This window comes from Dasypus novemcinctus, chromosome 6, assembly GCF_030445035.2.
Source record: "Dasypus novemcinctus isolate mDasNov1 chromosome 6, mDasNov1.1.hap2, whole genome shotgun sequence".
Classification (NCBI taxonomy): Eukaryota; Metazoa; Chordata; class Mammalia; order Cingulata; family Dasypodidae; genus Dasypus; species Dasypus novemcinctus.
Genome location: NC_080678.1, coordinates 52,051,538 through 52,123,626, shown reverse-complemented (window position 1 = coordinate 52,123,626; position 72,089 = coordinate 52,051,538). Strand labels below are relative to the sequence as shown.

At 41.2% G+C, this 72,089-nt stretch overlaps 1 protein-coding gene and 1 pseudogene across 4 annotated transcripts; one reads left to right on the top strand and one right to left on the bottom strand.

Annotated features, from left to right (window-relative positions):
• Nucleotides 1–29,032: 29,032 nt before the first annotated feature.
• Nucleotides 29,033–65,747, bottom strand: LOC101414075 (lysosomal acid lipase/cholesteryl ester hydrolase-like). Of its 4 annotated transcripts, XR_011649024.1 has the most exons (8): nt 65,543–65,747; nt 63,670–63,781; nt 62,393–62,510; nt 44,564–44,762; nt 36,330–36,401; nt 31,158–31,229; nt 30,799–30,895; nt 29,033–30,310 (listed from the first exon to the last, which is right to left on the bottom strand). XR_011649024.1 is itself a non-coding variant. In XM_071215784.1 (7 exons), exons 2-7 carry the CDS (start codon nt 63,778–63,780, stop codon nt 30,286–30,288), a joined length of 597 nt encoding a protein of 198 aa, XP_071071885.1. In that variant the 5' UTR covers nt 63,781; nt 65,543–65,747; the 3' UTR covers nt 29,033–30,285. The 4 variants fall into 4 exon arrangements, 1 of the variants encoding a protein (XP_071071885.1); XR_011649025.1 differs by lacking the exon at nt 36,330–36,401; XR_011649026.1 differs by lacking the exon at nt 63,670–63,781.
• On the top strand, nt 50,584–60,466 carry LOC139439162 (RNA polymerase II elongation factor ELL2 pseudogene; annotated as a pseudogene).
• Nucleotides 65,748–72,089: the final 6,342 nt, after the last annotated feature.

The following is a 72,089-nucleotide window of genomic DNA, read 5'->3' as shown; positions in this document are numbered from 1 at the left end:
CAGCCCCTAAAGTGTTATGTAGTAGTGAGAATTTGAACAAAATATTCTGGAAAGAATGACATAACACAACAGAAATCACTGTGATCACATTCTTACAGAAAATGCCTATTTATTAGGGGAGTCTGTTCCAATCTATCACCAGGACAGATTGGAAAAACCAAATTCTTTGTAACTGTGTTATTATTATAGTTACCAAATATTATTATGACTGTAAGGGAATGGTCCTTTTTATGGTAATGACAGGTCTCATTTGTATACAATAAATGTTTGTAAAGGGCTTTCCGATCCAATTAATCCACAATGCAGCCTTGAGATGTAGGTAAAGCAGGCTTGACTTTAGCATATTAAGTAATTTTTAAAGAAAGAAACCTCATCTCCAGTAAGGTTGGTTCTGTAATAGTTTAAATATAAAAATATATATATATATATTAATACCTTGGAGGATGGTTGAAATAATATATAGCAGACAATGGCTCTGAAGGCAGTTTAGAAGGGGAGACCCCACCCCAATGTTCTATGCAATGATGGCATCATTACAAGAGGTGTAAGTTAGTCCCATCTGGTCTCATTGGAATGAGTCATTCAGGGCATTCTTATTTCAACACAATATTTATTTCACCAAAATACTTAGTAAGTAGTTGTTTATGCTCAAAATGTTTTCAGATTATTACTGATGTCTGTCATTTTAGCTGCTCCTCAGCTCTGTAACCTCCACCTCAATGAGTGGGAAACTCCACAAGGAAACTCATAAAATCTATAAACACAGAATTTACACAATTCTAGGGGAATATGTTTGACCTGAGAGTACCTGCCACTAAACATTTTGATACTTAATTTGTGCTCTGTTAATAGGAAAATGGTTTTCAAACTTTTGGGAACCTATGCCCCCTTTTAAATTAACATTAAGAATCTCAAATTCCACCTTTCCTCCAGTTCCAGTTGAATTAATAATTCCTTTGGGAACAATTTTCTACATAGAGGGAATCTTCTATTAACAGGAAACCTTAAAAATACTCATATGCAAGTAGGGAATATTATAAAGTTGTGTGATAAAAACTCTGGAGTAGAATTTTTTAAAAAAGACGAGGTGGATTTCAATCACCCTCAGGTTCACACCCCCACCATATATGGCATTGTACCAAAAAAGGGTCTTTCTCTTTTTTTTCAGTTGTGAAATGAAGGGGTCAAACTCAATTTCTAATTTCCCTTCACATTCTGATATGCTATGATGTACATCAGAAATAGAACAAAGTCTTAAATTGTGATGAGGATTGATGGGAAATGTAAAATAGCTGGCTTGCTTCCTAGCCAGGTAATTTTTTCAGATGGGACTTCAGGGAGCAAGAACACCACATGGGAAGGAGGGGAGGAAAGTATCAATAGTCAACCTCAGTCCTTACATATTATCTAAATAGGATCTGGGACAGGAAAAAATGGATGCAGTCAGTCATACTTGGATGAGTCAAAGGTCAAATAGTCTAAGAGGAAGAAGACTATTCTCCTGCCAAAATGGTTTTTAGCTCTGTTTATATAAATGGCTTGTAAATCCACCCATGAGAAGGACTTGAAAGTGTCTTCTCCCCTTGGCACATAGGTTGTGGCAATTTGTAGCAGTACTCTTGGCAGGAAGTATGCATGTGTGTGTTCTGACCCAGACTGGTTCTTGGCCTTTTGAGAATGCCAGGTAAAATGTCATCCTGCAGCACTTGAATACGTGTTGCCTGATATGACAAAAATTGAATTAAGCATTTAGACAGTAAACTGATGCTGTTGTAGAATTCAGGAGAGGTTCAATTATTTGCATATAGAAAGGTGAGGACTCAGGAATAATTTTGGGAAGGAAAAAGGACTTATTTTGACCTGCTGGGCTCAGAGCTTCCATTAAAAACTTGAGCCGCGAACAAGCTTTCTGGGTTCTTTTTATACAGAGGAAGGGCCAAATGGTTCTTTGATTCAGTGGTTAAAAAGCTTGAATTAACATATATTTTTCACATCCTAGGTAAGCTTTTAGCATGGATTTCATACATTTTGGATAAGCTTTTAGCACATTTGGTTTGCATTTTCCCAGAATATTTAAAGTTTATAGATTTTGCATTGCTAAACTGTTTCTCTGGGACTGGAGTTGTTGGCATGGCTACCAAGGGCAGGGCTGCAGTTCTCACTGTCCCAAACACACAGCTCAGTCAGGTTATCTATGAAGAGATGAACAGCACCTGCCCACCAACAGCCTACACCAATGCTACTGTGAGGACATGGAAATCTCAGGGAAGAGTATAGCGAAAGTTCTCTTTAGATAATTATTGTCATGGCATGATATTTATCCTAAACTGACTTCTACCATCCAATTATTATAAAAAATACTCCATAGATTAAAAAAAAAACTATGTGAAAATCTTTATATTAGTCAGTCACTAGGAAACCAACTGTTTTCCTTGTCCAAGAATTGGCCATATAGACTTTTTGCTATTAAAATGACATAAAAACATCTAAAATATTTATAGATACTTAAAAAAGCATATGGTTTTTGATGTATTTTCTAACAAATACTGAATTTTTAAAAGAAATAATATGAGTAGTAAGATTATATTTGTTTTTGTACTATTCTTGTATTTTCAATTTTCAAAATATAAACATATGCTATTGAGATAATAAGAGAAATAATGTCATATTTTAAAACAATGTAATGACAGTCACTGCTAGCAATTATGGAGAGCTTACTCTGTACCAGGCCTGTACTCTGCATCCCACCTGCATGCACTATACATTTTAATCCTCTGAAGTACCATATTTAGACAATTAAGGAGCAGGCTTATCAAGGTTCAGTTGACTATCCAAGGTCATATACTGAAAAGGTGGGAATGAACCTAGGTCTCTTGTGAGTCTGGGTCTTTGGCATGGACTCCACAAAGAGAAATAGTGCACTTCTTCAACTCCCCATTGTGGTCAAATGCTAATACTGTCATTAAGATCACACCACTAAAACAATCCCTCTAATATGGCAAATCCTCGGTTCTTATTCCAATACCAGATTTTTTTTTTTTATCATCTCCTGCCCTGCTTCTCATCCCCTTTATTAACCTGAAAGTCTAGGAAATTATTTTTTTTAAACAAACCACAAGAAACATGATTCTGAAATGTTGTTCCAAGGTACCTTTTTAAGGTACCTTAGAATTTTTATTGCCCATTGTCTGCCCCATATCCTAACATTCATCACATACTGTCTTGTATTGTGATTTGTGTATATTTAACATCTCTTCAGCCTATTAGCACTTCAAACACAGAATTTGTGCTTCATTGGCCTTCTTTTTCCAACTCTACCTCCCAATGCCTAGCATGAAAGTAGGTATGTTTTGTGTCTGACTGTATGTGCATATATGCACTCACCAAATAAACATTTATCATGTGCCAGAAGGTGTTTTAAGCACAGGTGATACAGCTGTGAATAAGCAGACTGACATCCTTGCCCTCATAGTCTCTGCATGATAATAGAGGAGACAAACAATAACCAAGACAAGATACACTGTATGTCAGAGACTGTCAAGTGTTAGGGAGAGTAATAAAGCAAGGAAGGAGTAGAAGACATGTTGGGTGGGGTGGCAGTGGGAGAAGTGATATGAGTTTATATCTGGTAGCCAGGGACAGCTCACTAAGAAAGTGACATTTGAATAGAGACCTAAAGGAGTGAGGGGGCCATGCTGTTCACTGTAGGGAATCCCAGGTGGAGGGAATCCCAAGCGTAATGGCTTCTGTGGCAGACACATGTCTAGTGCTTGTGGGGAACAGAGAGGGGGTACTGTGGCTGGAGTGGAGTTAATGGCCAGGGATATTTAGGAGAACAGGCCAGAAAGACCAGATTGTGTAGCTCCTTGAAGGCACTATGAGGACTCTGAGCTTTATCTTTTACAGGAAGTCACATGAAAGTTCTGGCAGAGAACTGACATATTCTGGCTCTTTAACATGTTTACTCTGGCTGCCATGTCAGAAATAGACTATGGAAGGATGATTGGAACTGTTGGAGAATTGGGAGGCATTGTAATAAATTATTGAATGATGGCATGGCATGGACCAGAGTGTAGCAGTGAAGACTGAGAGAAGTAGCTGGATTCTGAAGAAATTTTGAAGATAGAACAGATAAGACATACTGAAAGATTGAATGTAAGATGGGAGACATAGAGAAATAACTTAATTCTAAGGTGTTTGTCTTGAGAAATTGGAAGAATGGAGTTTTCGTAGACTAAGATGGGAATGTCTATGGAAGAAGCAGGATTTAGAGGGGAGGGCAGGAGAGACAAAGGTCAGCTTTTGATAAATTAAGATGTTTATGGAAAACCATATGGATATGTCATATAGGCAAAAGGATATATAAATCTAGGTTTCAAAGGAGAGGGTAGGGACAGAAATGTAAATTTGAGAGTGATCAGCACAAAGAAAGTATTTAAAGCTGTGAGACACAATGAGATTCACAAAGGAAAGAGCATGGATAGAAAAGATAATTCCTTCCAATATTTAGAGACCAAAAGGAGTGGATATAGAGGTAGGAAGAAATCTACACATGTGTGATCTCCTATGAGTAAAGTGTATCAGTCTGCCAAAGGGCTTCCAATATAAAGTACCAGAAATCTGTTGACTTTTATATGGGGTATTTATATGAGGGTAAAACTTACAGTCCCAAAGCCATGGAAAGTCCAACTCAAGGTATCATAATAAGTACTTTCTCACCAAAGTCAGCTACCACGTGTTGAAGCAAGATGGCGGGTGATCTCTGCTGGGATTCTGGTTTTGCCTCTGGGCTTCTTCCTCTGAGACTCCAGGGGCCCAGCTTCTTTCCCATCTCAGCTGTAAGCTGGCAAAGAGCTTGTCTTTCAGGGCTTCCTCTCACTCCTGGCATCAGGCTCATTTCTCCCTGGGCCTTCTATATCCATCTCAGCTCTTCTGTTCTTTTCCCAAGGTCAGCTGCAAACTCTCAGGTGAATGGCTCATCACTTCCCGGGGGCCCCAGGGTAAAAAATGACAGAGTTCTATCATTCCTTTGTATTTTCTTGAGTGAGTGTCCATTTTATATCAGACCCACGAAGGGGTCAGATACTCAATCTGAGTCATGCCCTCTAGGGTAGTCAAATCTAAAAGCCTAATCTTAACAGGTAATCTCATCAAAAACATCCCAGCTGAATTAAAATGCAATGAAAAGGTATCATACCAGAGGAATAGAGTATTTTACAAACATAGTTTTTCTCTTTTTGGGATTCATAAAATAATCTAAAACTGCCACATCAAGTGAAGAGAGTTTTGCAAGAAGGAGGAAGGGAACTACTGTGTCAAGTGCTGTTGATGGTTCAAGTCAGAAGACATTAAGCATTGACCTTATATTTAGTAACATGGAGACATTTGTTGTGGGGAGCCCTGCAAAGCAGCCTCCAAGTTCACAATGAGACTGTAGATAAAGTGCACCTGGAGAGTCTGGAGATAAAATAGGAAGTGCCCACTGGGCAAGGTCATGTGCTGAACCAAATAATGCTGAGTGTGGGTAAGAAGTAGAAAGAAACCATGTTATCTGTAGGCTTATGAATAGAAGAATAACTTTTGTGTTTTTAGTGAGCTAGGAAAGCAAACCTTCTGAATGTGCTATTTCCCCTTATGGTATAACATAAGGTGTGTGTTCAAGCCAAGTGCCTGAGGAAGTTGCGAGCTCCTCACAGTCTACCTGGCCCCCGGTATTTTGTGTCTTTCATTTCTCAGCCTCACACTCCTCCCACCTATGGAACCTGTTCAGCTGCATGGGTCACAGCAGTTGGTGACCTCCACAAGAGCAGTTTGCGTGAGTGATCTGAATGACAGTCTGATTCAAGTGGGTCCAAGAGATAATGGAAAGGCAGAAATTTGAGAGTATGAGTATTGACAATTCTTTCCTGTACTTTTCTATAAAAGAAAGGAAAGAAATGATGAAAGTGGTTTCAAGAAAATTCTTTAATTTTTAAGTTAAATGAAATGCATATGTTATGATTATGGGAATTTTTGCTGCATGAGGGAAAATGGAGAATCATTGAGTTAGTGAGTGGAGCTGAGATCCAGTACAGTTGTGGAGGGGCATGAAGAAACACAGGGAGTTCATTCCACAGTAACAGGAGAGAAGGCAGCTATGTGGGTGTGGATACAGATTGGTGAGTGGACGTGGTGGTAGAAGCTCATGGAAGCTCCTTTGTGATTGCTTCTTATATTTTCAGTGACATAGAGATCAAAATCATTAAATGAGAGAGAGAAAATCTAGACATTTGAGGAAGAAGAGAGGAATAAAATAGCCATCTAGGAATGTGAAATAGTAATTGGAACTGGGGGTAAATAGTGCGATTGCCAAGCAACATTAATGGTCCTACTTAAAGTTAGAGGTTCTGAATTTAAGGCATAGCCAGGGAAAATCATTGGCCATGGTGTTTAATCTGAGAAAGGAGAAAAGTGAGAATACAATGTGGGGAGCCTACTGAAAACTGGGAAGAATCTCTGTATTGTAGATCCTGATGAGGTCAAAGATTGCTGAAACTGAAGTAATAGGGAAATGGAGGTGTAAAGATAGACAGTGGGGAGGGTGAAAAAAATGGAATGGTTGAAATTAGTTTCTGGTGGGAATGCAGTTTCTGGTAATGACAATATTTAATGAAAGTGAGTAGCAGAGGTAGAGCTGTGGACAAGATCATTGGACTGCAGGAGGTCAAGAAATTCAGAGATCTAGGACTTGGAAAAATCCTTTCCTGTGAGTATTAAAATCACCATGAATTTTGGAGAAATGACAGTCAGCCATGAACTAAATTCTTCATGCAGTGAGGAGGATTGTCCCCAGGGTCTTTAGATAACAGTAACAAGGACAGATAGAAACTGGCATAATCAGATGATCTGAGAATGAAAGCTGGATGATTTTAGGGAGCTACAAGGAAAAAAAATGGTTAGAAGTTGCAATGAAGTGCAAGAAAGGCATGTAACTACCTTTCTTCAGACCCAGTGTGCATGTGTTGGGAGAGGGTAATATTTAAGAGGGCTGTGGGTGAAGCAGTATCCTCAGGGGAAAGCCAGGTTTCAGTTAGGGCATGAAGATGAATGGAATGCTCATAATCCAAGTTGCAAATGAGGGAGATTTTGCTGAGGATATATGATTGAGTCTGAGGGTTTATTTTCATTTGGGTTTACAGGAGGTGAGGAGGAGCAGGAGATGAGGTCAGAATAGGTAGTAGGGATTAGAGCAGAGGATCATGAAGACTGAGCAATTGCCTCTTTTCAGATTATTCCTGAAGTTCTCCATCTTGCAACAAACCATTTGTCTTTTGTTCAAAGGCTCCTGCACCATATTCAGTTCACAAAATTAGACCCTCATTCTCTACATGAATAATGTATCAATTGAAAAGAGCTTGAGGAATTAAAGATCCAGGTGCTCTACAGTGAGCGAGGGAAGGAAGGAATTTATAGGGGTTGCATACATGTGCCAAATGCAAATTTCATTTATCACAATTTTCCCTGGAAAAATTTGCTTAAAAGAATGCCAAGAATTGAAATTTTTTGAGGTTGTTGGGCCAAAAATATTTCATGTATTGCAAACCAAGGTAAAGCAAAATAGACTTCCAATAAAATCTGTGTTAGAGCTATGTAAAAGCCAGATAAGTCTGGTCTATTTCCAAATCTACTGCTGTTGTTGTGAAAAGTGACAAATGCTTTCAAAACATTTTCTGTTCTTAAGCTATAGTCCAGATTTGAAAATGGATTGCAGATAGCACCCAAGGGCTAGTGAACATCACAATCTGGAATGAGTAAGTCAGTTTGCCAGTGGCCATCACTGGTTCCCAGCCCCTTGCCTGTCCCTGCTTTGTCCTTGATTGCTCCGGGTCACAGACCAGATGTGGTTGGTGTTTGGATCTCTGTTCCTCCCTGTGTGTGTCCTTTCTTTCATCTTCCCACATAAGTCCACTCTGTGTGGGTGTCTCCTTAATGCCCTTAGGTGGGCACTTGGTTTCCAGAACAACTTAGTTGGACTGAGGTTGAGCCAGGTTCTGCTTGTTTCATCAGGAGCGCCCTCTAGTGTGCAATTTAGATATGTCCTCAGTAGGAGCAAGCTGGGGAAGGTGTTAATATCATGTAGCCCTGCTTGGGATCACAATTCTGACTGCCCTCAGCAATGTTTTCTTTGCTCTGATCTGAGGTTCGCCCTTTGTGATCAGAGGTTCCCTCTTCTGATACTTTGTTCAGCGTGACTCCACTGGGCCACCTTCTCCTCAACTGATCTTGGACTACGTGTGTGTGCTCCAACTGATGCAAATGTTGGGAATAAAGTGTTGTAGCCTTCCCCCTCATGGCCCCTTTATGGTCCTCCTTTCTGGGAAAATGAATGGGAAAATATGTAAATGATGTCCACAGCAGGATGCTGTATCTCAGTTTGAAAGGCAGCATTTAATCTGAGGTTTGCTGGCAGCATTTTCTATTTGACATTGGAATAGAAAAGGTTAGGGCTGGAGACTAGATTTCCAAACTTCCTCCAAGAGTGTGTGAGAGAAAGACAGTAAAGTGTAAAATACTTTCTTGTGTATGTGGGTGTGGGTGTGGAGTGTGTGTGGTATGCTTGTGTGTGATGTGGTGTGATGTGTATGAATGAATAGTGTATGTCGTATACAGTTTGCATGTGGTTTTGTGTCATGGTGAGTCGTGTACTTGTATAGATGTGTATGTGATGTGATGTGTGTGTGGTGTAATGTCCTTGTTTGTCTGTGTGAGTTTTAGTGATGTGACTGCATGTGTGGTATCTGTGTATACATGTGTGAGCAGTTCGTGTACATGTTGGATACATGTGAATGGTATGTGCATGTATGTTTGTGCCTTAGTGCTTGTGTTTGTGTTTCTGAGTTGTGTATGGAAGTGCATGTTTGTGCTCTTGGGAGTGGGGGTGCATGAGTGTTATGCCCTTTGGAGGGTAGTGCGTAAGTTGGAGTGCAATTATCCCACCAAAAGATCTTGGACACCAGTCTTCAGACTGGGCTTAAATTTTTAATATGATGTGCACCCTCAGTTACATAGAAATCAGGAGATACCTTCAAGGAAATGATCAGTTTATAAAAGAACTTAAGGCAACACAAGTTCCTAAAACTCACCACATTTTCAGAGAAAGCAATGGTATAGCCACACTTTACAATGACAGCTTAGTAATCATGGAAAGTTCTGAGGCCAAAAGTGTCTTTGGCCTGTATGTATTGAGTAAGGAATCTGCATCATTTTACTTCAAATGAAGTACAAATGAAGTGACCTGTGTTGTTCCACTCAATTCATTTGGCAGTAAACTAGATTGTGCCTAGGGTGAGAATACTACTACATAGGAAATGGGCTCCCTCACCCTCCTGTCAAATCTAACACAGAAATCATTAATTCATCACAAAAACCCATGCCTACTTTGGCTAGAATCCATCAATCCCTGAATGGATGGCTCTGTGGCCTTAGCTTGAGTTTCAACCTCCCACTGAGTCTTATTTGTGGATACCCCCTATTTCCCCTGGTGGATGGTGGACATTCATAGCAGACTGTGTCTTTTTTTTTTTTTTAATTTTGTCTTTGTTTTTTCAATGTTACATTAAAAAATATGAAGTTCCAATATACCCCCTACCCCCCTCACCCCACTCCTCCCTCCATAACAACAACCTCCTCAATCATCATGAGACATTCATTGCATTTGGTGAATACATCTCTGAGCACTGATGCACCTCATGGTCAATGACAGCACCATAGCCCACACTCTTCCACAGTCCACCCAGTGGGCCATGGGGGGACATACAATGTCCAGTAAGTGTCCCTGCAGTACCACCCAGGACAACTCCAAGTCCCAAAAACACCCCCACGTCACATCTCTTCCTCCCACTCCCTACCCCCAGCAGGCACCATGGCCAATTTCCCAACACCAATGCCACATTTTCTTCTATTACTAATCACAATAGTTCATGAATAGAATATCAGTAATTCCACTCTAATTCTTACTCTTCTCCTCCATCCTGTGGACCTTGGAATGGTTGTGTCCACTCCACATCTATATAAAGAGGGGGCTTAGATTCCACATGGATACTAGGTGCATTCTCCTGCTTTCAGTTGTAGACACTCTTGACTCCCCGGTGTGGTGGTTGACCTTCTTCAACTCCATGTTAGCTGAATGGGGTAAGTCCAATAAAACAGACTCTGTCTTGATCTACCCATTTGCCTAGCATCTCCTAATTTTCTCATCTGAGAAGTTTCTGTTAAGTTCTTAGATTCTAGTCCAAGAACATTTCAGAACATTGCAAATGATCTGGTTGTTATTAGAGGACTTGGAGAACTGGCTATGTTATGTCTTAAGTGCCCTTTGGTATTGATATGTCTTTACAGGCAGGGGCAAAACTTTGTATTGCTTTGTTTTCCCAAATGTTTCATCAACCTGGATTCTGTCTTACCTGAATCTGTGCTCCTCAAAGTGATTCCAGGGGTTTGGCCCATCTACTGTTCTGCAAATACCAGTGTGCAGATAACTCAGGAGCTGCTCCAAAAAGGTTATTTGCTTTCTAGGTCCCTAGGTTTTACCTCCACTAACTGGACTGGCTTTCCTTGTTCTGGAGCTCAGGGATTGGTGTTTCTTGGGATGCTCAGGATTTACTGCTGCAATCCTCTCCCTCTACCCTGAATCTAATTGCTGTGTATTTCCCGTCTGTAGCAGCTGACTCTCTGTACTTTCTGAGGGTCTGAGACACTCATTCAGCTCAAGAAGGCATTGAGTCATAGGTACTAAGTTAAGCAGCATGAGGGACACAGACATGCCAAAGACACTGTGTTGACCACACAGAACCTTACAATCTAGTGGGTAGCTCAAATCTCTATGGTGGACTTAACAGGACACTGGGAGCTAAGACAACTTTCTGCAAAAGTCAATAGCACTGCTGTTGAGAATCCCTTTGTTAGTCTGTGTCAGCGCTGGTGAGTTCAAGGAGCCAGAACTTCATAAAATCCCATTTAATCAGTCTCCTTAGGAATCACTCACCTAGTAACCCTGCAGCAACTGTTCCTTCATCAACAGGGCTTCATTCTCAAACCCAAAAGAGAACAGGCCTGGAGAGAGGATGTCACCATGGACTGAAAACATGAGCACAGGGGCTTGCAGGAGCTTATGGTGGGAAAGAGGTTTCTGGAAGCTCTTCAGTCTCATCTGCTTTCTTTACTTCCTCTCCCCAGCTGGGCTTCTGCCCAGTTTTGATCTGCCTGCCCCTGTGTTCTGGCCCCCACTGTGGCTTTCTGAAGATTTCTGCAGAGAAAGGAAGCAGGCAGTCATTACCACATGATAATGGAGCTGGAGAAGCAACAAGAAAAACAAAGAACTCACTCTACTTTTCTACAACTTATACTGTTATAGTATCAGTCACCCTCCATTCCAGGCTGCAGTCACAAGCCACAGCACCTGCCAATGGACACACACATCCCAGTTCAAAAGAGCCATCCATGAACTTAGTATTTCCTTCCCTTCCTTTATCCTTCCCCCCCTTTCTCTTCCTTCTCCTCTTCCCTCATTTCTACTCCTGCAGCTCCTTCTCCAACCTCTACCTCTTTCTTCCCCCTCCCCTTCCCCTCCTTCTTTTCCTTCACCTTCTCTTTCTTCATTTTTATCATCTCCTCTTTCTCCTCCTCCTTCTTTTCTCCTTAATTCCTAAAGTTCATTATTGCTTTGTAGCTTCTTTGGGTCTTATTTTGCTGGAGGGAGCCAGCTTCCTATGATAATTCCCATCTTTGCAGGCATCCTGGCCATTATGGTGTCAGCAATAATTAGGTTGGCTATTTGCAGTGTTGTTGATTAGGAAATGTTGCCCAATCAATCCTTTGATGATCAGTGGCCTTCTTTTTGGCAGTGTATCTGCAAATTGTATAAAATAATTTTTTTCTGTTTTCCTGGCTAACATCTTTCATTTTTCTGAATAAGTACCTGGAGTATAATTGGCTCTGTTTGGAACCATCACTGAGAAATATAAAAGAGTAACTTAATCAGATGCTGACATGAAGTCATTCAAAAAGATTTGACTAATTGAGAGGTCATATCACATTTTAATAAATGTAAAAAGGGCTTTAACCAATTTTTTCAGAGAAGATTCTCAGATATCAATTTACAGGGGATGAGAAGAAGGAGGTGCTAGCCGATGCTTGATTAAACAGCTAGATGCACAAAATACAATAACTTCCATTGGAGATGAACTCAAAACCAAATGCAAAAGGGAGAAATGCAACATAAGTTGACACTTGGAGAAGAGTGAGGTAACCAAGTGCTTTTCCCCAGGAATATGTGTCTGTGTGTGTGTGTGTGTGTGTGTGTGTGTATATATATATATTTTTTTTTTCCTGCCAAAGCTTAATGTATACCTCAGTAGTCCTTGAAGCTCTGTGCATCTTTGGCTTCATTGATTTATTCCTACATTTATTTGTTCATTCATTAAACATTCATTGAGTAGGGCAGGTATTCTCTTTGTCCTGTTGGCCACTGTATCACTTGTATATAATACAATGCTTGGAACATAGTAAACGCACAAGGAGCATTTGCTGAATAAATTGCATATCGTGTGTCAATTGCTTAAAGAAGTAAAGCAGAATACCTGCAGAGGGTCTTCAGTTTCCTAGAGTTCCCCACGTCAAATCCCGGCCTAGGTATTTACCATCACTGGCTTTATTTCTTACTCCCACAGGGTTCTAAACTTGTCAAGGGGAAGGTCCTTAGTGCATATTTGCCTGGTAATCCTGATTGTCGGTCAGTGAGCAGCACCCACATGGACACTTGGCTCACTGCATGCATACTGACCTTGCTACGCGGGCACTGGTTTGCATTGCAGGCACACGTTTTCTCTTTTTCATCAGGAAGCCCTAGGGTTCGAACCCAGGTCCTCCCATATGGTAGGTGGGGGCTTTATCACTTCAGCCACATCTGCTTCCCTGCTTTCTCTTTTAAATGCTCACTCAACATCACCACCACCTAGTCTTATGATTGTCTCAATTTCAAACTCTATTGTGTTCAGAATTTATCTTGTACATTTGCCAGTCCCTTAACACTCATCCTGTTCTGTGTAATTTCTCTATAATTTACAGACATTAATTCAATGATTACACGTGCACACTCTCTTAGCATCTTAGGATCTATTCATCTCTACTAGAAGACCTGACAGGTGCTTTCTGATAGCCTTTCCCTTCTCTTTAGTCATATTTTTTCTATTTGTCTTGACTAAAAAACCTTTCTACTTGAGAGAGAGAAGCAAAATCAATGTTAACAATTTCCCTATCCCTTTATAATCCTTTCCCATTATGCCAAGTATATCCACCAGAGACAGTATCCCTTCCCCAGGTATCTTCTTGTTCTAAATACAATGTAAAAGAATCCTTTGATGATACAGAACTTCTGGAATGTATTTTGGCATTTCATGAATTTGGCATTTCATACTCTTTGACCAAGTATGTCCCTTGAAAAATTTATTCTAATGAGATAATCACAGCTGTACAAACTTTCATTTCAATAATGGCCTTTCCAGCATTAGTCATAATTTCAAAAACTTAACTCAAATGTTCAACAGTAGGAATCTGTTAAAATATGGGAAAGCCACAATACATAATAATAATCAGAAATTAAAATCCATATTGATATTTGATGGCATAATGATATACATTATGTTGCTGGGTGAAAACACACTTGCAAAGCTATTTAGAGTATGATGACATTATTTGTACAACCTGCATATGAAGAAGACTAATAGGAACCATATCAAAATCTTCACAGGCATTGTTGCTGGGTGTGTGTGGAGGTTATGGGTAGTTTTGTTTTCTATTTTACGTCTATACATATTCAAAGTAAATCTATACTAACTTACAATTAATAAAATTACCTCCAAGTCCTTTTTCTGTCCTTAGATTTTGCCTGAGCTTTAGCTTTCTTGAGACTCTTAACAGTCATATTAAATAACTTTGCCATGCTTCCTCCTTTCCTATTTCTATCTGCCCTTTCTCAATAAGAGTGTTGTAAAGAGCTACCTGTCCAGCCCCAGGGGTTTCTTTGGTGGCTTCTCCTTGCACAATGTTACCTGAGGTCCTTTAGGAATATTCCATCCTGTTTGACTATTTTCCACTTCATATTCTTAGGTTATAGGAATTTCTGATGTTGCCTCAACACTTTTTGACATTTGTTTTCCTAAAGTGTAGGGCGTGTGTGATGACTAAGCCCAAAATCCTTGCCTTTCTTCCTCACTGACTACGTGATGTTGCATTTGCTTACTTCCTGATATTTTCATTTGGTCTCCACACACTTTGTGGACTAGAATTGAAGCTGAGAATAATTTTCATTTTCTCTACTTTTACTTTTCTTGAAACTAAATTCTCCACACTAAAACCACCCAGTTATCCAATCCTTTCATTTAATATAAGCAGATGTCCATACGTCTTCTTTTGCTATATTGTCACTCTGTGCTGGTGTGGTGATCTTTGCAGAAACATGTTTTTTCTTCCCTTCCATTTGGTGGGACATTCTCTAAGATTTATTTGCTTATCATTAATTTTGTACTTTTCTCATTTTTTTTCTAATCCCCCTCTTTAGATATATGTATTTCCTCTATGTACACAAACATTTCTCTTACATTGTCTTGTCGAATCAACTGCCTTTCAGAGTCTGAGGTCCAATCCATTACACTTTTTTGAGGTTGGTGGATAATTTAACCTGACAATGACCCCCACCCGCACCCCCGTTCTGTTTTTGCAGCAATTGCTCATACATTTCTCCTTTTTCCACAGGTTCAACTCTATTAGTGTCCACACTCTATCCTCTGCCTCCTCTTTCTGAAATGCCTCCATGAGGCATACTTCATTCCCAGCATGTATTTCTCTCTCATGTAGGCAAAATTAACTTTCTCCTTAACTCTCTATAAATGCTGCTGCTTTAAGGTACCTCAACCCTCGAGATGGGAGGCCCATCACTTCCCAGTCCTTGGAGACAAGAGGACTCAGGTGGCCCCTGAACTGGAAGAGTAGATGTCCACCCCTGAGGGTTGAGAATTCCACCAGGCAGCAATCTAGTTCACACCTGGGTAACCAGGAGGGAAATGAGGGTTTTTCACACTGTTGGAAATATAGGAGACAGGGGTCTCTCAAATTTGCCTTCCTCTGAGCCAAAGATGGTTAAAGTTCATTACTATAGCAAGCATAAGCCAGGGTGTGGCTAGACCTGAATTAAGCATAAAGGGAAATTTAGTTTATAGTTACCATTACAGTAATAGGTCTAAACTAAATCCACCACTTACAGCAATTTCAGATATTATCCTGCTTTTTTATAATATAAAGATATATATAATATGATCTTAGCTCTTAGTTACAGTTTCTAGTAAGTTTTCACTTTAGATTTCCTTTGTGTACCAAATTCAATTGTGACTTGGTATTGAAATGTAAAGACTCATTTTTATGTCAACTTTTACCATTACCTATTTTGTAACAGGCTGCTATGTTAAGTCAGCAGTTGGTTGCCTTGAAGGGAAGGTGACTTTATGACATAAAGGACAGAGAGAGAGAGAAGAGAGGAGATAAAGATGGGACTAGGGAACTCATAGCTTCTGGAACTGAGAGCCTCAATCATAGTTTCCACATTGTATTTACTTAGAACCTAACTAGCAGCTCTTTGCTATCAGAACAGCAACATCATCTACAATAATAGAAAACAAGTGCAATATCTACAATAAGGCAACATGTACAATGGAACAGGTGCAACATTTTTCTATAATCAGGTATAGGTTATATAAATTTCAAAGGCTTCCTCACATAAACATATTTTTTTGCTGACCAGATGGTGTTCTATCTACTCAAGGACCAGTGTTCCTAGACGTGCATTTCTCTCTGTGTTATAGAAAGGTTTTAACTTAAAACCATGTTCCTACAAGAAGCCCCCTTTTTGTATTTACAAAACAATGATGATAGATTTGGTGATTTCTTCCTGCTTAAAGGGTGATGAAAGATTCTGAGTATTTGAACATTATAAATTTCATTAACATAAGAAAGCATTGTACTTTATCAATTACAGTAGATAATATAGTTTTGTTTTTCCCAACTGAACATCATTTAAGAATTTGAAAGAGGAGCAGGAACCTTACATCTTGTTCCAATTGTTTGCCTATTCCAGGCCCTTCAGATACCATTGTCTCTGATGTTTCTTTTAATTTTGAAATAATAAATTTACTCACTGATATACTGTCATCAGTAGGGTCACTGTCACAGGTTTCTTCTATGCAGCCATATTCATTGCCACCAGGCCAGGGCAGAAAGACTTTAAGAAATGCAAAAATCCATTGTTGACCTTTTCACATGGTTTTTGCACTTTTTGTGTTCATTCAGTCTTCTTTTCCTTTTAAAAAACACATCTCACTGAATGCTACCACAACACTTTTTACAACGTGCTATATGGATACTAGTTCTGTCCTGCATATCTCCATTTTTTGATTTTATAAAACTAACCATTTTATTTTAAGACAAAATACACCTTAAATTTCAGTTACCATTCCCACAAACCTTTTACCTATTACAATATTCGTTTAACTTTTAAGTCTCCCATTTTATCCTATTAAGAAAATAAATTATTCTCTTCAAATGAAGTAAGAACTATTCTTTATAAAGAGACTTAAGGTAATTTTATTAATCAAGACTTACAATTAGAGAGATCTCATTAAACTTTTGAATTTGGGTAATAGTTTAATCGCTTATTTTTCATTTATTTTTTGCCATTTGAATAGAGCTCTTTCAGAACCTTTTATCTATCTTTTATCACCATCTGGAGGTATCAAATATACACTGACAATGAACAATCACAAAAACCATTACAACACTCTTTGAAACAATACCAACACACATGCTGACATTGAACAGACAAACACAGAAGCAGTTCCAAATCTACTGTCCTAGAATTAATTTCTTCAGTGGATTTAATTTTACTTTCCCAAGCCATATTTGTTTCATGATTCCGTGCTTGAACAAATTCTGTAGTGTAGATACTTTAATGTAAAGCCACTCTAGAAACCGTAGATACTGTAATAAGGGCAATAATGCCTATAATAGCTGCTATTAATACTCCTAGCAACCTTTTTGCACACTTAAACACCTTTTGTAAGAATAACAGTAAGGCATGCATATCAGGTGAAAACTCCATCCTGATATAAGATGTGAAGCAGTAACTGGCAATTCCTCCTTTGCCAGCTGTTGTTCAGCTTCTTGAGTCAGATGTTTAATTCACCCCCAGGTGGGAGGTGAAGCTGCTCTCGTCTTCGGAGTGGGACCCAGCCATGTCGTTTCCTGCATCAATTTCTCCATCTGCGTGACCGGAGGTTCTGGGTTCCACAGGAACTTTTGTTGTCTTTTGGCATTCATGTTATGGTTTTATTCGATGAGCTGGCATCCACAGAGGACTTTCTCCATCTTCTGGGAAAATACAAGCAAACCCTCTTCCCCAAGTTAACAGCTTCCCTGTTGACCATTCATTGGTCAGTGAATTATTCTACCAAATCAAAATTTTTTTCAGACAGAGTTTGGGTTTGAGTTTCAGAATTAGTTTGGAAATGCTTTTCAGCTTCTGTCCCTTCCAGGGTTGTTCCAAGTTAAGAAAATTAAGAGTGAATAATGCTTTGTGTAGCTGCACCTTTTTGTGTAGTATCCCTTTTTGTTTTTGTAGCATGAGTTGTTTTTTTTTTTTTTTTTTACTTTTTAAAAGATTTTTCTCTCCCCTTCCCCCTCCCAGTTGTCTGTTCTCTGTGTCCATTTGCTGCATAAGTTTAATGGTTTGATTTGCTCCATTGACAACAGCTTCTCCTTGGGGGTTATAAGGAAGTCTGTAGTGTGTGAAATACTCCAAGTATCTAGAAACCTTTTAAGGGAGACACTAGTATAAGCAGGAGCATTGTCTGTTTTCAGCCCCTGGAAGCAAGATAACAGGTTTAGTCTTAGGGATATCTACATCTGCACTTCCTGCTGTGGTGGAGGATAAATCCAGGACACTGCTGAGTGTTGGGGAGTACCAGGGTTGCTCCACTGAACTGGGAAAACCCCCTTTTGGAGCAGAGCTGGGAGCAGGCCCTGTTGGAAGTTTCCCACCAAGGGAGTGGCATTCTTATGGTATTAAGACCAACATAGGTTAGACCAATGATACCCTTTACCACAGTGGGGACACAGCTCAGGTCATTTCAGAGCTAAAATATTCTGTCTTAATGGCATTGTTTTTCCCTCAGAACTTTTCCAACACTCTTTTTTCATATGACCAGTTTTTCCACAATTAAAACATTTTCTGTTGTACATATTGAGAGGTTCAGTTATTTGCATTTAGAAAGGCCAGGACTCAGGAATAATTTTGGGAAGGAGAAAGGATTTATTTATGACCAGCTGGGCTCAGAGTTTCTCATTCAAAATCCAAGCCCTGAGTAGAGTTTTGGGTCCTTTTTATACAGATAATATAAGGGTGAGGAGTCAAATGGTGATTTTATTAAAGAAAATGACTTTTCTTTGTTAGTTGTTTGTCTGAGTACCAGATAGGTTTTGAATTAACATATCCCCCACATTCCAGGTAAGTTTGAGTTAACATCTCGCCCATATTCCATCTGGATGCAACTTTGAGCACACAATTTAGTCTACATCCTTTGTGAATATTCAAAGCCTATAGGGCCTATATTACTTAATTGGATTTGTAGGCACACTTGGATACAGAATTAGATAAATTTGAATCTATGCACAGACTATATTATATCCCCCCCATTTGAGGCCAAGCTTCAGTTTATTTAAATTTCAGCATCACTATTGTCAGTCTGTCTGGACTGACTGGTATGTATATAGTTTGCATTGCTAAATTGTTTTCCCCGGACTAGAGTGGTTGCCACAGTTACCAAGAGCAGGGCTGCAGCTTCTCACTGTCCCATATGCACAGCTCAGGACACATACAACTGAGGTTATCTATGAAGAGATGAACAGCCTCCCACCCATAGGCCACATCATTTCCAGAACCCCTCTTATTGATCTTCAGCCCTGCCATAGCCTGAGCCATCATTGTAGCACCTTGACTCTTTATCCCTACATCCTGGCACAATTTAATATATCCAGTCAAATCCACTTCACCCATCATAATCCCTATAGCTTTCTGATGATCCTGATTAGCATTTTCATAAGCCATTAGCTACAGAATAGTATCTGCAGCTTCTAAGTTATTGACCTGTCTTTTGATAGCCTCTTATAACTGAGCAATAGTTAGGGTAGGGTTCATTAGATCCTGGTAATATTTTTTTGGAATGACACCAGAGGCTGGCCTTTAATCTCAATCTTTTCCCAGGCTCTTAAGCAACAGCACTGTACCTGTGCGATGGCTTGATCATTCATCGCTAATTGCTGATCTACTCCCACCCAGTTCCCCACTCCCACTAACTGATCCAACAAAATTGGGATATTATGGGCTCTATTATGAGCAGCCCAAGTCTCCACATGATCTGCCCACCAGGTTTTGAATTGCAAAAATTCTCCAGGCCATAAGGTGCTACGTGCTATTGCATACCAGTCAGCTGGAATCAGCCTAGAGCCTTCAGAAAGCCCCTGCACTGCACCATAGGTAAAAGGAGAATTTGGACCATACTGTTGCACTGATGCTTTTAACTCTTTCAATATTTTAAATGGGAAAGATTCATGGGTGAACTCATAAACTCCATTTGGGTTTTTAGGATCTACTCTGGGAGTTATTCTTGTATGTTAACTGGAAAGGCCATTTGAAATGCCTCCAAATCACCCTCCCTTCTAGCCTGTAAGATGCCCTGCTGTAAAGTGGACAACTTTGACTGAGTGTCTCCAGATATGGGAGGGGCAGAGGGAGTCGTTGGAGGGGAAACTGATTTTCTAAAGTCAGTTAATAAAGGGGCTGAAGGCAAGACAAGGGAGGAATTTCCTCACATTCTCTATCTTCATCCTCTTCTGTTGACAAGGGTTCTAAAACAGATTTAATTATAATCAAATTGGGCCAAATAGTAATAGGGAGTGGAACACCTTGTACAAGTAATTTTTCTAACTCTTTTCCCACTTTTCCCAGTCTCCTAATTCAAACTTCCTATTGCTAGGAACCATGAGCAATAATTTCCTATAACCTGTAAGAGTTCCAAAAAGAAGGCTCAGAGACCTTAGCTCCTTTAGCTTTGAGAAGTTGTTTCAAGAGATATACATACAAGTAATATTTTGTTGAACTGTCTCTGTTTCCCACCATAACTCTGCTAGAATACCCAAGAGTGTCCTTATTCACCGAGGACTTGAAAGGCCTTCTAAACCACTTGGGGCTCTATGCCATGACAACACCTTTAATTTCACCTGAAGCGATTCTTCTTCCCTTCTGTCCCCACCTTGGGCACCAGTTGCTGTGCTAAGTCAGCAATCAGTTGCCTTGAAGGGAAGGTGGGGCAGAACTTTATGAAATAAAAGACAGAGAGAGACAAGAGAGGAGATAATGATGGTACCAGGCGAATCATAGCTTCTGGAACTGAGAGCCTGAACCCTAGTTTCCACATCGTATTTATGTAGAACCAAACAAGCAGCTGTTTGCTATCAGAACTGCAACATCTTCTACAATAGCAGGAAACAAGTGCAACATCTACAATAAGGCAATATGTACAATGGAACAGGTGCAACATTTTACTATAATAAGGTACAGGTTATACAAAGTTCAAACTCTTCCTCACACAAGTACTTTTTTATGCTGACCAGATGGTGTTCCATCTACTCAAAGCCTGGTGTTCCTAAGCCTGCATTTTTGTCTGCATTATAGCAATGTTTTAACTTAAAACCATGTTCCTACAACAACAGGTAAACCACAAATCTGTATTGTGAGTTCCTAGGCAGAAGAAGACTGGCAAAGTTAAGCAAACACAGATTAGAATAGAAGAGAGAATTTTACACACATAGCATAGGGAAACAGTTCACTTTAGAATCACCTAGAATCACTGGAAAATTCCCAGTGTCTACCCATGCCAGAAAACTCATGTAGCAATCTCCAGCTTTGTTCCTATAGGAAAATCCCTGGGCTGATGCTAGGTATGGAGCTAAGGGGTCCAGAGAAGCCCTTCCCCTGACAAGACACAAACTGGGCCTGCTCTGTGGGCTGCATCCCTTTAGTTACCTTGCAGCAAGGGCTAAAGCCCTGTGGGCCTTTGTTTTCACTGGAAGTACTGGAGTGTTGGCAGGCAGCTAGGAATAGTAGGGGATTTTTAATCTTAACTGATGGCATATGAAGAGGTTCTTTATTCTATAGGGCAGAGGCTTAGTAAATGTCATAGGACCTTGATTCCCTATTCACTGCCCTTATTGGGCACAACTGAGGTTAGGAGAGGTCTGGAATGCAGGCTAGGACCAAGAATTGGTTAATTATGAAATTAACAATATTACCTGCCAAGTCAAGGGTCAGCGGAGGCCTTCTGGTTCATTGTTCCTGAGTGGCTTCAGGTGCCTTCTGTCCTTACCTGGGGCAAGGCCCCTAATGGTCTGTGCTAACACAGCTTGGGGCCAGGTTCCTGCAGACATGGAGGCTGGATTAGGGTATCCCTGACATGACAATGCCTTTAACAGTGACAGTTAAAGGGTGAACCTGCTTCTGGGCCCCATGCCTGCCCCTCCTCACCTGCTTCTCCTCGGCAACTCAGTCTTGATTATTAAAAACTGCAAATGCTGTTTTAAAAGGGAGTTAATGGAAATTTGGGGGCCCAGGGAATTTTCTGCAGGTTTCTATGGGTATCCAAGGCAGACTGATGTTCCTAGGAGGATCTGTCCTTCTCTAGAGTTAGGATTTATTGCCTCTGACAGCTTGCCTTGAAATAAGGCTGGGTTTTCATCCTGCCTTGGTGTAACTTCCCTGAACTTATAATTGACTTCCTTATCCTTTAAGGAGACATGGCCACACGATCTCTGGCCCTCAGATCTGTCTGTCCTCTCCTATCTTACTCAGGTTTAACTGGAAGTCAGGGTCTCATACAGAGACCACTCTCAGCCACACTGCAGCCATGGGGTGTGGCAGGAAAGATTAGCCTCTTCCCTTTTAGATCATCAGTAGCAGGTTGTCCCAATTAGAACCCACCCATTATCCTAGGGGAGGACAAATGCATTAATCAGTCCTGGTAGCATCCCACTGCTAGACCTGGTTGCATGGATTGCTCACTGAGCCAGCATCCTGGAGGTCAGGAGACCTGCTTACTGACCCTACACTGCAGGGATCAGGAGCCTTATGACTCTGGGCATCCCCAGAGCCTTAGAGGTCTTATGGAAGTCTGGCTCTGGTTCCCAGACTGAAGGAACTGGCCAGACCCTAAGAAAATGACTGGCTAGGGACCTTTCTTTAGCCTACTTTGCACAGGTCTTAGGAGATAGCCATGATGAGCAAGCTCATCTCATGGCCACTTCCAAGGACTGAGTTCTGCAGTGAAGCTTTTTTTTTTTTTTACAAGATTTATTTTTTATTTATTTCTCTCCCCTTCCCTGCATACTCCTCTACCAGGGTGTCTGCTCTCTGTGTCCATTCACTGTGTGTTCTTCTGTGACTGCTTCTATCCTTATCAGTGGCACCAGGAATCTGTGTTTCTTTTTGTTGCATCATCTTGCTGCATCAGCTCTTGTATATTCTCTGTAGCATCCCTAAGAGATGGTAAGTCTTTTTTTTTTAAGTTTTATTTATTTCTCTCCCCCCCTCCCCACCCTGGTTGTCTGTTCTCTGTGTCTATTTTGCTGAGTCTTCTTTGTCCACTTCTGTTGTTATCAGTGGCATGGGAATCTGTGTTTCTTTTTGTTGCATCATCTTGTTGTGTCAGCTCTCTATGTGCATGGTGCCATTCCTGGGCAGCTCTCCTTACGGGGTGCACTCCTTGTGTGTGGGGCTCCCCTATGTAGGGACACCCCTGCATGGCACGACACTCCTTGTGTGCATCAGCACTGCACATGGGCCAGCTCCACACGGGTCAAGGAGGCCTAGGGTTTGAACCATGGACCTCCCATATGGTAGGTGGATGCCCTATCCATTGGGCCAAGTCCGCTTCCCTGCAGGTAAACTTGATATTAAAAGGCAAGCAGTAGGGTGCCCATCCACCACATGGGAGATCTCAGGTTCCCTTCCCCCAGTCTCCTAAAGAAGACAAGCAAGACAGCAAGCTGTGACAGGCTGTTGTGGTGAACTGATGCAAAAGGATGACAAGGAACTGATACAGAGAACAAAAAGTGAGTGCAAAACAGTGTGGGGGGAGAAATTAATAAAATAAATCTTTTTAAAAAAAAGTCAAGCAGAGAGTGATCTGTGGCTTAGAAGCAAACAGCCTCAGAGGACCTGGGGGTAATGGATTAGAAGGAACTTCAGGGCCTCACCAATAAAACAAAAGAGGCCACAGGCGGGCCTTAATAAATAGTTTAGATTCACCCATCCTAGTCCAGTGTCAGGGAGCATTTCTTGCCTATGTCTCCTGGCTTGGCTCACTGACGACTCCCTTTCCAATAATGAAGAGGCCTTTAATAGTCCATGGTGCCTGCTGGCAATTGAGATACCCAAAATAGCATCGCTGAATTCCCTTATTTCCATGCTTATAAGAAGCAAGGATTTGGGTGAGAGTGTTTTCACCACCTTAACAGAGTTTTGTGGAGTCAAACAGTGTAATGATGTTGGCTGGCTCCTTCTAGATACTCTGGATACTGTTACAAAAGAAAGAGATGAGTTAAAGTCTTTAAATTTGAAACTTAAACACAGAATGGATGATGTGAAAGTTTCTATGTGTGCTCTGAAAGAAAATCTTGTCTCCTATAGCCACAGGCTCAAAATATCTGAGAACCAAACAGCAGCTTCTCATATTACAAGTAGCAGAGTTACATAGGAAACTAAAATCTCAGCCCTGCAGGGTTTCTGTAGTTAAAGTGAAGGCATTGATTGGAAAAGAGTGGAATCCAGAGAATTGGGATGGAGATTTATGGGATGATGATAATATTGGTGGTGACATTGGAACCCTGAATTCTGCTGAGACTTCACCAGATAAGCCTGCCATGGCCTGCCCTGTCTAGACCATACCTTGTCAACCTTGCATAATCCAGCCTCCAGCCTGCCCCAGGGAGTCTGAAACAACTTCCAGCCCTGAGGTGGGTACCAACCAAACTGAAGCCTGCCCTGCCCAGCTGCTGGGCTGCCCCAGGAAGGCTGGACCTCCTCCCAGCCCTGAGGCATGTACCAGCCAAATTCCAGCATGCACTGCCCAACGTCCAGTCTGCCCTGAGGAAACTGCCTTCCACCCCCTGCCTGAAGAGACTAATCCATTCCACAGAAGAAAATGTAAGGGAATGCCCTGAGTTGAGTAGTTGTAAGGCATTTCTAATCCTTCTCCTTACCCACCCCCACCACCTCTTGTCTTTGAGACCTATTACTAAACTAAAATCACAATAAGCCCTCAAAGGTGAAATACAAAGTGTGACCCATGAGGAAGTAAGGTATACTCAGAAAGAACTGCATGAGTTTTCCAATTTACACAGAGAGAAATCAGGGGAATATGTGTGGGAATGGATACTAGGGATATGGGATAACGGTGGAAGGAATGTAAAGTTGGATCAGGCTGAATTTATTGATATGGGCACACTAAGCAGAAGTTCTGGATTCATTGCTGTAGCTCAAGTGGTTAGAAAGGGCTCTAACAGTTTGTTTGGGTGGCTGATTGAAACATGGGCCAAAAGAATGCCTAGCATGTCTGAGGTTGAGTTGCCTGATTTGCCCTGACACACAGTGGAAGAGGGAATTCAAAGCTTAGGGATAGTAATCGAAGAAAATGTGGCACTGGTGTGGAGAAAGTGAACATGGTGGCTGCTGGGGGTAGGGAGTGGGAGTAAGAGATATGATGTGGTAGTGTTTTAGGGACTTGGAGTTGTCCTGGGTGGAGCTGCAGGGACAATTACCAGACATTGTATGTCCTCCCATGGCCTACTGGGTGGACTGTGGGAGAGTGTGGGCTATGATACGGACCATTGGCCATGAGGTGCAGCGGTGCTCAGAGATGTATTCACCAAATACAATGAATGTCTAATGATGATGGAGGAGGTTGTTGTTATGGGGGGAGGAGTGAGGTGAGGGGTTGGGGGGTATATGGGGACCTCATATTTTTTTAATATAACATTAAAAAAATAAAGACAAAAATAAAAGAAAATAAATAAAAGAAAAAAAAAGAAAAACATAAAAGAAAGGCTTAGGGAGATTGGAATGCTAGAATGGATTTACACTTTGAGAGCTGCCCACCCACCCAGGAATGTCCAGGGATCACACCTTTAACCAGGACTGGAAGGAATAAATTTGTAAGACTAACTCCATCTTCCCTGAAGAGCCCTGTGGTTGTTCTTCTCTGTAGTCCAGATATTACTGTAGGAAGGGCTGTGATGGAATTAGAATCCTTAAACATGATTGGATGTCGGTCTGGTAAAAGTCAAGTATGGGCAGTCAATCGCCAAAATCAAGGTGGGCATGGCTACTGTAATGAAAGGCAGATTCCAAAAGTCACTCAATATAGTCTGAGTCGAGTGGAGTTACAGCGTTGGCTAATACATCATGGGGTACCTAGCAGTGAAATAGATGGGCAGTCTACTGAATTTCTTCTGGATCTGTATAAACAGAAGAGTTCTAGGTCAAGTGAATGAAACCCTAACTCAAATTACAGTTGCAGAGAATCATGGCCCCTTAATCAATTCCCAGACTTGAGCAGTTTACAGACCCAGAGCCCCTTGAATGAAGAGGAGGCCAGGTCTCTTTGGGGAAGGATCCTGTTAAACTGCCCAACATTTATACTGTTAATCATCTCCCACCTTTCCCAAGGAGATCTTTGACCTTTTACCAGAGTAACTGTGCACTGGGGAAAAGGAAATGATCAGCCATTTTGGGGATGATTAGACTCTGGCTCAGAAGTGGCATTTATTCCAGGTGACCCAAAACATCACTGAGGTCCACCAGTCAGAGTAGGGGCTAATGGAGGTCAGGTGATTAATAGAGTTTTAGCTCATGTCCATCTCACAGTCAGACCGGTGCATCCCTGGACCCATTCTGTGGTTATTTCCCCAGTTCTGAAGGCATAATTGGAATAGACATACTCAGTAGCTGGCAGAATCCCGACATTGGATCCCTGACTCATGGAGTGAAGTCTATTATGGTTGGAAAGGCCAAGTGGAAGCCACTAGAACTGCCCCTACCTAGCAAAATAGGAAATGAAAACCAATACTGGATTCTGGGAGGAACTGCAGAAATTAGTGCCACCATCAAGGATTTGAAGGATGCTGGGGTGGTGATTCCCACCACAGCCCCATTAAACTCTATTTGGCCTGTACAGAAAACAGAAAAGGCTTGGAAAACTCTGAAAGCACACTGTAAAAGTACAAAGCATTATTTTATTACTACTAAAACCATCTTGGAGAAAAAGAGTTTTAATTGCTTAATTTGGAATTGGACTTGGAATCTGCTGCTTAACACATTACAATAGATACTCTGAATGAATGCCACTGATAAGGATAGAAGTGGTCACAGAAGAAGACACAACAAATGAACACAGAGAGCAGACAATTGGGGAGTTTGGGAGGAAGGGGAGAGAAATAAATAAATAATAAAAAAAAAACAGTCTAAATTTTAGACCTTTACTTTGAGGTCTGGGTTAATGCCGTCTTCATTCCCCACCCACCTACCCATGCCTGTGGTGCTGACCATTTTTTCACCGTCTAGGCAAAATTTTATTTTCATAAGTCACATTTGGGAGAGAGCTACTCTTTGGGAAATTTTTTCAGATGTTATCCATTAGACAAGAATTAGAACTCTAGATAAACATGACCACAGTCACAGGTGACCATATCAGTCCTCAAACTCGCAACTGGCTCCTAAAGCAGCCAAGTTCCTTCCCTGAGGAAAGCCTCCCTAAAAATGAAGTCACAGGTGCTGGGGAAGGTTTGCAAGTCCAGCCAAGCCTGCCCTCTTGTGGCAACAGGAAAAATGACTTTCTTCCTTCTCAATTGTGACATCTGGTGGCTCTTCTTTTCCCCATGTCTTAGAGAAGAATTCCAAGTTGACAGAATAAGTCCTTTCCTTGCTCTCAGGATCTGAGGGGGAATATTGAGTTTTGTTCCACAGAATACACATCAAAGCCAGAGTCAGAGCCCCTACCAACCTGTCCAAGGACTTCTTTAGGCAAAAGTTCCAACCTTACATCACACTCTCAGTCATTAAGTTAACTAGGTCAATGAAGCCAGGGTCATAAGGATACAAAAAGTGTATGCAACTGTGTCACAGGTAAGCAGCCTCTAGAAAAGGCAAATGTGCAACTATTAAGAACCAACTGCAACATCCCCACCTTTAGACTGGTCCACACACTGAAGGAATCCCCAGAAAAAAATGTGGAAAAGAGGCAAAGAGCAAAACAGGCAAGTGGATGGCAGCCCCTACTCATTCTTCAGCTTATGGTCTGGTGTGTGGGAGCTTTACTGACCACAAAAGATACCCACTCACTGTCTCTTCCTCCCCAGCCCTAAGAAACTGCATATGCCTGGCCAAACCAGTTTGTCTTGGTTCAAGCAAAAAAAAGAGCTCACTGGGGACATATGGCCAGTAGGAGAGGGGGACACCCTCCTGCAGATGCACACCCTTTGCTTCTAGTACATTTTTACTCCTTCCTCTGGGTCTAATAAAAATCACTCTGATACCACTTCACTCCTTACACTTTCCCAGCTGTTACTTGAGCACCTAATGTTCCTTAGCTACATGAAGAAGTCCACTCATTCTTCATACATTTGGTCTATCTATATATACCTAGTGAGACTCACTATATTCCAGGCCCTGGGTTAGATCCTGGGTAGACAGAGATGAGTAAGTTATAGCCCATTCCCTCAAACTCTCACCCTAGTGGTAGAGATCTTACTGGGGCTCCAAGTCTATGTTCCAGGGGCCCTATCAGGAGACCTACCTCTTCTGACCTTGCTTGCTGTGGCAGTTTGGTACTGTTTCTGAATTCCAAAAGTAGATACTGGATTGTGTTTGTAAACTATCTGTTCCTCTGCGAATATTAGATTGTATTACATTCAGAAGTTTCACTTTTCTGTTATTAAATCAAGATTAGGACTTTTATTTGACCACATCATTAGGGCATGTAGGGATGAGTCCCCACCCCCTTGGGGGGGACAGATCAGACTCTCACATGGAAGGAAGTACATGGAGAAGGAGAAGGAGAAAACAGAAGCAGATATGCAGGAAGAGAGAGTGCTCCATAGACTTGGCCCTGGGAAGAGAGATGAGCATGATAGCCTACAGCTGACCTTGTGGAGAGAACAGAGCAGCTGAGCCTGGAAAGAAATGAGTCTCAGGAAGAGTGATGAGCCTTAGGACAGCCTACAGCTGAGATTGGAAGAAGGTGGGACCATGGAGCCTTAAGAGACAAGAAGGCGGCGCAACACTAGCGGACATCATCCACCAAGTTACATTTACAGATGGCAACAGACTTTGGGGGAGAAAGTACCTCTTAATGGCACCTTGAGTTGGACTCTTTAGGGCCTCATAACTCTAAGTGTCTACTCCAAATAAATACCCTTTTTAAAAGCTGACAGATTTCTGGTATTTTGAATCAGTTCCCTTTATCTGACTACTACAGTTGCCCCATCTCTACAACAGAGGAGGAGTTGGAGCAACAGTCCTCAAATCCACGGTCCTGCCTGCAGCCCATGGGCTACCTGCATGGGGTTTGAGGGCTGCCAAGTCTCCACGCACAGCCTCACTAATGTGGTGCCCACAGGATAACTTATGAAGCTAGTGTTTCAAAACATCTCTAACCTTCCTTACTCTTGAGACTGTGGTCTCCTCCCCAAAAGAGAGGAACAGATGTTCATGAGCAGTAGCAGCAAGACTTACAATGAGTAAGGACTGGGAAAAGATGAGAAAGAAAGATTTAAGTCCAGCCAAAAGGAAAAGGGAAGAATAAAAAGGCAATTAAATCATGGACAAACCACATACACACAATTCTTCAGGCCTGAGGCTCACTGAGTTTTATTGAAACCTTTAAATAAGACACTTAAATGTTACAAAGTAGTAGTATTCTGCTTGCATATATTAACCAATACTAAATACTGTTATTAAAGCTAAAGTAACTATATCACAAAAACATCTGTCCACCTGAGAGTACTGTAAGGCAACATTGCACGAAAAGTATGTGAACATGGGCTTCCTGGCATAGGGATGCAAATCAGGACTAGAAATATGAACATACAACTGCAAAAAGAAAACAAGTCCCTGAATCTTGGTGTGAAAACAGTTATGGTCACATTTTTTTGTGTAAAATAAAACTTGGACGCTCTTCTCATGGGCAGCCACAGGGTTTTTCTGCACCATGACATCATTACTGAGATAGAGAAGCTGGTTAAAAGAAAACCAGCTGGTAACCAGTGATAAAGTCTCTCTATGGGATTCAGTGCAATTAGTTTTCAAAGATTTCAGCAGATTATTTTGCTTGGCCTGAGCCATTTAACCATTTAGTAACTCACAGCTATCGCAGGCAAGTTTGATAAATAAAATTCATCATGGGATCTTTGTAACTGGCGCAGCTGGGATTTCACTGCATTTAACTCTGTACCTACTGAATAAGCATGAAAAAAGTATCACTTAGGTGCATAAATACAAATCCTTAGATGGGAAAGCAAGGAGATGAAAGCTAGATACTTTTACACTGAGATTTTCTCAAGTTATTTATTAATGAACATCAGTTTAAAAAGCCAAACACGTGTAATTTGTCTTTGGTGGGAATAAAAAGGTAATACATCGCATTTTAAATGGGAAGGATATGCAAAATGATTATAAGTATCTTTTCACAAAGACTTAAAGAAACAACACTATAGTTGAGACATTAATTCCTTAATCAGCTGGTGATTTTACTTAAACAAAAAACAAAAATAGCTAGTGAGTTTCTAATCCTCAAGGGAGAGAATTTGGAATCTTCAAAGTCTCACAATTTCCTTGGATATAAAAAGAAAAAAGACCTGGGAAAGAACTCTACATCTTTTAAGTCTGGCTTTCATATTTCCTCATTAGATGAATAATTCCATTATACAACCTCCAAGGGGCATCCAAGCCCCAGATAAAGTCGAGATGCTCCCATTCAGGAATAGTCTTGTGGTACACCAAGCGGGTGATCTGGGTCAGTAAGACATTGACATCTTTGATGTCTGCAAGCACGTCATGTCCCCCATTCCAGACTGCAGTCGGCACCAGCATGTCTTTCATGTTGTAAGTGGGAGGGTAACTCTACAATTTAAAAAAGAAACAGGGGGGCTTGTTTTTTTTTTAATTTTCAAAATCACAAAGAATAGTCTTCATTAAACATGTAGTCACTTTGATGTGAGTAGAAGAGATAAACTTTTGAAAATCTCTATCAGGATACCTTTTCAATTACCATTACCAGAACAATCAAAAAACCAAACCCACAGTGAAGGATAAAGACTGCTAGTCATTGAGATGCTACCATATGCCACATGGGGCACCATGATGGGGCCGGGTCCCCTGTGAGAGGCACAGCTCTCCGCACCTACCAGATGGCAAGTAGAGGAACCAAGGGCTTGGGAAGGTGCTTTGGCAATAAAGCCTCCCATGTTCTCCCTTGGGGATGGAAGGCAGGCTGTAAAAATTCTCTAAACATCAGGTTCCTCATCTGTACATCTGAGATAATCACACCAATTGTACAGGAGGCAGGGGAAATGCACCATACACTCAGCACTCAAAAATGGTGATTTTACCTGTATGTGGAAAAGGAGGCCTAGGCAATGTAATGAGGCCAATGCGCCAGAGCCAGCAGGTCACAACCCTAGGATGGTCTGACTGTTAAGTCCGTGTCTGTAGTAAGATGAAATGACATGTCACAGTGGAGATTCATATTTACTGCCCACGACAGGGCAAGGAGGAGAGGCCCATCCCACAACACCCACCACAGGGCTTGTGTTGTTTTAGAATCAAATGAGGAAACACAAACACGTTCCTGTCTAACTCTCCCAAATACTTCCCATAGTAATGAACCCCATCAGAACCCAGTAACCCAGGCTGGCTTCCTTGATGAGTTTTCAGGCCCATTTTATTCTGAAGACTTTGAAGACTTTACCTGGCTGTAATGGAAATAATTCTTGGCACTGCTTCCCCAGTCAAAGGCTTGAAACTTTTGGAATTTAATAGCCTGAAAGGAAGACAGTTTGGGAAAAAGTTATCTGATACAGAAGTTTGAGATAACCTCATAGGTTGCTAGACTTAGTCACAGCCTCAGAAATTATTTTATATAGACCACATTTACTCTTTATCTCCAAACTGTAATTTAAAATTAAGTAACTTTTTTTCACTTTCCTTTACTACATGACTCAATTTTTCATAGTATAATTGGACAGGAGCTATAAGAGGGCACATAAAAGCAGCTACAAACATATGCTTTGAATTATACTAGACCAATACTTGCTTCCATTGGATGACCTTTAGATGATGTTTTCTGCTTAAATTTGAATTAAACTTTTTCAGAGAATAACTCTTTTCTTGGGAAAGAAAATATTGATAAGAAAGCATCATGTGTTCTATATACCCATCCTACTTGTCTAGTAATGCTATTTCTTTATTTGTCAATAATGTAACACTTTTTCTTTTTTGCGTACCAGAGCAGGTGTAATCACCAAATTGTACTGCAGGTCAGTACGACTTGCACCTAGTTGGGGAGATTAAAGTCATGGGTTGATATCTTATTTACAATTCTAACATATGCATATTTACAAGAGTCCAATATAAAACTATTAACAGTCACTTTTTTATTTTTTAACTTCTTTCTCTCCCCTTCCCCCCAGCCCACCTCAAGTTGTCTGCTCTCTGAGTCCATTCACTTTGTGTTCATCTGTGACCTCTTCTATCCTTATCAACGGCACCAGGAATCTGTGTTTCTTTTTGTTGCATCATCTTGTTGTGTCAGCTTTCTGGGTGCACGGCGCCATTCCTGGGCAGGCTGCACTTTCTTTCGTGCTGGGCAGCTCTCCTTACAGGGCTCGCTCCTTGCGCGTGGGGCTCCCCTACGCGGGGGACACCCCTGCATGGCACAGCACTCCTTGCGCGCATCAGCACTGCGCATGGGCCAGCACTTGACATGGGTCAAGGAGGCCCGGGGTTTGACCTGCAGACATCCCATGTAGTAGGAGGACACCCTATCCATTGGGCCAAGTCTGCTTCCCAAAGTCACTTATTTTTAAAAATTTGGAATAATGCAAAGCCATACTTCCCCCAGACCCCCAAGTTAAAAATATGTCTAGAATTAAATCCATAACTGGCATTCCTAATGAATTGGAAACTATGTGTAAGTTTTGACCACATGATGGTACCACATTAACTGGTACAAAGAGATAGCCAACCATGCTTTTGATGTATGTGAAGTTTCAGTCCTTATCAATTGCATACAATTCTACTGTCTGATATAATAAAAGGTAGTGTAATTAGATACCACAGAGGATTGCTAAAGGAGAAATTTTAGCATCTGCTTTTGTTATTTCAAATGACAGATATTAAATATATGTGGCACATTTAACAATCAGAACAAAATATGGATTTACAGCACCTCTTAGGACACATGCTTCCTCTCCAGTTATCAGTGAAATATCTCAATGCGAGCTGCTCTGCTGCTGTACTCAGACATGAATTTGCCACTTGGTCAAATCTGTATTACAGCATTTATGTAAAGTTGAGTATGAATATAAAGGGAAAACTTGTCTATCATTCATGCTAAATTTCTAAGCTTGAAATTTGTACTGAGAGTCACCTTAGTACTTCAAAAACTATTCACTTGAAAAGGCACCTCAGAAGGAGGGAAATATGGAAAAGTTTGCTTATAGTAACAAAAACACGAAAATAAGCTAAAGTTCTTTAATAGATACTTGGTTAATTGCATTATGTTACAACAATATACACAAACAGTATGCTATGCCATAATAATAAATATAAATATAAGATAGAAACAGAAAACTGTTTCTAAAGAATGTTTATAAATAATATTAAGTGGGAAATAGTCAGAAATTGAAACACAGTAGGTACTATGGTTACACTTATGTAACAACATGTGGCTGAAGACCAGGTGGAAATAATTGTAATATTAGCTTACACAGTTTTAAAGTGACATTTAGAAAGTTATTTTTAACTCTCAATTGCTAATAAAAATGTAAATAGTACTTCTTTATAATACAATATGTATTGAAGTCTTCAAAATAGTCCAACAGTCTGACGACTAAGTCTCCTGCTTCAAGTGTATCCTAAGAAAAACAAACTGCCTAATGTATAAAGACATATCTATACTACAATATAACACAATATATTCCCAGGATGGTTTGATATTGCAAAGAGTCTATAATGAGGAAGAGATGGTGGGGGAGTAGTGAGAGGCAGAAGGGGGTGAGGGAGGAGGAAGAAGAGGAAGAGGAGGAGAAAAAATGCATGCAATGGAAAACTTTCTCTGCATTAGGAATACTTTTGAAATTTAGTTTTGACCTGGACATTGTCACCCCTAGCGTCCATTCTTGCCTTCCTGCTTTCAGTGCTAGAACCACTCAGGTGTTCACTGAACACCTGGCCACCCAGTAGAAAGCACACCTCCCACCCCCCTCACAACTAGGCATGGCCATCTGGCTCACTTCTGAGCTACCTCCTAAACATCAAGGCCCTTGCCCTTCTTCGCTCCCCACTTCCTGTGGAACGGACATGGAGATGACCCAGCTTCACCCAGGCAGAGGAAGACAGCACCCAAGGATGGCAGAGCTACAGTGTGGAGTACATTAGTCCCTGCATGATTTTGCAGTACACACCCACACCCCTCCACCACCACCCCAGACCACTGATCTCTGTATTACGAGAAAGAAATTGCTTCAGTGGCTGTATTTCTGTGTCTCTGATACAGCAACTCAGCCTGTATCTAACAAATACAATGCTATTTCATTAAATAAGAAGGAATGTTACAGAAAGTGCATGTCCTGTGATCCTACTTTAGTAATGGGAATGACTATACCAAACAATTGTAAGATTATACCAAAATACTACACTACTACCCCTGGGTGGTACACACAAGGTGGTTTTTCTTCTTTGCAATCACATACTTTCTAAAATATGTGCAAACTTTATATTAAATGTCCTTTTTACAATGTTTTAAGGAGTATTTTACCAGGAATTTTTTTTTAAAGTTAGGTTGCACACAATGGAGTACATTGTCAGCTGGGGCACTTATTAAAAATGCAGATCCCAAGGACACACTCCCTAGGAATTCTGAGTTTCAACAGATCTTGAGGAGGGACCAAGAATCCACATTTTCACCTGCACCCTAAGTATTTCTGACCAACAATAAAGATGTACGAGAACCAGGCTTCACACAGGAATGAGCACTGGGGCTTCGGGCAGGGCCCGCAAGAGGGCCAGAGAGAGAAACGAGAGTCTCAGCTCTGGGGCTCTTTGGAACTTGTCAGGCTCTAATGAGAATAACATTTGTAAACTAAATTTAACAGACAAGTAAAGATCTAGGTTTTGTAAATGAATAATGGAATGTTAATTAAGCAAAAAGCAAACTTCTGACTGTACTGTGAATAAAATGGCCTTTGAGGGCACCTCCCAGCTCATACCATAGGAACCTCCAAAATCCACACCTGACTTGGGGCTTTCAGCCGCCAACAGCCAGGCCCCGCCCACCTTCAGCAGCCACTCCCAGCAGGCACTGGGGCTGCCTCCTGGAGCAGCCTGACCAAGGGGTCCCCGACAGGCAGGGTGGCAGCCTCTGGCCAACAGCCCAGAGGAGGCGGGATCAAGGAAAGAGTCCTGTGAAGTCACTCTGCCAAGCAGCTATTTTCCTGGCAAAGAGATGACACAGAAGGCACAAGGGTCAAGGGCAAGGCTGCCTTCTGCAGGGAGTCTGGGCTTTGGAAATGGTTATGAAAGAAATTCCAAAGTAAGTAGAGCCTAAAGTCACAAGGTAACAAGTGGGCAAGAGAGCTGTGCTGGGGAACTCAGCCTGCAACCCTGACTCCAGTCAGCTGCCACATAAAAGGGGCCAGAACAAGAGTAGGGCTCCTGCTAGGCTAGGGGGTGGTCATGGGTACTTTGCCAAGGATCTGAGAATCAGGCGCTTGCAAGGTCACTGAGCTAGAGCATAGCCAGCCTGTGCCTTCAGTCAGCTGAGTCACCCTCCACACATCCTTAGGAGTGCACTAACTGCTGAGGCGACAGAATTTCACCCTTTCTGGCAAAATGTCCTCAAGGGTAGAGGGGAAAAGGCTCAGAAAAGTTAGAGGGAAAAGTATAAGAAAATAAAAGAAGAAAGAAAATATCCCAACTACAAAAAAAAAAAAAAAAAGGTAGGGGAATTTTGGTGGTAGGTCTAGAAAGAAAACAAGTGACTGTAAACAGACATGTGATTAGGAGAAAAGCAGGAGCCTGAATGAATGTGCAAATGTGAGGATTTTCAAAGGGTCCAGGACACCTTAAAAGGTGAAAGTGTGCTATGCAGCATGTACTGCACTACTTTCCATTGCAGGTGCCCCTGGGCTAAACCTCAGCAATCTGTCACTGAGTCACTGACATCTGAAATGCAGCTGACCTTCACAACAAGGAGCTGAAGCCTCGCAGGTTCCTTTCTGGCTCCTGAGTGGTAAGTCCAGAGATACGCTAAGAACAGGACTCCAGGGGAGGATATTTCTGAGGCCACTGAGTTCACTAAAGTGCTATCACATGGCAAAGCTTCCCCAATCTGATGAAGCAGAAGCTGCTATTGGGCAGCTGTTAATTTATTTCTGAAAATACAGATTCTCACTGCTCAGCAAACAAAGGGAGTGACAACTGATAGGCTGATAATAATAGGCTTAAGTTGTCTATCTACTGATCTTCCAGGCATATTATGCTTACAAGGTAAATACTGAAATAGAAGCGTCTATCTCCAAAGCTACTCTAAAATCATGTTTTATCAAGCAATATGGAAATAAAATAAATCTGAGACTCAATGAATAGCAGAACATCGAAGAGAAGGGAAGAGAAAGGAAATGAGTCAACTAATTTACTGTTTGGTGAACCTGTGGTATGGTGTAGTATGCTCCAGAGAGGACAGCAAAAGTCAGACTAACCCTGTGGAATCTAGGACTCTGGGGAAGGAAATCAGCTCATATTTGTAAGCAGATTGTCCTTTTACTTAGAAAACATTTGCAGAGAGGTACTGCATGGAATGCGCAGACCTTTCTAGCAATGATGCTACACAAACCCCCAACTTTGCTCCTGGAATACCTACCTGACCCCAGTGTAACATGTTTTGCACAGAAGTTCCAGCAGGACAGTGTGTGGTATATACAGCCACTCTAGACTGCAAAATAAATACGTTGAAATATGATTGAAAACAGCACTAATTTGACATCAATAATATATATACATTATCCTTTAAAACATTAAAAACTACAGAGCTGTAACCTCAAAGATATGAGAGATTATGGGAGGGAAAAATTTCTCGACTATAAATAAGCCCTATAAATATGTACAACACACACACACAGACTATATAGGAAGGAAATGAAAAGCAACAACATGGTAATCACGCAGCCTAATGGGTTGTGATTATAGGTAGTTTTTTTTTTCTTCTTAATGCTTCTCTGAATTTCCAAATTTTACATACAAATTTCATATTACTTTTATCAGCAGAAAAAAGAAAAATGAATAACATTTTAAAAAATCCCTGCAGCCTTCACTCCAGAATTTTAAAACCTGTTTTCAAAAATACATTACAAAATACAAATATATTTAGGAACATCAGTTTTTTGCTGGCCAAAGGTTTACATGTTATAAAATAAATACACATGCACATATACATGTATGTACATATATATGGAAACAGTCATTCAAATTTAAACACACAGTAATTTTTTAAAAGAAACAAATCACTAGAATATCAGAAATTGTAGCAAAACTTCTCATTCAATCTTTCCATATAAATACAACATAGAAAGGTAATAACTGCTTGCCTGTTGACCACAGCAAAGAGCATTCTAGGCACCTACTGAAATTATTCTCCTGTCTCTGAAATGAAAAGCCCTTTGGAGCTCTAATGAGGTTGTTCCTACCTCAGCTACATCATCTAATCCAAATACATTCACAGACAAAATAAAGATACTGAAAGCTTAAAGTAGTCTTACTATAAACATACATACATATTTAAATTTTTCTCATTAAATCCACTCAGAACAAAAAGGAGATTTCCACAAAGCTCCTTCAGAATGACATGTGTACAAATATGAGTACTAAGCCACTTCAAAAATGCACTCTTCGGAAGAAATTCTTTGACTCCAAATAAATCCTATAAAAGAGAAACAAACCCAAGAATCTATTCAGTATCTCTTTCTGGTACAAAGGTTTCCATGACCCACCTTAGAAGCAGAGACCAGAGGCAAGGATATCCGTGGATGAACTCAGGAGTAAAATGACAACCAGTGGAGATTCAAATAGGATACTGATGCCATAAGTTTACTAAGGCAAAATCTGATAATCTACCCCAATGTTACAGACCTGTGCCTAAATTCTCAAAATGAAGGAAAGGAGGCACAAAATCTACTCATTTTACAGCTGCCTTGTATAGTGAGAAAGAGTCCTAATGCTCACTCATCCCAGAGCCAGCCCCAGACAGTTTTCACCTGACTGTGATGGACTGATCCTGACTTCTGAGAAAGACTTGAGGCTGTGATTGATTAGCAATTTCTGCTGAGGTACATCCACCTAGTCCAATCAGGGATCATGAAACAAATTGGGCATACTACCTGTTTTTGAAAATAAAGTTTAATTGGAACACAGACACACTTATGTATCTATGTATTGGCCCTCGCTGCTTTTACACTACAACAGCAGAATTGAGTCATGGCAACAACATACATATGGCCTATGAAGCTGAAAATATTTACTATATTTACTATCTGTCCTGTTACAAAAAAAATTTGTCAACACCTTGTCTACCTCCTTCCTGACCAATTGTCACTGGACCTGTGCTCAAGTAGATCCAGGGTAATTATTATGCCCACAAGGTAAACCTTCCCACACTTGTACAACAGGAAACAAATCTTCCTTATATTGAACACAAACCCATTTATAATTTACACTCTCCCTCATTCCTACCCTCTGGAGGGTCAAACAGGAATGAAAAACTCAAATGCCTAAATGGCAGCATGTAAATATAAATTAGTAAAACTGTGAAAGGAAAATGCCCACCTGTCTCAGTGTTTATGACTAGGGACTGTTCACAACTGCAGAGAACTGGAAAGCTTGTGCTCAGTCTACAGGGTACAACTGCAGCAGGCTCTGTCCTGTCTGGGGATAGAACTATGGGCCCAGTGGTGCACAGCTTCTTCCTCTCCCCCCAAAATAATCAGCAATCAAGATTTTAATGTTAAATACTCTACATTTTAACTGGTGGAATTTAAATTTAAAACATGCTCCAACCATATATTCAACCCTTCTTCAGGAAAATTTAACCCATGAACATACAAGCTTGTGATTTCTATGAAATCTGTCTTCTACAAGACATCCTATCAAGATCTAAAGACCACCACTGGGTCGCCTTTCATTTTTCTGTTTTCCAGGCTTATGGCTCTAGTATTAGCTGGGGAGATTGAGGAAGCAAATTTGGCATGCAGAGGTCAAGTGACATGAAAAGGCATTTTTATAAATTCTTGCTTTGAGACTACATAATAGTCACATGTGACAAGAGCATGTTTGTGAGGCTCTCTGTTAAAACAAATAGAAAGAAAGAAAAAAGAACAACAAGCATGGGAAGTAGATTTGGCCTAACAGATAGGACATCCGCCTACCACATGGGAGGTCCAAGGTTCAACACAGGGCCTCCTTGACCAGTGTGGAGCTGGCCCATGCACAGTGCTGATGCGTGCATGGTGTGCCATGTCATGCAGGGATGTACCCCACATAAGGGAGCCCCACGCACAAGGACTGCACCCTATAAGGAGAACTGCCCAGTGTGAAAAAAGTGCAGCCTGTCCAGGAATGGTGCCACACACACGGAGAGCTGACGAAGCAAGATGGCGCAACATAACGAGATACAGATTCTGGCTGCTCCTGACAAGAATATAAGTGGACAGAGAAGAACACACAGCAAATTGACACAGAGAGCAGACAACTTGGGGGGGGGGGGGGCGGAAAGGGGAGAGAAATTAATAATAATAAAAAAAAGGACATCAAGCAATTAAGTTAATAGGATGACCCATCAATGACCTAAATCACAATAACTCATTTTCCTTTGACTGACGTGGGATGTGAGGTTGACTTTGTACTTCAGAACTGCTACCCAGCACTAATGTGACAAACTCCACAAAATTACCCTGAAGGACAGAATATACAGACAATGCAAAAATCACCTTACGTATATACAGATCTACACATATCAACTTTGATTTCTTTATAATTTGTCTTTTGAGAAAGAAGTAGAAGGAAAATTTAACATTCACAGAAGGAACATGCACTTGTCAGAGCAGCTAATTCAAAGGTTTTATGAATATTTGACCACTCACTTTGTCAATTTTCTGCAATACTACAAAACACAATCATCTGGAAGAGATGATTCCAAATCCAGGCTTTCGCCTACATCGAAATCTAGAGGGTGATTTGTGAAGGACACACATCCCGAGGCCCCACTGCAGATATAAGAAAACACTTTCTCCAATGCACAGAAAGAAGGGGGAGAACAAGTCTGTATTTTTACACAGTACTTATTCACAATCTCCAGGAACTGAGGTATTCGGGAATTTTTATTGTTATCAAGACCCCCCAGAATGGGGAAATGAGTTGCTCATAACCTGCTGATCAGGCATGAAACTGGTAGAGCCACTCTGAAAGGCATATGTCTTTAAGAAAAACCACTGTATTAGTCAGCCAAAGGGGTGGTGACACAAAATATCAGAAATCTGCTGGCCTTGATAAACAGTATTTATTTGGGGTAGGAGCTTACAGATACCAGGCCAGAAAGCATAAGTTACTTCCTCCACAAAAGTCTATGTTTACATGTTGGAGCAAGATGGTTGCTGAAGACTGCCAGGGTTTAGGCTCCCTGGGCTCCTCTCTTTCCGGGTCTTGCTTGTCTCTGGGTTCAGGGCTCTTCTCTTCCTGGGGCTTGCATCTCTTTTCTGTGTGCTTACCTCCTGGGGCTCCAGCTTAAGACTTAAGCATCAAACTCCAACATCAAAAAACTTCTAGCAACAAAAAGCTTCAACTCTGCCCTTTGTCATGCCCCTTTCATCTGTGAGTCCCCACCCACAAGGTACAGGGACTCAACACCCTACTGACTTCACCCAATCAGAGCCACAGTCATAATTTAACCATTCCCAGGTACAAAACAGTTAACAAACATAATCCAATATTTTTTTTTTTAATTCATAACTATATCAACCTGCTACAACCATGAAAAGAAAAAACCCTTCTGTTTTATTGACAAGTTGATGAAGAGGAAGGCCCATATTTCCCACCACTGGCCAATTCTTCAAATCTGAAAAGGAAATTTTCTGGGCAGGTGGAGGGGCGATCAATGTACCTTGAGGAGAAGATCTGGAAGTTTTCCTAATACGACTAAAGGACTAGTGCTGAATTTGGCTAAAGTCACAGGAGCCAGGGCAAAAAACATTTTAATCCTTTTGGCCAGCCAAGGGATCCGTGAAAATGCTATAAAACCTATGCAAACAAAAGAAAGAAAATAGGAACTCCACACTGAGAATTTGTTGTTAAAGGCAAGGGATGCCCTTTTGTGTCATGCTCTAGAGAAAGCCTGAGAACCATGCCAGGAATGCTGCAATCAGGGAGCAAAACACTTCAAATCCAGATTGCCTGAAGCAGAAGACGTTCCCTGTTCCTTGAACAGTTTGAACCTTGCCATGTAAAGACTATCCCCAACAGCTCCACCTGACCATCTTCCTCTCCCACTCCCCCTTCCTTCCATCCCTAAGAACTAGCAGGCCCTTCAGTTATGTCATCACTTAAAAAGTAACTCATGCACATTTAGAACCTGTAGCTTTAAAATATTTTTGCTTCCTTTCAGGCCACTTCCAGCCTTAAACTAGGTCCTAGAATGTCACCTGACAAAGAAGTGGGGCAAAGGACACAAGTAGATAGGTCAAAGGAGAGAGCCTAACTCCATTCCTAAGAAATGCAAATATATTTAAGTTCCTTTTTGGTTTTAGCCTTCCAAATTAGCAAAGAGTGTTTGGAGATGGTGAGAGTGAGACACTTTGATTGTACATACCAAGACACTGAAAAGCATTTGTACTTGCAGTATAGTAATTCTTCCAGAACTTATTCTAAGAAGATCATGCAACATGACCACAAACGTGTTACACATAGTAAACGCTCCAAATATGCAACAGAATTAAACAAATTATGGGGCAGGTCCTTAACCTCTTAACAAAGTTAAAAATTTTGGATTCTGATGCTTTCATATTAGAATTTGTTGATAGAATCATGGGTAATTTTTATTTTCTTTGAACACTGCTTTCTTTAAATCAACACATTAATTTATAATCACCACAAATAAAAATGCATATAAATTTTAAAAAGTTTCGCAGCTGTGGCTCCATCAGTTGGGCTCCCATCTACTATATGGGAGGTCTGGGTTCTCATCACAGGGTCTCCTTGTGAAGGCAAGCTGGCCAGCACACAACGGAGAGCTGACAGCCTAAGTGCCATGGAGAGCTGGCAAGGGTACAGAAAAAATGTGCAGCGAATGGACACAGAGAAGAGACAGCAAAAGAAAGGAGCAAGCCATGGGGTGGGGGGTGGGGGAGAATAAATAAATAAATAAATCTTTTAAAAAAAGTCTACCCTGAAAACATCATGCTAAAAAAAAATCAGTTGGAAAAAAAAATTTAACCATTTTTAAATAATATCAGTGTAACCAAGCAAACTTGCATCTAGTTTTGTTCCATTTAACTTTAAAAGTCAATGTACTATCTTGAATATATATATTTTTAAGTCTCTCAACTTACAAAACTTCTTGTTTTAACATTCCTATAAATTGCTTAACTAGTAAAATATATAATAGGCTTATCCTATTTCAAAGGAGTCATACACCATGTTTATCCATTTTTATTAAAATCTGAATTTCTAGAGAAAACCAAATATTACCAAAATTTCTTGCCCTATTTGTTATTTCTGCTTGGCATTAAAAATAAAAATAATAATAATAATAATAAAACTTGCATGTAAACTAACATTATTTCTTTATAGTTCACTTTTTTTTTTTTAATACGTATTTCACTTTTAAGAACAAATGCAGGAAAGCAGATGTGGCGCAACTAATAGACCATCTGCCTACCACGTAGGAGGTACAGGGTTCAAACCCAGGGCCCCCTGGCCCATGTGGTGAGCTGGCCCACACACAGTGCTGCTGCACGCAAGGAGCACCATGCCCCCATGGATGCCCCTGCATAGGGGTGCCCCACGCACAACAAGTGCGCACCAAAAGGAAAGCCGCCCCGCGCAAAAAAAGTGCAACCTGCCCAGGAGTTGAACCATACACACAGAGAGCTGATGCAGCAAGATGACATGACAAAAAGAGAGTCACAGATTCCCAGTGCCACCAAGAATGCAATCGGACACAGAAGACACAGCAAATGGATACAAGAGAGCAGACAGTGGGGGGAGTGGGGGGGTGGGAAAAGGAAGAGAAATAAATAAATCTTTTTTTAAAAAAAGAACAAAAGCAAACTCTGCAAAACAAAAAAAGACATTATATAAACTTTCTACCTTTATTATACCTATCATGATGCCTTGAGAATGAGCCACATAATACAATTGTTCTTGGCCAGTTTTATTCAGAACGTACTTAACTAAAGTTGGTAAATCATAATTTGCCATCTCATCATAACTGTAATCCAAAAAGGAACTGATTCACTGAAATATTACATACAAACAATACCGGCATATACATAAAGAATAATCACAAACTGAACATATCTCAGTAAACCAGGGCTGAGCTGAGGAAGCAGAACATTACCAGAAGCCCAGAAGTTCCCTTGAGCCCCCTTCCTGTCATGCTTCCCAAAGGTAACTATTTTACTAATTTTTCACACCAACTATAGTTTCATCATTCTTTAAAATTTTATATGAATGGAATTACACGGGATGTATTCTTCTGTATCTGACTTCAACCATGTCATATAGTTATGGGTTGTTAGTTCTCATTCCAGTGTGAGAATATACCACATTTTAATTTTCCAGTCCACTGTTGATGGGCATTTGGGTAGTTTCCAGTTTTTCACTATTGTGAATAGTGCTACAAGAAACATATTCCTGTTGTGTCTTTAGGTAAAGGCTCTCATGCTTGTGTTTCAAGTCCTCGGCAAGCACAGTTTGGCAGATGGGAAGCAAGCCTGGAGGAGACCTTAGAGCTTCCTTCTCTAATGCCTGGTCCTGGGCACAGGACTCTGAAGCCCTGCAAGTGAGTAGTGCACACCCGAGTGAGTGTCACCCATGATGGAAAAGCCGGCTGTTCATGAGCACTTAGGATGGGCCAGACCCTAGGCCAGATGCTTCTCATGTATCTCCTTTATTCTCCCAATTACCTTGTTGAGAAATAAAAAGCATAACCATGCAGAAAAAGATATCTAATGAGCCACTCCTGCCCCAGCTTCTGTAAATCAGCCTGTGAGAACACGGTCTTGCAGGAGAATATCACAGAATGACTCCTGCCCCCCACTTCTGTAATCTAACAAACCACTCCAGGCCCCACTTCTGTAAATCAGTCGGTGACCTTGCACCTGCATTCTGCTTCTATAACCCCACTTGCAAAATATCACCTAGCAACATGTTACCAATGAGCAAAAGTCATGCTGATCCCACATAAAATCCTATATGAACCTATGAAAACTGAAAAATGGGGCTCACATTTTGGAGATTGACTCTCCTCTGGGCACTCACATAATAAATCTGCTCCTCACATTTCCGAGTATCATTCTGGGTTTCTCTGTGGTTCAGAACTCCTGGCTTTGCTCCAACAACCTTATGAGGTAGGCATTTATTATCCCCATTTTACAGATAAGGAAACCAAAACACAGAGGACCTAGGTAACTTGTCCAATGTCATACTGCTATTAATTGGTAGAGCCAGAAGTAAGAGAAAGAAGAGAATTTCAGAGGTGAGAATTTCTGGAAAGAAGAAAAATGAATATTTGAAATATGTTTATGGAGGAAGGGGAAGAGGAAGGGATAAAATTTGCCCAGCAGCCTTCAAACCAGCAGGAATGACAAAATGACTCAAGAATTCCTAACTCCTGAACAAGTTGAATGCTTATGATGTAATTATTTATCTATAATGTCCTCTACTGCTTTTTATTCAACTAAGGAGGTGTAAACCTTTCACAAGGTGTCAGTTTCTCCTCTCCCATGACCTCACAGTCATGCACTCTCTGCCTTCACTGCTGAAATCCCCACGCGTCTGAACTAAGGGCACTAAGGAAAGAGGCCCATGTTGTAATCCACTCAAATATACCTGAAAGCCCAAAATTCATCCTGAGAAACTGAAATAGTCCTGTGTTTCCGGGACCAGGTGTTTCCCAGGCTGTTCCCCACCCACACGTCAAAACCAGCATCCGCGAGAATGAAGCCCAGGCTGCTGTTGGCGAGGTTAGAGACCCAGACGCTGGAATCTGCAAGGAGGCCATGCTGCAGAAACACAACTGGCCTGGGACCTGAAAGACACTCACACTTGAGAGTTAGCAGTCCTGAATGATATTGCAGGGACAGATGTTAGACATTAGATAACCTGCCATAACCCAGTGAATGTACTGGGGGAGAGTGTAAATTACAATGTAAACTATAATCCATGTGGAGCAGCAGTGCTCCAAAATGTATTCACCAAATGTAATGAACGTGCCACAATGATGAAAGAGGTTGTTGATGTGGGAGGAGTGGGCGGGTGGAGCATGAGGTATGTGGGAACCTCTTATATTTTTTAATGTAAATTTTTTGTGATCTATGTATCTTCAAAAACATATTTTAAAAAAAGCTAAAAGAAAAAGAGTTAGCAGCACCAAGTTTCAAAGCAAACATTATATATTGCTAAATGGATCATTCATAAAAGATTCCACAAATAACAAAATAGAAACAAAATGTTGAGATAGCAATGTACTTCTATATAACATTAGTAAGAATGTTTTTAAACAGTCCTGGCAGGGTGGCAGTGAAACTAGACTATTTTTACATGCCTAGAAACAAGACACACTGGTTTGTTAATTTTTTAATATATTTTTAGGAATTTATAAATGATGTCTATAATTTGATCCAGTAATTGGATTTCTCACAACGTATCCTAGCAGAATAAACCAAAAGAAAGAAAGCACAAGTTCATAAATATTAATTCACTTGAATATTCATATACATATATGTATATGTGAATTTCTTTTCTTCTTACCTATCTCCGGGACACTGTGACATAGTGGAAGTAACAAACTTGGGAGCCGAGAAACCCTGTTTCATCCGGAACGAAAGGGCCCTCGGCATGAGGGAGATGCAGTGGATATAACTCACTGCACTTCGGAAGTGGTATTTCTATTAAGCATCACAGGTCATCCACAAAGAAAATATTAAATCTCAGGGTAGAAAATCAGTGAAAACTGGGCACTAATTGCTTGATTGCATGAAGGCAAGAAAGTGCTGAAGAGACGAGGGCATGGGAAACAGGCCTCCCTCCTGTCTGCCAGTTCTCTCACTGCTCCCAGCAGGGACAAGAAGAAAGTAAAATACAGCTCTTGCACATTCCAAAACCCATCAGGGATTTAAGGATTTGCTGGCAAAAGAAGTTTCTCTGTGGGTGGGTTAAGTCCACTGCATTCACACCTTCTAGTGCCGGATTCTTACACGTTTTGTTCCACAGACCCTTTTGCCAGTCAGGTGAAATGAACACTGCTGTAATTTATTCAGTGTATACATGCATAAGTGAAGGAAATGCTAAATTTCAGTTAGGGGTTAGAAAAATAAAGGCAATAAGTTGATGGATTTTTTCAATTCGAGCTCATGGACCCCTAGTTAAGAACCCCTGTTCTGGTGAATTGTTTTAATTAATTTTTTTCTCACCTTGCTAAGACAAGCTGACTGAAATGATAATCAGTTACTATTGAGTGCTTATTTGCTATTGGTAATGGGGCTGAAAATGCTGTGAGGTTGGTTTTATTCCCATTTAAAGGAATGGGGAACTGTGGCTAAGAGATGTCTAGCAACTTGCCTAAGGAAGAATTATAGCTAGTAAGAGGGGAGCTGGGATTTGAACCCAAGTATGTCCTATGCCAGGGTCTGTGCTTTTAACCACTTTGGTATAGGAAAGAAGGTTTAACAAGAGAGAAGTCATCCTAGAACATACAGAGGGACCCCAGGGAATGATGGGCCAACAGAGGAAAGCTATTTTAGAGGGATGTGCATCAAGTCTTGGAAGAAAATACTCATGTAGGTGGAGGAGATAGAGAATGGAGGCAGGGGCACCAACCTCGACCCTGCCTGACCCTGCCCACTCGGGCACTTCCTCTGAGGACCAGCCTACTACATGTGCCCCAGCTCCACAAGGCCTAGCTTTGTCTGAGCAACAAACTGACAAGACAAGGGCTGCCGCCCTCAGATGTGCTCTAGGAAGACCAGGAGCCGACAGCAAGGCCTAGAAGGATCACTTCTTGCTCCAGAGATGGCAAGGGACCTTATCCAGGTCAAGTAAGTCCTTAGCACAGAGCTGACAAAGAGAAGCAGCACGATGGTGACCACCTGGCTCAGCCCAAATGTGGGTGGAGGTGAAGAGGGCATTACACAGGCTCCAAAACTGAATCTGCTGCAGCCACAAGCCACAGGAGGAAGTTGATCAGGTGAGTGGGGAAGTTCCTTCTGCCTCCCAACCTCCTGCCCTTCTTCACCATAACACCTGTCTCAATAAGCCTCCACCACGCTCTGAAAGGTTGCAAAAACCACATTGTGCTCCAGGGAAGAACCAAAAGGAAAAGTAAGCAGTAGGTCAAGAGTAGGGGCAAAAAGATGGCTGTAAGCCTGAGCCAGGCCTTAGCTTTTACTAGTTGTGAAACTTTGTAGGAGTTATTCGACCTCTCTGAAATACAGGTGTGTTCTTTCCTAAAGGGGGATGATAGAGTGCCTGATAGCTATCAAAGATTTAAAACAAAAATAGTTGCTGATGATCATAATAAATATATAATATATAATAAAATAGTATTAGCACTATAAAGAAAGATAAAATGAAGTAACATTCTTTAACTCAGAAAATCAGAGTAACAGTAAGACCATACCAAGTGTTGACTATGTGTTAGGCTCCCTGTAGGACTTTCATGCATTATCTCAAACAAGCCACATGACAAGCTTTTGATTTGGCACAGTACACTGAATCCTGGACCCCCAAAGACATCCACTTCCAAATCCCAGGAATTAATTACATGGTAAAAGAGACTTTGTGGATATCATTGACTTAAGGATCCTGACAAGAGAGCATCCTAGGATGTCCAGAAGGACTCATTGTAATCACAAGGGTCCTTATGAGATAGAGGCAAGAGGATCAAAGTCAGAAAAATGAGCTGTGACAATGGAACCAGGGCTTGGAATGATGATCTACAAGCCAGGGAATGTGTGCAGTCTCTACTAGCAGGAAAAAAAACAGGGAACAGGGTCTCCTCTAGAGCCTCCAAAAGGAACACAGCCCTGCTGTCACCTTGATTTAGGACTTGTGACCCCCAAATGTTAGATGATAAATCTGTGTTTAAAGCCACTGAGTTTGCAGTATTTTTCCCAGCAGTGCTAGGAAAACTAATACAACTGGAGACCAGTTTTTACCCCTATTTTGCAGAGAAGGACTCTGCAGAACAGAGGGGATAAATAAGTTGTCCATGGTCAAGAAGCCAGCAACGGTGGAACCTAGATTCCGATGCAGGCGGCATGACTCTTGGACCTTGTTTTAACTACGCACTCTCTGGCCTCCCCAATGAAGAGAGAGGCTGGGGAGTGTCTTCAAGGGGGTGTCAGATCCCCCAAGTCTCTCTCAGCCTCCTTGCCTCAATCAGGCTTCTTAAAACCTGACATCCCCTGTGTGGGCATGAGGGGACAAAGCCCTTTATGAAACTGTGTGCTATATCTTGGCTGTACAAGCATTTTCTCAGAGTCTACCCAGTAGCTCCTATCCTGGCTGATCACAAGACCCACCTGGGCAGCTTGTTAAGTACTCAGCTTCCTGAGCCCATGTCCAGAGGCTCATAGATGAGGTCCAAGAATCTGTATTTTCAAAAGAGTTCCCCAGGGGATTCTGATGCAGCCAAGGTCTTTATCTTGCCTGGAAACACAGCTCCCTGCCTAGCCTGACAGCCCAGGTTCTCGTGCTCTCAGATATCAGAGGAAAAGCCCTGCACCTTGCTAATTTAGTAGAAGCCTTATAACCCACAGCCTTCTAGAATAGCTTGGAAGATATGCTTTAAGTTGCTTAAGGGGCCCCTTAACCCCTGCAATGGCAGGATCTAAACAAAATGGCAACAAGGGTGTTGCTTATGGTTCACACACATTCCTATTACTTCGTATTGAGAAATGCAGTGATTTGTCCCACAGCACACCTCTCTGCAATGGTGTGTGAGTCTGAACAGGTCAGGAAGACTTTATATCTATCAAAGCAGACACTCAGCTCTGCCTGCCCAAAGTTCAAGGACTGACTCAACTATCCCTAAGACAGGCTAAGAAGGAGGCTACTGAATTCCTTTTTACCGGCTAATTCTAATTTTGAAGTGCTGGCCCCAAAAACCAGCTAAAAACACTAAACACGTAACTGTGGTGAGAAGCCTCAGACATGAGCTCTGGGACTTAAGGGGATTCCTCAGCCTGCCCCACCTACTCAAGATGAAATTCTGACAACTGGTGAATTGTCCTTATTACTAGTATTTACTCTAAATGTCACCAATTTTGTGCAGGCACTGTATTTTATATGGATTATGTTACAAGGAAGATGGTATAAGCAACTGGCTTTGAGGATGAGGCTACTCAGGCCTGGAGACAGTAAGTAGCCTGCCCTGGAGCCCTGTGCTAGGAGTGAGCCAGAGATGAAATGCCAGCCTCCTCTTTTCAAAGCCCTTGCTTTAACCACTGGAGTAAATGAGAAGGAAAAGCTTATCTCTAAATCTCTCTTTTTTTTTTAAGATTTATTTTCATTTATTTCTCTCCCCTTCCTCTCCCCTCCCCCCCACCCTGTGGTCTGCTCTCTGTGCCCATTTACTGTGTGTTCTTCTGTGTCTGCTTCTAATCTTGTTAGAGGCCCCAGGAATCTGTGTCTCTTTTTCTTGCATCATCTTGCTACATCAGCTCTCCGTGTGTGCCTAAGCAATCCTGGGCAGGCTGAACTTTCTTTTGTACTGGGCAGCTCTCCTTACAGGGTGCATTCCTTGTGGGTGGGGCTCCCCTATGTGGGGGACACCCCTGCATGGCAGGGCAATACTTGTACATCAGCACTGCGCATGGCCAGCTCACCACACGGGTCAGGATGTCCTGGGTTTGAACCGTGGACCTCCCATGTGGTAGGCAGATGCTCTGTTCTTTGACCCAAGTCCACTTCCCATCTAGAAACTTAAGCAATAGAAGCCTGTCCACTAGGCTACAGTGTGGCTCTACCAGGACAAAGAGCAAGAAAATTTGAGAGGCTAGGAACTTAGTCCATAGCCCATGTGAATTTCATCTTCATTACCAACCAAGTTAGACAAGTTATTTAGCTCCTGGAAAGCTTGGTTTTCTCATCTATAAAATAAGGATAGTAAGATAATTATGTTGAGCTATCTGAGAACTCATTTAACATCCACTGACTCCAGAGTCCAGCACTTTGCACTTACAAAGCAGCTTTCAGGAGTCTGCACCCTCTGCTGCTTCTTGCAGCCTCATCTTACACAGTCGTCCTGCTGCAAAGGGATGACCCTCTGCAGGAGTGAATACAATGGCACCTGCACCACAGAGCAGGGAAGGAACCATCCCTCTTCAGAATGCTTTTCTCCCCACCACCAGCCAGAGTCAGCATGATCATTAAGCTCCATGGAGGCAGTGATTTGGTCTGTCTGCTTTCCGGCTGTGCCCATAGCATTTAACTCAGTATGGCATATGGTGTGAAAGAAGGAAGGAATAAATGATGAGAGAAAAAAAAATTACATTACTTAATGTCCATTGCCTTCATTAGGTTTCCGAAGAGTGCCCTCATATGACTCGTGGTTAGGCTTGCCATGCACAGGGGCTGCTAGTTGCTAGGAGGGCTACAAAAATCTCCCAGTCTTCCTTCAAAAATTGCTATAGGGAGAAGTTTTGGGGAGGTAGAAGTACACAAACAAGTCAACCCCGAAGCAGAAAAACAGAAGCATCTCAAGAGGCATTCATTAGAACAGAGGAAGGGGTTTCCTCGTCACTTGAGCAATCAGGGAGAGCTAGAATTCAAGAGGAGTATGGAAGGACAGAAAAAATTATTATTTTTAAAAAGACAGAGTCTTTCTGCCATCTTTCCAATCCACCACAATGGTGCACATGAACATCCTGGGTGATGTGAGAGAGAACTGTCAGATTATTATGCTGTGCTTGCAAATCATCAGCTGGTTTCTAACTGTGATGATGAAGCAAGGCTACACTGGCAAATTTGAAATCATTTATGATCAGAAGGCTGAGAAAATTGTGAAACTCACAGGCAGGTTAAACAAGTACAGAGTGATTGGCCCCAGGTTTGATGTGCAACTCAAAGATCTAGAAAAATGGCAGAATAATCTGCTCCCATCTGTCAGTTTTGTTTCTTAGTACTGATGACATCAACTGGTATCATGGACCAAAAAGGAAGCAAGGTGAAAGCACACAGGAAAGAAAATCCTGGGATTTTTTTATATGGGATGTAATACATACACACAAATAAAATGTCTTAGCTGGGGGAAAAACGATAGGACTGAGGATGGTAGGCATCGTTCCAGTGGTGTGTGACCAGCTGCAGTCCAGGGGGGAGTTTAGCAAAGAAGAAATAATTCATTTGGATTTGAGAGTTCCAGGGAGTCATTTTTTTTTTCTATTAATATAACAGACCCAACTTCAATCATAATATTTGTAATTTTGCTCTGGCACCAATTAAAACCTATACAACTAATAAATAATGTTTCTTAGATAATGAGTAAACATGGCTGACAATCAATGGTTTTCAAGCACGCCTTAAAAAACCTTGAGAGGGAAGCTGACTTGGCCCAGTGGTTAGGGTGTGCGTCTGACACATGGGAGGTCTGCGGTTTAAACCCCGGGCCTCCTTGACCCGTGTGGAGCTGGCCCATGTGCAGTGCTGATGCGCGCAAGGAGTGCTGTGCCATGCAGGGATGTCCCCGCGTAGGGAAGCCCCACGCGCAAGGAGTGCGCCCCATAAGGAGAGCCGCCCAGCGCGAAAGCAAGTGCAGCCTGCCTAAGAATGGTGCCACCCACACGGAGAGCTGACACAAGATGATGCAACAAAAAGAAACACAGATTCTCATGCCGCTGACAACAGAAGCAGACAAAGAAGAAGACACAGCAAACAGACACAAAGAACAGACAACTGGGGTTGGAGGGGGGGAAGGGGAGAGAGATAAATAAAAAAATAAATCTTAAAAAAAAAAAAAACCTTGAGAGAGTGAGATTCTTACCCCTACAGAGTAGGTCACCATAGACATTACAGCCTATCACAGTAGTGGTGAACTTCAAAGTTCTACTACTACATAGAAAGGATGAATGGTACAGACAACAGCTAGAGGGAAAGAATATAAGTAAAGGTGGGTATCTTCATTCATTAGGGCCCTGAAGATTGTTGAATGGCCAAATCACATTATTATAGTTGGGCTTTGAGAAGCTTAACAGGCATAAAGAAAACAAAGAAACAAATAGGAAGTCTGTCAGAGAGGAGGGCAGAGCTGCTAAGAGGACACAGAGCTGGGCCACGGACCAGCCCTCTGCTCTTGAGAAGTCTCTAATGATCTCCAAGTGAGGTTACAGATAATCAGAAAGGCCCACTGAGGCAGGACTGAAAGACCATCACTACAGCTGTCAAATCAAGTTCTATGCTGAATGAGGTACAGGTAAATGAATAATGCTTTAATGCAAATTCTAATTCTCTTGTAAATTGTACAGATATAGGGCATTATATTTGTGTGTGTTAAAAACATTGTTTTTCTAAATTACAAGCAGACTGAATTTCTATACTCCTGTTTGGAAATTTCTTTGTATTTCTTAATGTATGGGGAGCCTCACAAATGGAAATGGTTCAAGTCTCTTGGTTTCTGAACTTCTTTCTGGTGCTCTGTGAACAAAAGCCTAACCTAGGGTGCTAGGCAGGGTAAGTAAAGGGTGGGGTGAACTGAAGCATATAACACGGGCAGCCTAGAGAGGAACTTGACAGCTACTTAAAGATGGGAGTCAAGAAATATTCTGTAGTTTCCAGTCCAGGTCATTAGAGGGACAGCAGTGCTATTAATAGCCAGGCAAGTCAGGAGTGGCCTGGATGAGAAGATGAGTTCCATGAGTCCCAGAGTTTCAGATGCCACTCTAGGACTGAAGGACTTTCGGGATCCTTTTTGTCTCTTTGGTCTTAAAAGAGCCAAAGTAACACCACCACTCCCAAACAGGAGTGAAGGACAATTCAGATGGGAGCTGAGGGACAATTAAAACCCTCAATCTCGTGTGCTGCCTGGAGTCAGGGAATTGCAAACCCTCAGAGAAGTACCTATTCAGGTCTAAGGAAAATCACTCATTCCCTTAGATAACTCAGCCCTTTATCACAGATTCCCTTTAAAACTTCCCTCTGAGTTGAACTCACAGCAGGAGTTATGTACATGTCACTGATCACCCAACCAGAGAGGCCTCTTCAGAACAGAGTAGGCATTTGTGGCACTAATATACGAGCAGATTTAGCTCAGGCTACTCTCGGTTTATGCTCCCCATTCTGGAGACCAATGTATCAACCTCCCTCCCCCCAAAACACACACACATACCCACCCAGAAAGAAAGAGAGAGGGGTAGGTGAAGGAAGGAAGGGAGGAAGGAAGAAAAGAAGGAAGGAGAAGGGAGAAAACCCATGAGACCTGAGAGTGAAGATGACTAAAGGGGAACTTGGAGATTGTCCTGGCCAAGTAACTGTTTTACAGTTGAAGAATCTGAGGTTCACAGAGGTGAAAGCATATATAACAGTTGGGTGCAGACCAATATCTAGAACTGAGGTCTCCTAACTTTTCTTCCCGCCATCTGGGAGCAAATCAAGAATTTTCTTTCTTAGTATTCCATGGCAAGGCACCTGCACATGTGGCAGGAGCAATAAACACATCTGTAGGGCAGGTAGCACCAGTTGCTTTAATTACTGTATGGAGAGAAAAGTCTGGAGGAGGATAGTAAAAGAGAAGCCACATTCCCCTAGCATGTTTTACTGAGGTCCTAGCCTCTCTTAACAATAACTCACATTACTGATTATAATCATCAATTAATAACTATAATAAAATATAATTAAACTTATCAATATATATTTTCTATATGTGGGATCGGAAATCAGTATACACCATGTACTTGGTTTAAAAAAAAAGGAAGGAAGGAAACAAAGATAATATGCTCACTCTGGCATAAAATATACGCTTGTATGTGGCGATTAGTTTCACCACCTCAACAAGGGCAATGTTAAATGATTTATTAAAGCTCATCTCTTTTTGCTTCAGAGCAAATATAGCTCTGTCCTTGGTTATCTCTGCACAAGCTATCTCTTTGCACTTGAAGTTTGAAAACGGCCACCTCTTGCCCTTTCTGCCACTAGATACAATGTGAGTCTAGAGACAAGGTTTCTTGTTCCAAGACAAAACATCCTTGGAAAATTTAACTTTAACCACAGCCCTTGGCTGAATAAAAAAAATACAGGATATACAAGCAAGAAATAAACCAGATGGAGACCTCCCTGCACATGAGTTTTGGTGTGTGAGTCTTTCATTCCCACAGCAACTGGCACCCAACGTGGGGCAGCTTATTTTCCCCAGCTGACGGGAATTTTGGGGGACAGCCCCTGGGAACAGCCCAGTGGAACTACAGTCCTGACATTCATGGCTGCCAGTGATCACAGCCGCCCTTGAGGCAAGCTGCTCCCTGGGTTCAATCACAAGAACATGTCTGCATAGTGAGATTGGTCCAAACCATGCTTCCTGCACAGACAGGACATCGGCTGCCCTGAGAGAGGTAAGCTGATTGCCGACAATAGTATAACATGGGAAATACATTATCAAAGCAACTAGGAGATCTATCTCCACACTTCACAACAACTATTGAAAGCAGCTAATTGTAGAGTGAAAGAACAACAAATTACTACATTGCTTCAAACAGTACAGACCTTTTGTTCATACTTCCCTGACAAGGGAGCCTTAGGTTTTGAATTATGGGAACTCTAGACCTAGAATTATAAGTCAAATTGTAAACTTTATGTTTTTGTTAGTGTGTTATCATTGTTTTTGTATTTGTCTCTTTGTTCAATGTCAAGAGTATATTTTAATACCTCTGGATGGGAATTTAAATAAATAAAAAAATCCTAAAAGAGCTCTATTCAAATGGCCTAAAAATAAATAAAAGCTTATATTAATAGATAAGTGTAAATGCTAATAAGAGCTCTACAATGATAAAAATTGTAAGTTCTGATTAATGGAATTACCACAAGTTTCTTCATAAGAAATAGTTCTTGCCTCAATTGAAATGAATAGTTTATTTTTCTTCACAGGATAAAGTGAAGCATGTAAAACTTAAATGAATATTAAAAAAGGTAAAAACTTTGTGGGAATGCTAACTGAAATTTGATATTTGTTCAAAACGGTGTGTTTTGTCCAAAAATAAAAAGGCTAGTTTTCATACAATCAAAATGGAAATACGCAGGACAAAACATGAAGGCATACGGCAAGCTGTAAAAAGTATTGTGGTAGCATTCAGTGAAAAAATGTGTTCTGTGAAGGTAAAATTTGTCTTAAGATAAAGTAATTACAGTCCATGTGGTTATGAACAATTATAAGAAGTTTGTGGAAGCATTGTTTGAATTAAAGTGTTTAAATAGCTAATTCCAAAAATCCATTATTAAACAGAAACTGAATTGATAATAATAACAAAAAGTAACTTCATAGCAAGAAAAGTTATCGGCAGCCAACCTCCCCTGCCAACTCGCCTCTAAAAAACTATTTCTAATATTGTGTGCTACTAGGTATTTGAAATAAAGTTGTATTTGCATATAACCAAATTGAATCATTATTTTAACATTTCCTTAGTGTTGATGGTAATTGTATGTTGTAAGAAGTTTGCTTAGAGACAGTTTCCAAAATCATTTTGCTAACTTACGTATGTAGAGTATATAGAACATTAGTTTTATTATTAAGGATACAGAAAATAATTTTGTCCTAAGATAAAATGACTAGTTATTAAAAAAGAGTAAATTTTAGGACAAAATCTGAATGAATACAGAAAGTACAGAAGGTGTACAGAAAAGAAACTTTTGTGGATGAAGTTAAGATTTGATGGGTCTATCAAGTTTTAAAAGCTTTAGTATCAAATAGTCTACTAATACAAAGTTAAATTTTGTACTTTCTCAAAGTTTCTTAAAACATTAATCTGTTTTAGCAAAAGTTTACAAAGAGTTTTTCTCTTGATTAACCAGTGTACAAAAGTCTCTTTTATCAAAATATCTTCTTGTACTTTAACCATATCATGTCTTTTGCTGTTTTAAAAAAACAAGTCTATCATGTTTAATGGAACATAATGTTCAAACATGCTTTCTCAAAGTCAGATCCTGAGAAATATCTTTTATTTCAGGCTTTTGCAGAGGATTTGTTCTTTTACCTTAAAAAAAATAAAGTAATAAAATAGTTAAGTCCATTGAATATAAGTTAATGAACAATATTTAAAAGTATTATAAAATTAAAAGGATTCTTTAACCCTCTGTTGAAGTTGTATGAGTAAAAAGCTCATATGAATACTTAAAGAGTATATAAAATTCCTGAAAATTTAATAATGTTCCAACATAATATTAAAGATATATAATGCTATTAATCATAATTTTAATTATTAAAAATTAAATCTATCATAAAAACCTCTCTACTTAAAAATCAAAACACAAACACTTTAACTCATACTCATCTGATTTACACTAAAAGCTGCTATAAGGCAGATACTTTAACTCATACTTGTCCAATTCACATTAAAAACTGCCACAGGATAATATATAACAGTAAGCAATCATAAATTATAGTAATACCACTCCTGTGTGCAGCAACCCTAAATATTCTTAATTTGTTACAAAAATTAATAGCCAATTATGTCATTATCACTTTACTTTAAAATTTCCTGAAGCTTTCTCTGATATCTCCTTAGGCAAGTCCAGCTAGGTTGCATTCATATGTGAACAAGCCAACAGGAAATTTAAAAGCGCTTTCCCAAAGCTGTGTACATAATCCAGTCATCTATCCTAGCCTAATAACAAAAACCTGACTGTATAAAAAACCTGTAGTTTTAACCCTATTTAATTATATTAATAATATTATGTTAACCAATAATTTTTTTACAAAATCATCTCACTCCACCTTAAAATTATGCTTACAAAACAAAAAAGGGGGAATAGGGTGTTAGGTCTAAACAGTCCAAAGGATGTCATACAAATAGCCTTATATAGTTCAAATTTTTTAAATTGCAGTGAGGATGGATATACAGCAGCAGAATGACATTTTCAAATACCAATTGTAAAAATGTATCCTAAAGTGTTACACAAACCCCTGGATGGACAAGTAATGGTAACTGGCATGCTCCAGTAAATTTATCCAACATGGGAAGGACGGTATCCATGTGTTCTCTCCCTAGGAGGACCTCTTCGGCTTCCAGCAAAGCACGTAAAACCATACCATGGCCTAATGGAATCTGCAGCACACCCCAATACCAAGCCTGGAAGCCCTCAACCTGCAATTGACCAACATTGCCCTGAGGACTCTCAAGGGGCTGAACTGGTTACATGGGGAGTCTAAAATAATTGGGCAACCAAGCACAAGCTCTTATGGCATGAGTTGGGTGCCCTAAGATGCCTAAAAATAGTTTTGTAGCTTATTTCACAGTAGTCACTACTGCTTCTGCTAAGGTGGGAACATGGAAAATGTACATATTGCTCATCCTTATGTCTTTTAACCCCTGCAGTGCTAGTGACAACTTTTGGGCCCATATAACAGATCCACCGGTATTTGCCCTCACCTCCTGGTGGGATCCTGAGCCCCCGTTTTCCTCAAAGGATTCAACATGAATAGGAGGATACTGGGTTCCTCCAGGAGGGCCACTAATAAATGAAATTGACTGGAGGCATCCTAACATTTGTGTCACTCCTTTAAAATGGAATGGCACTCAACATAATTGGAACCAAATAAAAAAACACCTTCAGAGAGCCTTCTCCATTCATATATCAGATCAAGTGGAACCTTTCCATCTCCAATTGGCAATTATGAAACTTAAAAAATCAAACTCAACAAATCACACTAAAAATCTTAGCTGAACAGTTACAGTGGCAGAACTGTTTAACAAGTTTTTCCAATCTAAATTTTAAATGGTGGGCAACAATAGGAAGATTAATTTGTCTCTTTCTTGTTACAGTTATAGGATACCAATGCTTCTTCCAACTATGGGAACATACCAAACAATGCTATGAATACCTGGCCGCTGCATATGCGGCTACTCAGGTAGAACAACCTGCTCAAAAAGAAAGGGGGGAGATGTGGGGATTAGTTCCAACACCTTGTCAAGGACATGGTTAAAAGATTTATGAAAGCTCACCTGTTCTTGCTTCAGAGAAAAATAGCTCTGTCCTTGCTTATCTCTGCAGAAGCTAAATCTTTGCGCTTGAAGTTTGAAAATGACTTCCTCTTGCCCTTTCTGCCGCTAGACAGGATGTGAGTCTAAAGACAAGGATTCTTGTTCCAAGACAAAACATCCTTAGGCAATTTAATTTTAAACACAGCCCTTGGCTGAATCTAAAAATACATGATACATAAGCAAGAGAGATAAACCAGACAGGGCCCTCCCTGCATATGAATTTGTGTGTGCAAGTATTTCATTCCTGTGGCACTTGTGTGTTTTAGCGAGAAGAAAAACTGCAAGTCCTCAGTGCAACTCACCACTCATTTGGTAACATGTTTGTAAGAAGAAATCTTAGAACATGTACGTATAAAAGAGTTAGAAATTAAATTTCAAGAAGTTCACAAGTTGTCTTGTGAACTTAAGAATTATCAGACGTCAGCCGTAGCGGTGGCGGCGGCTGCAGAAGCCCGAGCAGCAGCGGTCGCAGTGGAGGCTAGCGCCAGAGCGGGGTCGGTGGCCGCACCCCCGGGAGTTTAAGAGGGCGGGGAGGGGGGAAGGGGGGGGGAGGGCGGCTGGCCTGCGGGAGGAGCAGCGCTAAGGCTGTCGTGCGGGCGGCTGGGGCAGGGCCACATCACCGTACTGCATGTGAAGCTCACTGAGACGGCGATCCAGGCGCTCGAGACCTACCAGAGCCACAAGAATTTAATTCCTTTCCAACCTTCAATTCAATTCCAAGGGCTCCAAAGGCGTGTCAAAATTCCCAAATATGATCACCCCAATGAAGTGCATAACTTTAACTCCTATTTGTCAAATGTGGGTAAAGACAACCCTCAAGGCAACTTTGACTGCATCCAGCAAACATTCTCCAGCTCTGGAGCCTCCCAGCTCAATTGCCTGGGATTTATACTAGATAAAACTATAGTTTGTGCAACAAACGACTCGTATCAGATGACACAAGAAAGAATGACCCAGGCAGAGGAGGAATCCCGCAACCGTAGCACAAAAGTTATCAAACCTGGTGAACCATATGTAGGGAAAAGAGTGCAGATTCGGAAAGCACCTCAAGCTGTTTCAGATGCAGTGCCTGAGAGGAAAAGGTCAACTCCCATGAACCCTGCAAATACGATTCAAAAGACACACAGCAGCAGCAGTGTTTCTCAGCAGCCATACAGGGACAGAGTGATTCACTTACTGGCACTGAAGGCCTACAAGAAACCGGAGCTGCTTGCTCGATTGCAGAAAGATGGTGTCAGTCAAAAAGACAAGAACTCCCTCAGAGCAATTCTGCAACAGGTAGCCAATCTGAATCCTAAGGACCTCTCATATACCTTAAAGGATTATGTTTTTAAAGAGCTTCAAAGAGACTGGTCTGGATATAGTGATATAGACAGACGGTCATTGGAATCAGTGCTCTCTAGAAAACTAAATCCATCTCAGAATACTGCTGGCATCAGCCATTCAGAATCTCCCCTATGTTCGAGTAGAAACACTGCATCTTCTCCTTCTCAGAAACAGCTTTTGGATTCAGATTTCATTGATCCTTTTTTTAATGAATAAAAAAGCTTGAATATCTCACCTTACAAATAGAGTACTGCCAACATTAAATGGTCATTTGAATCCCACCAGTGAAAAGTCTGCTGCAAGTCTCCCGCTGCCCCCTGCAGCTGCTGCCATTCCCACCCCTCCACCACTGCCGTCAACCCACCTCCCTGTCGCAAATCCTCCTCAGACTATAAATTCTAACTCCAATTCCCCTAGCACTCCAGAAGGCCGGGGGACTCAAGACCTAGCTGTTGACAGTTTTAGTCAAAATGGTAGTATCTATGAGGACCAGCAAGACAAGTATACCTGTAGGACTTCTCTGGAAACCTTAGCCCCTGATTCAGTTCTACTAAAGTGTCCAAAGCCTATGGAAGAAAACCATTCAATATCTCACAAAAAGTCCAAGAAGAAATCTAAAAAACACAAGGAAAAGGACCAAATAAAAAAGCATGACATTGAGACTGTTGAGGATAAGGAGAAGGGCCTTAAAAGAGAAGAGGAAATTGCCAAGCTAAATAACTCTGGTCCAAATTCCAGTGAAGGAGTTAAAGAGAGTTGTGCTGCCTCCACAGAGCCTTCTTCAACAATTGAACTCCCAGATTATTTGATAAAATATATTGCTATTGTCTCCTATGAGCAATGCCAGAATTACAAGGATGACTTCAATGCTGAGTATGATGAATGCAGGACCTTACATGCCAGGATGGAGACTGTAGCTAGAAGATTTATCAAACTGGACGCGCAACTAAAGTGCCTTTCTCCGGGCTCAAAAGAGTATCAGAATGTTCATGAAGAGGTTTTACAAGAATATCAGAAGATCAAGCAGTCTAGTCCCAATTACCATGAAGAAAAATATAGATGTGAATATCTTCATAACAAGCTGGCTCACATCAAAATATTAATAGGTGAATTTGACCAACAGCAAGCAGAGTCACAGCACTAGAATTCTGCTGGAACCAGAAGATGTGAATAAACTTAAGCTTATTTATTTAAAATTCCAAATGAATTGCTCTAAGATTGTAAAAAGATGAAACTTTACTTGTTGAAAGTTTCAGTATTACTAAACTTGAGTTCCTTTTTTTTTTAATTTACTTTGCTTCCTTGCATTTTTGAAGCTGCTTTTTCTAGTCCTTTTTCTCCCCTTTCAACTTACGGTTGTCAACAAGAAATGATTTTCTTAGATAGATACTGGAGTTCCAGTATCTATACTTCAAATCATTTTCTTTCCTCAAAAACTTGTATTTGTTACTAGAAATGATTTTTTTTTAGATACTGGGGACCCCGTGTCCACACTTCAAAGTTGTGTGCATAAGAAAAAACAAAACAAAACAAAAAAAAAACATGCAAAGTGAAATGCTTTTGGATAAACATAAGCCTGTTTTCTGACAAAAAAAAAAAAGAATTATCAAAGCCCTATTACAGCTAGGATTTATTGGCATGGGGGGGAGGGTAAGAAACAGGTAAATCAGATTAAGGAAAAAAAAAGAATGATACAAAGCTCACATTAACACAGAGCCTTTTAAATTTGTTTTGAATAATAACTTGGGAAGGAACTGAGGCAAAAGAAGGCCCTTAGATGGCCCTTCTGATCATATAAAATTTTAAATGAAGAGATACTTACCTTACTCTCAACCTTAATTCCCCAGGGAAAGTTTGTAGAAACAGAAAGTGTTAAAGAATAAGCTACTTCTGGGAAGATGAGTGAATAAGGATCAGATCCCAACAGTTTCAAGTAAACTGACTAGAAATTCCTGAATCTGCATTGGAAATGGCAGTTTTGCTTGAGATATAAAATGAGAAACACTCACACACACGCACACAAGAACTTTCATACATTACTAGCAAAAATAAATACCAGTACAACTTCATATGGAAACAATTTAACAATAACAATCAAAACCACTAATGTTTACCTCCTCTATCCCCAAAAAATGTCTCTTTCTGGAAATGCATATTATAATCTTGCACACATACAAGGTTATTTACTGCAGCAATTTTGGGAGCAGAAAACTGGAAATGGCCCAAATGTCCATTAATTGGACACTTGGCTAAATAAACCTTGATATGGGTACCCTCAAAATACTATGTATCTGTAGAAATGAATGATGAAGCACTCTACATAGTGTATGGAAAGATCACCGATATATCAAGGGAAAAATCAGTGTGTGTTACCTGACATCTTTCAAATAAAGGAAGGTAGGGAAAATGAGAATCTATGTTTGTATTCGTTTTTACATACAAGAAGAGATTTCGAAAGAATATATAAGAAATGGGGAAGACGGGGAATGAGATGGGAAGGAGTTCTTTTACCTTATTCTCCTTGATTTTTCAACTCAGCAAATGTATTACCTAAGCTATTTAATGCCAGAGGATTTCACTCAAGAAGATGCTTCCTGCTTCCCTATAACAAGGAAGGAGATTCTGGTCAAGACTCAAACAAATTTGCTTGGAAGCCTCAAGCAAATTATGAAACCGGATGACTCTTGTCCTTACTTCTTTAAAAGACCAAGTATTTTGTATGCCTTGCATGAATGTAACAAAAAAAAAATCACCGGACATTGTAAATCCTCACAGGGCCCACTGGATGGAATGGAGGAGAGTATGGGCCATGATGTGGACCATTGTCTATGAGGTGCAGAGGTGCCCAAAGATGTACTTACCAAATCCAATGGATGTGTCATGATGATGGGAACGAGTGTTGTTGGGGGGGGAGAGGGGGGGTGGGGGGGTGGGGTTGAATGGGACCTCACATATATATATATTTTTAATGTAATATTATTACAAAGTCAATAAAAAAATAAAAAATAAAAAAAAAATTTAACACTTGCAGTATATCGGTCTAAAAATAATCGCATTTCAAGTTAGTTACTGCCATGAAAACCAGCCAAATTCCTGCAGCGCAATTACTTTTAAGAGCTTTCCTTTCTCTCCCAGGAAAACTCCTTACCTCTGTCAGAGGAGTTCTGCCTCCCATGAGGGATTTGGTGAAGGCAAAGAATATATCCATCTTCTGTCTCAACTAGATGTTCCTCACTAGGGAATCCCCAGTAAGAGATCATTTCACTCTGTGGAGAAAAAGAACAATGGCAATGCTATGGACAGAATCGGAGAAGGTCTCCCATAATAAAAGGCAAAGGAGAAAACAAAAGCCAATGATATTCTCCAGATTTTATTTTTAAAAATCAATTGTTTTTGAATTTTTGCTCTGCTGAAACTGTAGCCAACATCCTATCCCAGTGAGCAACCCCCTTAATGTCCTCCAACTACTTTCCCACTAGCTCCCTCAGCCCTGAAAAACCCTGCTGTCCTTCTGATTACATTGGGTTCTAGGATCCCGTTCCTAGAGTCATCTTTGAATAAAGTCGTCCTTGTCTGCTCAACAATATCAGGCACAATTTTTTCTTTTACATTAATCAGGATCTCAGTGGAATAGGGACAACTCAATAATGCAGAAAACTTTATGTAAACAAGTAAATGACCATAATCAATTGCAAGGTTTTAATTTTATCATTCTTACAAGGAGGAATAATAAAAGGAAGGTAGGGTGGAATGATTTATGAAATATTTGGATGCAAAATAGACTTAACTTTAAGATCCTGATGTCCAGTCAAACTCTCTTCACTCCGTATGAATTGCTCTCAAAGTCACTAATCATGTTTTCAAGTTGTTTTCTTTAATAACAGTATTTTCCCATATTTTACACCAAAATGAGGCATGCCTAGATCTTATTGTTTACTTAAAATTACTAACTTTGAGATGTTTTAAATAATCGTGGCATTATTTTTGCATATTTGTTCTAAGAAAAATTTTTTTCAGATACCTAAGATTTTGAAACTGAACTGTGTTCCCTGGACATTCTTAATCACAACCTTGTTCAATGTATTCTAAAACTAGCATTCAATAGTAACATTCCTGCAAACGTTTGATACTTTTTAGTTGTTTTTTAAAACCAGTATAGTGTAACTTGAAAAGGAAATTAATTAATGAAAATGATTTTTCCTTATGAAGAAGTATCTAGTCTTAACAATTAAATAAGGTTTGTGAATACATATTACCTAGTTAAAATAAAAATTTAGCAAACTGAACCTAAGATTCAGAGATACTAAAAAGCATATGGGATAGATGGAGGTTAGAGTTGGTGGCAAAACAGGCCACACAATTGGATTTAAGGAAATAACGCTTGTCACAAAGGCATTTTAAAAGCAGGTGACTTTGAACACTTACCACATTCATATATGCTTCAGGATCCACAGTTGTCAGCTTCTCTCTGGGCCGCTGGCAATGCACAGTCCCAAGGATCAACGAGACCATCCACCCAAAGAACCACATTTTCATTCTGTATAAAACAGTCAGTCCATTATTAATTGCCAAAACTTTACTACATATTACATGGGCAGATTTGTGCTCCTGTAACAAGTTATGAAAAGGCACCCACAGGTACCCTAGGCAAATATGAAACAGATTTCTATGGCCATATAGTGAAGCCAAAAATACATATACATTGTACTAGGAACAACTCCACCTCTACCTCCACCAACCCCCTCTACAACCTTGCACCCATTAATATGTGACCACAATATCAAACTCACTCCTGAAAAAATAACAGACAGGAAGGCTCAGAAGTAGACAGAGTGAGAAAAGGGGAGATCTGCAAAATTCCAGTCTATTAACCTCCCACCTCTTCCCTTCCACTTAAGTTGGGACAATACTAGCTCTTGCCTCCCACTATCTTGCCAGAGTGATGGGGCAGGATTCAATTGTGTCAACTCCAGAAGAAAGTGAAATGAAAGAAGAGAGAGCCTGCAAGAGAAGCAGACGGGGAAGGACAGTCCTGTCTCCTCCTGAGTCCCTCCAACCACCAACAAAAACATCTAGTCTCTGGCTATGACTCAAAATCACAGTGTAGCAAAGACGTTAGGGATGTTAAAGGCAAAGTAAAGATTCTCCCAAGCATGCTCAGGTGGCTGGTGGCAAAACTGGGACTACAGTCCAGTCCTTTTTTTTTTTTCCTTAATAAATTTACTCACTTATAAAGATGCATGAATGTATGTCGAAGGACTTGTATAAAAATATTCATAGCAGCTTTTTATGTTATAGCCAAAAACTGGTAAAATCCAAATGCCCATCAATAGTGAAAGGACACACAAATGTGGTATAATAATATATTGCAATACTATTTATCGATAAAAAAAAGACATGGATGAATATCAATATAATTATGGTGAGTGAAATAAGTGAGGCAAAAAAGAAAACATACTGTATAATCTCACTTTGACAGAAAGTATGTCAATGGTTACCTCATGAGAGGAGGGTTAGCAGGGGAGGAAAACCAACGAGCATGAGAAAATATGAGGGGGTGAGGGATAGATGTTCATCATCTTGATTGTATTGTTGAATTCACACTTCGTGTGTATATTAAAATTTATAAAACAGTACACTTCCATTATGCATTATATTCTACTATTATATATCAATTATGCTTCAGGAGAGCTGTTCAAAATTAATATGGTTCTCATTTAAATCCTGCTATGCAGAGCCACCACCGCAGGCAGCGCTTCCAACGCATTATGTCAATTATTCCACCAACTCTACGCAGTACCGTTAAACCTATTTTTCTGCAAACTGAGGTTTATCCACTTAAGAGCCTGGAGTAAAGTGCCACCTGATGAAACAGCAGTATCGCCAGGATTGTAACCAGGACTGAGGCTAAAGTCTGCTCTGAATCACGCCTTGGCTAACAAGTGGAGAGGTCAGCAGCGTATCTGCGGGACCTCATAGCAAGAAGGAAGGAGGAGAACGAAGAGCAGCTGGAAATCAGGGATCCTGGCGCGCCCCATTCTAGGGACTCGGGCTGCACAGGGAAACCAAGACCGCGCGAAGAAGGGCGGGCAACTGCAGAGCCTCGCCTTCTGGGTGCTCGGGACGCCAGGCAGGACGCTCGGGGTCCTACAGCGGAGGGTCCCGCGGCCAGCGGAGGCTCAGGTGCGCGGAGGGTGAGCACCCTGGGACCACACGCGCCCCCAGCAGGTCCCCCGGCGGCGGGGCGCGGCCTCCCACGCCGCCTCCGCGCCTGCAGGCGAGGCCGGGGCGCACTCACCTCGGAGCCGTCCTACCCGGCCGCTGTCCGAAGCTGCAGTGACCGCGGCGGGCCCGAGAGCGGGGACAAGCCTTGGAGGGGATGACAAGACCCCACGCCTTTAGGGCAGACGCCTGGACCCGCCCAGGCTACTGCAGCCGCCAATCAGAGCAGCGGGCGGCAGGGAAGTGTCAAGAGACTCCGCCCCCGCCGAGCTCGGCTGTTTCAGCGCTTCCAGCGGCCTGGATGGAGCATGCGCCCTGAGCTCCGCCTCAGGCTCCCTCCTGGACGGGAGCAGAACTTTAGCGCCCCCAGGCGGGGCGGTCAGGGAGCACAGTCGCGGGAGAGTGGCGAGCCTGGCTGCCCCACGTCACACCAGCCTGGTCACACAGGGGGCTGCCTCCGCTCTGCCCCAGGTTCTCCTGTACTTCTGGCGCCCTCTGTGCCTAGCACAGAGGGTTCGGGCTCTAGAAATGAATATAAATTGTTTACTCCATCTAAATCGCTTAGAGTTTTGCCTGACTCAAAGCATGGCTGTAATACATAGTACTATTTACCTTATTATTAATGTTTTGATGAAAATAAAAAGGAAGAAATAGAATAGTTTTAGTATATGCATGTTATTTATTGAACATTTCATTCAACAAAAACTACACTGAGCACTACTAGGTGCTGGTAATTATTAAGACACTGGGGGTATAGCAGCCAACCAAACAAGCCGCTTTTCCTCTGGCTCTTACATTCTAATGGGAAGAGACACACTATCAACAAATAACTACATAACATAGGAGATGGCTAAGAATTAGGTTGTAAATTCTATGAGGGGGGCCTTGAGGCACATTAGTAAAGGGAAAGAGGGAAAAGAGCTGGGACCCAGTAGAGAACAAGTCTGTGAGACGCTGCCTGCAACTCCCCTGCTACTGAAAACAAACCCAGGAAAACCGGGAAGACACCCTGACCACAAGGTCCCATTTGGAACTCTTTCCCGTCATGAATTCCTCCAAACAGCAGGCCTCCCCATTGCCCCCCTGAGTGCTAAAGGGGGACAACCAATCAGAACAGCAAGCAGCCGGGGGCCGTCCCCAACATTAGGAAAGGGGAGAAGGAAAGGCTCCACGAAGGCCTAACATGGGGCTGGTAGCATGTCCATAAGCCATGTTTCAGGTCATGTACATATTTCCAGTTTTCTTGTTTCTTAATAAACTCTTTACTCCCTTGGCTACCCAATGGCATGTCCTTAAATTCTTTTATGCAACACAGCCAAGAGCCTAGAAGCCCAGAACTCAGAGCATTCCACTACCAGTAAGTGCTATGAAGAACAATAAAACAGAGTAAGAGGATAAGTGAAGGAGACTGCCGTGTTATATATACTGTGCTCAGAGAAGGACTTCTGGTTAAGTGACATCCATTCACAAACAGGAAAGAGGTGATTCAGAGCCAGGTTGATAATAGGGAGAGAATATTCTGGGTTAGAGAATAGCAATTGCTAAGGTCCTGAGGCAGAAATATTCCTGGTAGATTTTAGCAAGATCAATGACACCGTTGTGGCTGGAACAATGTACATAAGATAGAGATTGATAGAAGATCAGGTCCTGGCAGTAGTTTGTTGATTGGGGGCCAAATGTAGGTCATGATAAAAATTTTGCCTTTTCCTCCAACCAAGATGAGAAGTCAGTGTTTCAGTAGAAAGGCAATATGATCTGACTTACAGTTTAGAAGGATCACTTGGGGCACTGGGGTCAAATATGGAAGCTGGGAGACTAGATAGAAGGTTACTGCAATTATCCAAGCAAGGATCAATGATGACTTGGATCAGGGTGGTGATGGCAGTGGAAGCAGAGCCAGTAGTAAACTACCCAGTATGTTCAAAAAGTGAAGCTGACAGGACTTGCTGGTGGATTGGAGACATTGTCAAGACACCACCCTGGGCCAAGAGAGGGAAGCTAGAAATACCATGGCTTTCCCTGCCTTCTGCTCTCCAACTTCCCACCAGTCTCTCCCATGAGTCAACCTCAGCCAGAAGCCAGCTGACCCAGGAGCCTATGAAACGTACTCTGCAGGGACCCCACCTCCATCTCCAGCCTCTGTAGTACAGAGTAGAATAGGAGAAGGACAGGAAATGGATCTGGAGACAAACCATTCTTGTGAAGAAGCTGAGTATATAGACACAGATGTAGATACAAATACTGGTACAGATATTTCAAAGTCAAGGTCCAGGTTAGAAATACAATTTGGAAACAATACGTTTAGTGACAATATTTAAAGCCATGAAACTGGATAAAATTGAAGAATGTTATGTTCCAAAGACTTCTCAGTGAGAAGACAGTGAGGTTAGAGGAGAACTAACAGTTTTTAAATTAAACAAAGTGAAGAAATATTTCAAGAAAGAGGAAATGATCAGTCAGTACAAACGCCAGAGATACCTTGAGGGAGGTGAGCACTCACTGAGAAATGAGCATCAGAATTAGGAGAATTTCTGTGTGCCGGACATTGTGCTAAGCCTTTACGTAGAGTGTTTCATTCAAACCTCACAACTACCTCCATATTGCCATTTTACAGGTGAGGAAACTGAGGCTGAAAAAATTAATATCTTGAATTCATTGTATTAGTCAGCCTAAGGGTTCTGATGCAAAATACCAGAAATTGGTTGGTGTTTATAAAGGGTATTTATTTGGGGTAGGAGCTTACAGATACCAGGATATAAAGTATAAGTTACTTCTCTTACCAACATCTATCTCCAAGTGTTGGAGCAAGGTGGATGCCGATGGCTGTGAGGGTTCAGGCTTCCTGAGTTCCTCACTTCCTCAGGCTTCTTTTTCTTGGGCTCAGGGTTCCTCTCTTTTCTGGGGCTTGCCTCTCTTTCCTCCATGATCTTAATTCCCGGGGCTCCAGCTTAAGACTTCAGCATCAAACTCCAACATCAAAATTCCAACATTAGAAACCCTCAACTCTGTCCTTTGCCATGCCTTTTATCTGTGAGTCCTCACCCACCAGAGGGTGGGGACTCAACGCCCTACTGGCACAAGAGGTTTACATAATTACTTAATCAAGTAAACCTATGAATCCAATATAATCTAATATGCCCACAGTAGAAGATCAGTTTACAAACATAATCCAATATTTCTTTTTGGAATTCATCAATAATATCAAACTGCTATAGTCATAAAGCAAAGCAGTCCAAAATGCAACCCAGGGAAATTAGCTTCAGGTTGTCATCTAACAATGATGGAAGGAAGGGAGGAAGGGAATACAACCAAGAAGTTCCTTCATCCAGGTAAGGGAGGATTTCCACCACCACCCCCTTTTGTTTTTGCCCATTGTAACCCACATGACTGATGAACGACCTATACTCTTACTATAAAAAAGCGAGTTTACAGAAGACAGGGGGTGACAGGTATTGTGTGTGTGTGTGTGTGTGTGTGTGTGTGTGTGTGTGTGATGGGCACAAGCCAGCCTAGTGGATCAAAGACTGGAGCAATATCCCCATCTCCACGTCGACATGTGGTATGAAAGAATCCTCGTGCTTTGTGGCAAGTGTGGCTTGAGCCTTGGAAGCACCATGCGTTCTGCCTGCCTCCACGGACAGTGTTGAGGCCGTGACCAGAATCAGATCCACCATGATGTGAAGAGCTTCCCCACAAAAATCCCCAATAAATGCTCTTTTGCTGACCACCCAAAAAAAAGACTGGAGCAATAATACTAACAGTAATTCTGCCTCATGCCAAGATTCTGGAGCAATCATGACTTGATTTACTCTCCTACCTTAAACAAACAGAAAGTAAAAGGTGTGAAGCAATGGTTTCAGACATTGGACAACAGAACAACAGCGCAGGACAGTGCTTGCTCCCTGAGAGAAGGAAATGCATGAAGGAGGCTCTGCAATTGCCCAAATTAACACCTGGAGAGAATTCCAGTACAGGAAGCAGGGAGCCCAGGCCAAGATCAGCAGCCTCTCAATGGAGGAAAGATGAGGATTCAGGGAGGTTGAGGCAGAACGCTGCCATGGAGAGAGCTGTAATGTACAGGTCGATTTTACACCTAAGCGCCAAGAAAATTCAGTGGGGAAAGAATAATCTTTTCAACAAATGGTGCTGGTACAGCTGGAGAGCTATAGGCAAAACAATGAACCTCAACCTTTACCTCACTGAATCTTACACAAAAATTAACTCAAAGTGGATCAGAGTTATAAATTTGAGAGCTATAGTTATATAACTTTCAGGGAAAATATATGCATGCATTTTAGGGAACTTGGATTTGTCAAAGCTTTCTTAAATATACCACAAAAACACAGTCTATTTAAAAAATCAATAAATTGGACTTCTTCAAAGTTTAAAAAAAAAAAATTGCTCTTCTATAGACCTTTTATAACCAAGGTGAGATACTGCCTCATACTCACTAGAATGGCTACAATCAAAAAGATACATGTAGCAGTTTGATATTACAAATGAATTCCAAAAAGAAATATTGGATTAAGTTTGTAAATTCATCTTTTCCTCTGGGCATATTAGATTATATTGGATTCATAGGTTTACTTGATTAAGTAATTAGGTAAATCTCTTGTACCAGTAGGGCATTGAGTCCCCACAGATTGGAGACATTGTCAAGACACCACCCTGGGCCAAGAGAGGGAAGCTAGAAATACCATGGCTTTCCCTGCCTTCTGCTCTCCAACTTCCCACCAGTCTCTCCCATGAGTCAACCTCAGCCAGAAGCCAGCTGACCCAGGAGCCTATGAAACGTACTCTGCAGGGACCCCACCTCCATCTCCAGCCTCTGTGGTACAGAGTAGAATAGGAGAAGGAGGAGGAAGGAGAGGCAAGATGGTGGCTGCGTGAGCCACCAAATGACAGAGCATGCTCTTTACAACTTAAAAACCAGTAATGGCTTGGATTATGTCCCCCAAAATATGCTCAAGTCCTAACCCCAGTATCTGTGAACCTGACCTTATTTGGAAATTGGGTCTTTGCAGATATGATTAAGATGCAATTAAGATGATATCATACCGGATTAGAGTGGGCCCTGAATCCTATTGCTGGGATCCTGTATTAGTCAGGGTTCTCTAGGGAAACAGAATCAGCAAGAGATAACTGTCAATAGTATGCAGTTCTATAAGTCTCTCACACAACTGCAGGGATGCACAAGTCCAGGTTCCGCAAGCAGGCTGCAACCAGGGGCTGCAATGAAAGACCAATGAAGGTTCTTGATGAGTTCTGGGAGATGCTGGCTGTCCAAAGATGAGCTGGGATATTCTATCTCAGTGCTGGAATCACTTCCCCTTTTAAGGCATTCAACTGATTGCTGATGGCAATCTCTCTGACTGATGTAATCAGAACCAGCTATCTATGATTTACCACTGCAGGAAGTCAAAGGTGACCAAAGTCCATAAATGCCCTTGTATTACAGTTAGCCCAGTGCTTCCTTGACCAAACAACTGGGCAAAATTACCTGACTGACTTGACACAATAGCCTAACCATTACAGTCCACCCCTTGTCAATTTGGCAACCATACACATTATCTTAAACCATATTTAGTCTCTAAGTAAAAACAATAACAGATGTGCATATATACATATATTCCCACTTAACAATGCTCAACTCTCTTGTATACAACCAGAAACACATTAATTACATACAGAATATGGTGCAAGTTCTTGGGTAATATTCATTCTCAAACTTGACATCCTCAAATATTATGACATGAAACAGATACAACTTGTTACATGATAAGGAAAAAGTTTGGAGAAGAAGACAAAGAAGTTAGTTTTGTGTACATATACAATCATCATCATAATGAAACAAGGAAGAAAGATTCATGACCATTATGGTAACTGGTCACGTGATTGAAGTTCATATTTATCACTACTTTCTTCCACTAACCATTCCATGTTTCCATTACCCTCAGCAAGCAATTCAGCTGGCCTTGGTTCTTTGCCTGGTGGGGTGACTCAAACTTTCATTCCTGAAGATTCTGGGCCAGCATTGGTCCTGCTTGTATTGGGTTGTTGCAATTTTCCATTGACTTTAATCATAGGACATGGCAGTACTAGGAGATGCCCTAGAGGATCTCCTGTATTCCAGGCAAACCCTTCTTTACCCCCATTATGTAGATGTAGTCCTACTTCCCCTTGATAGTCAGGATCAATCACCCCAGCCAGTACAGTGATTCCCTTCTTTGTTGATTCAGAGGTAAGAGGAGCCCAAAGTGGCCAGGTGGCAGTTTTAATTTCCAGTTCAATGGAATCATTGTTGTGTCCCCTGGTGACAGCAGTCCTCCTTTTGGGGCTAAAACCTGTAAACCAGCAGAGTTTGAGATTGCAGGGACAGGAAGCAAAAATTTTCCTAGTGGGTCACTAGGGAGAATAGTGAGTGGTGCCAGTCCCATTTCCACCCCTTGATTCCTGGACCCATGGATCCTGGTTATGGGGGAAACAGCACCATAGTATGAATGCTGATTTAGAGCATACACAGCCTCCTGGAGAACACTGCCCCAGCCCGGTAAGGTATTGTCTCCTAGTAGGCACCATAATTGAGTTTTCAAAAGGTTATTCCTCCATTCTATCAATCCAGC

Bases quoted from the DNA above. Each gene is read 5' to 3' on its own strand.
- LOC101414075 (XM_071215784.1), bottom strand. From the start codon at position 63,780: ATGAAAATGTGGTTCTTTGGGTGGATGGTCTCGTTGATCCTTGGGACT. The intron at 62,511-63,669 runs GTAAGTGTTCAA...TTTTCTCCACAG, and splicing joins CTGAAGCATATATGAATGTG to AGTGAAATGATCTCTTACTG. The intron at 30,311-31,157 runs GTAAAGTCTTCA...TTTAAATTGTAG, and splicing joins ATTATTTCCATTACAGCCAG to AGTTACCCTCCCACTTACAA.